The sequence below is a fragment of the Prunus persica genome, chromosome G4 (genome assembly GCF_000346465.2).
Source record: "Prunus persica cultivar Lovell chromosome G4, Prunus_persica_NCBIv2, whole genome shotgun sequence".
Classification (NCBI taxonomy): Eukaryota; Viridiplantae; Streptophyta; class Magnoliopsida; order Rosales; family Rosaceae; genus Prunus; species Prunus persica.
Window position 1 is genome coordinate 20,151,111 of NC_034012.1, and position 72,089 is coordinate 20,223,199.

The 72,089-nt window shown below is 38.2% G+C and overlaps 1 protein-coding gene and 1 pseudogene across 1 annotated transcript; both read left to right on the forward strand.

Annotated features, from left to right (window-relative positions):
• On the forward strand, positions 1,043-16,493 carry LOC18779938 (annotated as a pseudogene).
• LOC18780090 lies at positions 17,367-29,022 on the forward strand. Its single transcript, XM_007213816.2, has 8 exons — positions 17,367-17,618; positions 21,737-21,844; positions 21,930-22,589; positions 24,901-24,977; positions 26,860-27,234; positions 27,343-27,429; positions 27,554-27,645; positions 28,430-29,022. Exons 1-8 carry the CDS (start codon positions 17,612-17,614, stop codon positions 28,497-28,499), a joined length of 1,476 nt encoding a protein of 491 aa, XP_007213878.2. The 5' UTR covers positions 17,367-17,611; the 3' UTR covers positions 28,500-29,022.

A 72,089-nucleotide genomic window follows, 5' to 3' on the forward strand; every position in this document is an offset into this window, starting at 1 on the left:
AAATATGGGGGAGATTTAATTTCGTTGAGTACCTTTTTCCACTCATACTTTCTTTTGGCCCTTAAATTTGGGGTTCTTTTTTACTTGTCTTCTATAATTACCTTTGGCTTGTGCTTTCTCTTGCTTTATGTTTATTGTGGTGGCTTGTTCGTTTTTGCAAGAGTTGTAATTCTCCTGGAGCTAGTTGATTGTTGCACAATTAATGTCCCATTGCTTTTTCTATATCCTCGCCTCTTTTATCATTTGCATTGATGTTTAGTATTAGAGACATATGTTCTCTGTCTACTTTACTATGGGGTTTAGGGAGAGGAGGAGAAGAAGAGAAGAAGAAGAAGAGAGAAGTCCTACAACCCTAAATGCATGGTTCATTTATTTGCATTTATATTGCAAAAATACAACACTGGTCCTTGATGAAGTTGGTGCTTGTCTTGTTGTGGATATTCGTTCACAAGATCCTTATATGAAACGTATGGTTGATGCAAAATTTTCAATTGATTTAGTTAACGACACTCCCTCATTCCCTTTGGCTCATTCATCTAAATCTTAGTTTCAATTGATGTTTATTCACCAACTATATGCTTTGGAAAGCTTAGTTTATGCCCTTGTTGAAGTGTACTAGTTTAATTGGATTTGTTGATAACACAAATCCTTGTCCCTCTCTCTACAAGTGTGACGGTCCCACACCTCACCCTAAACCCTTAATTGCTCATGATGCACGGATCTCATTGGAAAAATGTTTTAATTCCAAGTCTTGCTATTGTATTATTCAGTCGAAGCATCAATTGCAAACTACCAAGCGTGGCAACTCCTCTATTACTACATATTCCAATCAAATGAATACTATTGTCAATAATTTGGATCTTGCCGACAAACCTGTGGATAATGATGATCTTATTGACTTGATACTTAATAGTGTCAGCCCAACGTATGAGAGCGTCGTCAACTCTATTCAATCTCGTGAAAATCCTATTGCTCTTGATGATGTTGATTGTTGAAACCCTTTTAGAAGACTACTTCCATTGCTTTTGATTCTAGAACCACTATGTTATATGCTAATTGTGGTCGTGACTCTTTACTTCCTCGTCATCGTGTTGTTAATCGTGGTCGTTGTGGTGGTAATTTTGGTTCTCGTGGTGGCTTTCCTGGTCCTAGTCATTCTCCTAGTTGTGGCCTTCTTCTGCTCCCTTCCAAAGGCCCAAATTATGTTCCCTTCGGTGCTGGATGTGGTGGCTTCTCTTCCTCCTCCTATGGTAACCCTGTTGGTTTTCAAGGACATTATAATTATAGTGAATTTGGTCATATGGCTCGCCGTTGTTCTCTCCCTCATATTGCTCCCCATGCCATGGTCGCCTCCTACTCTCCCACTCAGTCACAAACATGGTTTACCAATAGTGGTTCCTCTACTCATGTTATGAATAGTGGTACTAAGCTTTCTCACAACTATGGTAGTTAGGATCATGTTTTTGTGGGTAATGGTCAAGGTTTGCAAATTTCTAAAATTAGTTATGGTCCCATCTCTCAATTTCGTTTGAATAAAGTTCTTCACTGTCCTTATGCATTTCAAATTTACTCAGTGTTCATCAATTTGCTAATTATAATTTTGTTTATTTCATTTTCACCCCATTTGATTTCTATGTGAAAGATCTCATCTCATGGAAGACGTTTTTCCACGACAAGAGTGAAAATAATCTCTATCTGTTCTGGCACAATCCATCCTCCTCTCAATGTTTAGCCAACGCCATTACTCTCTTCAGTACCCCATGCTTCCTCTTCTGTGCGGCATCAATGCTTAGGTTATCCATCTCTTGCTATTTTTCAGAAGTTTACAGCTCATATTTCTCTTAGTAGTTCTACTAGTAGTCAATTTTGTTCCAATTTACTATCGGTAAAACGACTTGTTTACCTTTTCAATTATGTTCTTATGTTTCTAGTGTTCCATTACAATTAGTTCATTGTGATATTTGGACATCCCTGATTTTATCTATTGGTGGGGGTGGTGTTTGTTCCACCATGTTTCTAACCCTCACTCACCTGAACAGAATGAGGCTACCGAATGTAAACGTCATCTCATAGACATGGCTCTCACTGTCTTAGCTATCGCTCACATGCCCTTCTCCTTTAGAGTTGAAGCTTGTAAATACCCCTACCTACTTAATTATCCATTTTCCTGTAAGTCAATATATCTCCTTCTGAATGTTTGTTTGATCATCGTCGCACCTATTTTGCTTTCCATGTTTTGGGGTGTGCATTTTATCCTTACTTCAGTCCTTGCAATAAATATAAAATTGAATTTCGTTTTAAGTAATGCGTTTTCATATGTTAGTCTCTCAATTACCAAGGATATTGGTGTAAGCAATGGTCATGTTCACCTTTCTCGTCATGTTATTTTTTATGAATCTACTTTTCCTCTTCAGGTTTTTTTTTTCTTTCTAATTCTTCCAACGATTCCCTCATCTTCTCGTGGTACTTCCTCATCGATGGTTACACTTCCTTCTCCATGGTTATTTGTTTGAAGATGAGTATATGCAGCAACCTCGTGGCTTTGAAGATCTTAAACTTCACCAATCTTGTCTTCCATACCTTTTGTTTGGGTTGGGGAGCCTCAGGTAAATGACTATATCCATTGATTGAAATTACATACATGGACTATTTTGCATTGTTGATAATTTATATTCCATTAATTTTCAATCACTTTTGATTAATGGAATAGGGAGGTTCAACTGCTCTCTACTAGCAACTCCTAGCCTAGAAGCCGGAGTCTGTAACGTGACAAACCCAGAATGTTCTCCCTATATCTTGACAGTCATCCCTGGCAAAACGTACCGATTAAGGATTGGTAGCTTTACCTCTCTATAAGCTCTCAACTTCCAAATTGAGGTAACTTAAACGTTACCAAGTCTTTGAAAGTTTCAAATGTGTTGATGTTATAAAGCTTACCTTTGTTAGTAACAAACTTTTTTAATTCAGGGTCACAATATAACTGTTGTTGAAGCTGATGGGCATTATGTGGAGCCATTTGAGACTAAAAACCTATATATTTACTATGGTGAGACATTTTGTCCTAGTAACAGCAAACCAAGACCCATCAAGAAACTACTGGGTGACTACAAATGTAGTTAGCAGAAAACCTGTAACCCCAACTGGCTTAGCAATCCTCAATTACTATCCAAAATATTTCAAGAAATCCCCTCCAACTCTTCCAACCACAGGCCCTCTGTGGAATGACACTGCACCAAGATTGGCACAGAGCCTTGCTCTCAAAGCACACAAAAGTTTCATTCACTCCCCTCCTTTCACTTCAAACAAAGTGATTGTGCTTCTCAACATACAAAATAAGATAAATTGGTACTATAGATGGTCCTTAAACAATGTATTTTTCTCTCTCCCCCGCACACCTTACTTAATAGCTCTAAAGAAAAAGTTAAACTTAAACTTAAACCATGTGTTTGATCAAAACCCACCTCCAGAAAACTATGACTTGAAGAATTATGATATATACGTCATTGCAAAGAATGTAAATGCCACTTCCAGCAATGGCATATACAGGTTGAAGTTCAATACCACAGTGGATATTATACTGCAGAATGCAAACACGGTGATTGTGAACAACAGTGAGACACATCCATGGCATCTCCTCTTAGATGGTTCTCTCACTTCTCTACATTTCTTCTTCACTCGGGTTTTACTGCTTTCAAGGCGGATACTTGTTTGTTTTTCACAAAGATGGCCACTCTTGTTTCTTTTAATTTATGTGGATGATATCATTGTTACCAGTAATGCTTTGTCACATGTTCAAGCCGTTATCAACTCTCTCTCCATCGTCAATTTGCCATGAAAGACTTAGGTGACCTCAATTATTTTTTGGATATTAAGGTTAGCGTACTATAGATGCTTTATGTTTGACTCAAGCTAAATATGAGGTAGAATTATTCAAACATGCTGCATTGCATGAGGGTAATCCTTGCCTCACTCCTGTTACTATTGGTTCTCAATTGAGTTATCTTCATGACACCCCTCTATCTGATCCCACCGAGTATTGTAGTATTGTTGGAGCCCTTCAGTATCTCACCATCACTCGTCCTAATATTTCCTTTGCTATGAACCATGTTAGTTTATGCATCATCCTACAAATATTCATTGGAAGCTTGTTAAATGCATTCTCCGTTACATGCTTGGCACTTCCCATGATGACCTCATTTTTGGAGCCGGCGATTCATTTTTGGTTGCCTCTTTTGAAGCCGACTATGCCGCCAATCCTGATGATTATCTACAATAGGATATTACATTTATTTTGGAACCAATCTTGTCTACTGGAGCTTTATGAAGCAACTAATCATCTCTCACTCTAGCACCGAATCTAAGTATTGTCAGTTAGCCTTTACTACTATGGAAATTTCATGGATTCATCAACTCTTATGTTAATTACATGTCATTTTTTCCTCTCCTCATTTGCTTTGGTGTGATAATACGGGTTCATTGCCCTTACTTCAAATCCTATTTCCCATGCACGTACCAAGCATTATGCTAGGGTTATTATTATTACATTCGTGAACTTGTGGTTGCGGTTTGTTGCATCTTCATTATGTTTTTACTCATACCCAACTTGCCGACATCTTTATGAAGGGCATACCTATTCCTCTATTCTTGTTTCCCAAATCCAAGTTGTTAGGCTCTTTGCACATCAGCTTGTAAGGGGTAATGAAGCACTATCATATGCTGATCGATCACCACACTTCTAGTCGACCGATCGCCACACTTCTAGCTGACCGGTTGTAATCCTCAAGAGCTTCCATCCGCTAATGCACGACTCCCCGATAAGTGCTAATCTCAAGCCGACCAATCGACCGCATAACTATTGTTGCTGCACCAATTCAGGAAACACAATCTTGTGAAATTGTAATCTTGTGTAATAATATGTAGTTGTACAAAATGAGAATATGCTTGGAGCCCAAGTATCCATCTCTTGTATAAATATCCAAGTTATGTGTTAATAAAAATCATCGAATTTAAACCTAAGTGAATCTCTGACATAAATGATACGACAAATTAATAGATAACAAGGAAGTAATTAGACAAATATTGAAAAACAATAATAAAACCAACAATTAGAAAGTGGAATGCAACACCAACTTCAATTAAGCAAAATACATATAACTATTGACATAAGGCACTTTCCCTTATTTTATGAACTATGAAATTGATAAGACATAAGAAAGTTAAGAACTCTAACATCCACATAATGCAATACAAAGAAAAACTATATCTGGCGAATGAGTTGGTTGTATTGGGGGGCTTTTTTTTCTTCTACCGCTTTTTCTTTTTTCCTCTTTACGTGATCCAAAACTACGTCGTTTTGTCTTGGTTAAATTTTATTTTAAGTGACCTGGTCCAAAATGGCGTCGCTTTGGCTAGGTCCTTAAAATGAAAAAGAGAAAACCTGGCTCGTAGGTGCTACTATGTGCAACACAACCTCATTCTGGAATTTTGACAAACAATTGGTGGGCATTCCTCCCGAGCCATCCAAGACTTCCAGGGATCAATATCCGCGGTTGCTATGAGATTTTCTTGCATCGGGGGGTTAGTTGACCACCTTTGTCCAAACATGGATTCGCCACTAAGAGTGGGTAACATGTAACAACTAGCATACATAAGCAAATATTTTACTGACATACTTGATGTTGTGGCGAAAAATGGTTGGTTCTTATGTATTGCAGGACTTACTTGTGAAGTGGAAAGTGGATATCTCTTTGTATTCTTCTTTGTGAATGTTGCACTCAAGTCTGTAATTGACGCATCAATGCATGTCTAAGTTATATCGCAATACTTACCTCTTTGCCTATTACCATCACCTGACGGTTGTATGGTGAGGTAAGTTATGTGCATAATGTGAATTGGTGTTCGAGTTATTGAAGCGAAGTCACGAACCCTTGTAAGATGTTAAGATCTTCTCCTTTTTGACCTCTTTGTTTCATAAAAATGGAGGATAATCTCAAAAGCTTGCAGTTTATCCTGAACGCCTTTCCCTGCTTCTCCAAGTGCAAGTGAAATATGAATAGCATTAAATTGAGGACCATAAGTCAAGTACCTAGTTGTTGATGGTCTCTAAACAATTTTTTTTTCATACTCACATGGTATGAGGTGCTTGGCATATTTAAAGACATGCAAGATGAGATTTTGTCTCTTGATTCTTCTTTGCCAATGTTTAAGGCCCTCCTACATGATCTATTCATAGGCTCCCTAAATTCCTGTGGTAGGGGAGTTTTAATTTTGTTGAGTACCTTCTTCACACATACTTTTGTTTGACCTTGGATTTGGTGTTCTTTTTGGTTTATCTTCTATAATCACCTTTTGCTCGTGCTTTCTCTTCCTTTCTTTCCGTTGAGGTGTCTTGTTCAATTCAATACTATTATTAACCCCTTTGTAAGGAGTTGAATTTTCCTGGAGCTTGTTAGTTGAATTATTGATTTTAATTATCTTACATGTGGTATAGGAGTCAATCAACAAGTTTTAGCTATGTTTAGTATAGTCTCATATTATTGACAAATATGATTTTGTCAAGAGAGTGTATGTTGTATTCTACGAATAATGACCTTTGATGTCCTTCATGCTATTGGACCACCAAAGCCATGTTTGAGTAAATCAATTTCTTCCTCTCATTCTTGTTGTTAGGAGTTCATCAACAACTTGCTATTCTATAGAGAATGTCGATTGGATTCATAACCTTAAAATCCACGATTCGACTGCCCATCTTGTCCACTCATTAGGAGACCATCAACATGCAAAGTTAACGTCGTTTTGATGTATGCAACCTCAATGTTCGGATGTATATATTTTCTTCCATGCATATTATCATTTGGTCACTAGTGGCTCCAATCGTTTTGGATTGCAATCGATATAATCTCTGTCGTGAATGTCGGGGGTGTCAAAATCAACAGCTGTGACAGTCCGGTGGTTGATTCGAATCACATCACGGCAATAGATTAATATAATTTCTATTTGTTTTATTGATTTCTATGCAATAATGCAATCCTTTTATAATTAAAGTACTCACCTAGTTTCTGGTAGAGAAAGATGAACCAGTGCATTGGGCGAATGTGCTTTCTTTAAATATTTTTTAACCAATTTCTTGTTGTAACACAGTGTGAGGATTGTTCTTCCAGATATTATTATCCCATATCAATTTGCCTTTGTTAGTGATTGTATGGTTATGGACAATATTTTACTGGTCTATGAATTGCTTAGGAATTATCAGGAGATATTGGTACACCAAGATGTGCTATCAAAGTGGACATTATGAAGGCTTATGACACTTTCGATTAGGAATTTTTACTTTAGACTCTAATGCTTTTAGTTTTCCTATGGCTTTAATTGGTTGGATTAGAAATTGTATTACTTGTCTAAGATTTTTTATTACTATTAATGATGAACTCACGGGTTTTCTTTGCAACAAAAAAAGGGCTTAGGCAAGGTGATCCAATGTCACCTTATACCTTTTTGTTATTGCAATGGATATGTTTTCTAGGTTGGTTTAGCAACGGATTGCATCTAATCCTTCCATTAGATTATGTTGGAGATGTTCCAAGATTAAGTTGTCTCACTTGTTGTTGATGACCTTTTCCACTTTTGCAATGGTGATATTGAGTCTACTACCATTATCAAGAATGTTGTTGACGAATTTCATTCTATTGCACGTTTTCAATCTAATATTTCCAAGACCAACCAGTTTCTTTTTGGTGATGCAGAGGATGAGCTGCAATTACTTATTCCTTTCGTAAGTTCAAAAAGTGATCATTTTGAAGATCTTTGTTGATTGGCAGCTAACTCCTATTAGATATCTTAGTGTATCACTTATTACTTCCAAGTTGACCTTCCCTACTTGTACTCCTCTAGTTCAAATAGTTGAGGTGATGATTAAAAGTTGGGAGAATAAGGCTTTATCTTATATTAAAAGAGTCCCAATTATTTATGTTCTCTCTATCTGTCAAGTTTTTGGGCTTATAATTTGTTTCTTCCCAAAAAGGTTTTGCTTGATATTGAGAGAGGAATGAGAACTTTTCTTTTGTCTTGAAATTTGCTGGGTTTGCACAATGGTAAGGGGGATTAGAGTGAGGTGCATATGCACAAGGATGAATGTGGTCTTGGTATCGAATGCTTACATATATGGAACAAGGCTCTAATGACAAAACATGTTTGAAATATCATGAAGTGTGATTGCAACCTTTCAGTTTCTCTCATGCCTTGCAGTCGGGGTATAGTGGAAACCCCTTGCCCGGTGTATGATCAATAAAGGGTAAAACTAAAAAAAATAGCTCAAACAAAGGTTAAAATAAACTTATCTTATAACAATAACTCAAGTTTGGTATGAACCTATTTCCGGTTTGAAAAAAAAAAAAATAATAATAATAAAGATATAGGATTTATAGAAAAAGAAGAAGAAGAGAAAAATATGTACAATTGATAAAATAAGAGTGAAAGAGATAGAAGGGAGAAAGAGGTGAAGAGATAAATAAGAAGAGAAATATAAAGAAATACATGGAAAAGAGAGAAAGACGAAAGTACAACAAGAAGGGATATGGTTCATTGAAAAAAAAAAAAAAAATTGGGCTAGAGTAGTTATTTAGTTGGGTACAAATTGGAACTAAGACATTTGGGTACTATTTGGGCTAAAATATCTAGTTATTACTTGGAGTCACTAATGTTATTTGAATATTAATTAGGCTTACTAATAATTTTGTATATAAATGGATAAGTAAACTTAACATAATCGGTCCGGTTCAATTTATACCCGTTTTTTCAAGATAAAATTTGAGACGGTAATCGATCCAAAGCTGTTCGTTCGATTTTTGAGCCTAGGTTGACTTTTTTAGTCTACACATTTTTTTCTTAGTTTTTTTCGAATCGGTTCACTGGTTCACTATTTCAAATGCCTGCCCCTACTTGCAAGGTTTATAAACAGGTGAGCGAAACCACAGCTTAGTAGGGACAAAAAATTTATTATATTAAATTGATATAACTAAGATCATACAATCAAGTATCAAATCAATGATAGTAATCCATGAGTGCTCTTCATCTGTTGTCATTAATTCATATACTTGAACAAGAAGACCTCACACGTCTCGCTTGCCAGATAGCACGAAGATATGCATAATAATTAGAAAGAGGTTTTTCAGCCTGTTTCATTTGCATAGCCTTTCGAAATAAATCATACACCAAAGATCTATTAGGTCCCTTAAAATATGTTTTGGATATAGCATCCCAAATTCTCTTTGGTGTAGACAAACGAATGAACATGTTCATCTCGTAGGGTTCCATGGCACTAATCAGCCAACCTTCACATTATCCATTCACCACTACTCATAGAAGTATCCATTGGATCGGGTTAAGTAGTACTCCTTGTCAGATAGCCATATTTGCTATGTCCTTCGACAAACTTCTCAATAATCTGAGACCAAAGAGAGTAATTGGTGCTATTTAGCTTGACACTAAAAGGAATAGAAATAGTTTCCGCCCATAAGGGGAAAGATCATGGTAGATGTTTGTGGTGTTGTCTTGATCTGAGAATCCTCACCACTAAATACAAAACATTCCTCAGTTCCGCCAGTCATGATAGTTTGTTATCAAAAAGAAATTGGCAAAAAAGAATCGAAGGAGAATTGAAGACTTGATTGCTTTTGATAAAGCAGTCGGTGTAAAAGAGTGTCGCGGTGGTCTTGCGGCGTCTAGGTTGGGCTACTGTCAGTTATGCGGACTTCAGTCGTGTGACATGGTCGTGGTGTGCGGGTAAGTGCTCCAATAGGGTAAATAATCAGTGTGATTTCTTCTTCTCTTTAGGAAATATTTATAGGATTACAAATATACAAAAGTCAAATAGGAAAGTAAATACAATCCTGTCTAATAATCTCAACTTACAATCAATTACACAATTATCTCTTGATATATAGAGGAATTTATGGACTCACGCCAATAATAACATCATTCAAATCTCCACTTGACTTAAGATTCAACTTCCCCTATGTATTTATATATATCTTTGTTGTACCCAAAGTGCCTCTAAGACCCACTCTCCAAGGCCCAAAACAAAGTTAGGCCCAACTTGCTTGAGGAAGCAATTGAACTCTACCCAAAACTGGGCTCTTCTAAGACTACTCGAGTTCAATTGAGATCAACAAGGGCTACCTAGCGCCATGCATCAACCATACATCAAGGCCCCTCACACTATGTCAGGTTTCGCGCCTAAGGAAAGGCCCAAACATCGATAGCAAGGCCCACCAAGCGCGATCACAGGATGCGTGCTAATCTCAGAATAGGAATAACCACGTGTTGGGATCCTAATCCCGAAGATGCCACATCATAGGAGACCCAAAAGTCCCACATCGAAAGAGAACAAAAATAGGGCTCCTCCTTCCCAATATAAAATGGAGTACTTTTCACCAAAATGATAACTTGAAATCTCTTTAGACTTAATCACAGTACCTTTGGGGAAAGATCCGACTTAGGGATCAAAGGGTGGTTGGTGACCCCACTACCACATCTAGTGACCCTTTCTCTGTCTTATTTCTCAAGAAAGTCAACATCCATTATCCGCTATTGTACAATCCCCCCAAAAGTTCAAGGGAAAGAAGCTTTATAGAAGTATGTTTGTCAAATCCAGGAGGGCCATCCTTGAGGAAAGCTAGGCCTAAAGGTTTGGACGTGCGAAAATTTGGTGGTGCGAAAATCAAGCATCAACACACACACACACACACACACACACACACACACACACTCTCTCTCTCTCTCTCTCTCTCTCTCTCTCTCTCTATGTCCCCAACGCCCCAGCCACAACCCCAACCCCTTCAAACCCCTTCAACCACAACCTAAATCAACCTTCAGCCACATCTCCCTCACCCAGCTTTCCTTCTTCCCCGACCCAGAAAACCGAGTCGACACCCCACGAAGCTCTTCTTTGCTCTTGCTAGATTATCTTCCCCACCAAGTAGGCATGGGGTGGGTGGTGGTTTGGTATTTTTTTGGGGTGGGGTAGCTGAAATTATTTTAGTTCTATAGAAGAGTAGGGGAGAGAGGGAGGAGAAGGGGAGAGCGTGGGTATGAGGAGAGAGAGAAATGAATTTCTAAGTTTTTTGTTTTTTGTTTTAAAAAAAACTTTGAAGTTTGAAGTGATTTATTTTTAAATTTGCTTTTTTGCCAATAATTTGAATTTTGTTAATATACTTTATTTAATTTAAGTAAAAAGACAATCCTTCCCCTTAACTAGGGGTGGGCATCTCATCACAAAAAATCTGTGTACCGACCCTACTGTACTGACAATTTGGTTTGGTTTGGTTTATTTTTTATTTTTTTACTCTTCCAATCTAATTCGTGCTGAAATATTTGGTTAAAAGATTGAGTAACACTATCCCTAACCTAACCTGTACCGAATCGAACTAATGTATGTGTATATATAAAACACACATACCTATATACATACACTCCATTTTATAACTAAAAAAGGAGTGTAAGTGGATAAAATTGGAGTGGGAAAATCATTACCCATATATATGTGTGTGTGTGTTATAGAATATAAGCCTATAATTAATACTACTATTTTGCATTTTTCATGGTGCTATATTCTATGTTTTTATTTATTTAAAGATTGGATTATTATCCCTAATAAAGAAGGGATCCCTGAGTTGGAGTTTTTCAATTAGCATTAGTAATAAATATTTTTATTCTGAAGAATTTTTGTTAAATGGTACTATTGGCCTACCGAATTAATCCAAACTGAATAAGCAGTTAATCGATCTGAAAGGTTAAAGGATCTAATGGTTGGTTAATGGAAGAGAAATTGGTCTACTGAAGACTTTGGTTTAATTAAAGAAAGGGCCCTCTACTGTTCCAAACCGATCTGTGCTCAGGTCTACCCTGAATTGTTAAGTTGACTTAACTCCTGTTAGATTTAGGGGGTGTGATTGTAATAAATGAACCTGTGTGGTCTGACTGTAATTATGTCAAATTTCAGGGGCTCTAAGTGAAATTCTCCCTTGTTTTTATTGTTATCTTTGGTTGTGTGTTTCTTCGGTTGTACTATCCCCTTGTGTTTTCTTGGTTGGTCTTTTGACCTCGTTGTTGTTTGCTCTTTGGGCTTTGCCCTATTTTTGGTTAATAAATTCATTTAATTAGCAAATTAAAAAAAAAAATCAAATTAGAGTACTAGAGTTGTTTCCCCAAGTTTTATTTGATATGTATAATGCATAATTAATTTACAAAATTAGTGAAATACCAATTCCTAGACATAAAACTATAAATATACCCTATACTATTTAATTTCTATGTTAGATTATGGTTTTGACTTTTTGGTTTGAATTTTTTGAAACAGGCCCAAAACTCACCACCTAGGATAGGAATTTGAAGAACAAATTTCGAATACACACAGCTCTCTACATATTTCAACTCCAAGCTCAAAGTCGCTGGATCTAGTAGCGATTTTCGAATTCAGTGACCACAAAACTGAAAGGACCCGCCCCGAATTTCCCGAAACTCGGGACGAATCCTGTGGAATTCTCAACATCACCCTGATGCCGGGCCCACATACTGAAGACCGAGACTTTCTGCCGAAATTTCGGTAGAGTCTCCCCTATAAATTGGACATTTCCCAAAATTTCAACCTGCACAAAAACACATTTAATATTCCAACAGGCAGCACGCACAATATAACTTCATGCAATTCACATAAACGGCCTTCGGCCTTCCAGTAATTCTCAACAAACTACCAAGCACATTATCAAATCAATTCATGTCTTAAACAAGGCAAACGATAAATTTAAATATGAATTATGACTACTAAATTTCAACATGCGTCATTTAACTTTTCCAATTTCAACATACGAGGTTTTAACCTCCTAACACAATCACATATATGTCTGCGGCTGCACCTAATAACCTTAGGTTACCTACGTACCCTCACTGAGGGATCAAGCCACACGTAGTTCTTCCTTAAAACCCAATTCCACACATAGGTAATACCTTTATTCATTTATCTGTATTTCACATAATCTCCCCATACGCCGGTACTACCAACGCCACGTATGGGGTCTGTCAACACGCCGGATAACCTACGCCGCGTGCGACCGCACCATATTATCACATAATTTCCCCATACGCTGGTACTACCAACGCCACGTATGGGGCCTGTCTCAACGCCGGATAACCTACGCCACGCGAGACTTGAACATCATATCACAATATCTCCCCATACGCCGGTACAACCAACGCCACGTATGGGGTCTGTCGACACGCCGAATAACCTACGCCACGTGCGACCTCAACATATTATCATGTAATCTCCCCATACGTCGGTACTACCAACGCCACGTATGGGACCTATCCGCACGCCGGATAACCTACGCCACGTGGGACCTAACTTTCACAGGGTGGTACTTGTAGTGTAACCAAAATTCGGGGAGGTACCTAAGGTAGTGCGTATAGCACTTCAAACTGACATTCTAGACTCTTTTTATACCTTTAAAAATATATATATTTATAGTTTAATTCTAATATTGTGTAAACATCAACAATAGTCTAGCACCCGATAATCCCCCCTGGGAAGGTGAGACTACTCCGAAAGACTCACGGTCAACTAAGGGTTAAACTACCCTAACCCTGGTCAAACGGGCCCACGGGCCCACGACCTCCAAATTCCGATCCGAAAGTTCCTATGGGTTCTACAAGGTATAGGACACTCGTCCTGCAAGTTTGGTCCTGATCGGACGGTCGGATCGCTCACGATCGCACGATCTGATGGTTATTATAAAACATAAACTTTAAATTAATAAATCGGAAAATCCAGGGCTCCGATTCACGATCCGTGAAATCCTACACGATCCTAGACATATCTAGATTAACATATATTATATTCGAGACCATCCAACGGTCCCAACCTATCGAACCCGGATGACGCGAAATATGTGAAAATCTGTTCGATAGTCAAACGACGTCCGAATTGAGATCCGCAAAATCCTACGCACTCGTGACAACCTAAAGATCTTATCAAGGTAAAGTGCAACTTCACCACCCTCGCCCACGCGCCGGCAGCGCTGGGTGCCCAAAGCGATTACACATCGCCGGAAAATCTCAAAATCACGGCTCCAAACTCCTACCCTAGGTATAACACCATATTTGGAGCCACTTTTGTTCTTGGACCTACCCCAAAAACTGACCGGAGGTGTCCGGAATCGCGATCCCAAAATTGGCCGAATTTCAATTCGTAAATCGAATTACCTGCGCTAAGAATCGATCGAATCCTACTCAACAGGCAGCTAGAGCATGAAAAGTAGGTGAGAAACCATATCTCACTCGTCGAAATCGATGGCCGAAGGAGGGAGATCGACCGCGGAGAAGTTCGGACGACACCGACCGCTTCTTCTCCATTTTTAGACGAAACCGCGGCAGCTGGAAGCAGGAGCTGGATGGGGTTGGAAGAGGACGACGGCCCAGTCATTTTGGTACCAGCCCCATCGTCATCGGTGGCCGGAGGAGGGAACGGCCGACCAAAACGTGGGCGGCTGCCACTGCGCGTGCGAGAGAGAGGAGAGAGAGAGAGAGAGAGAGAGAGAGAGAAATCTGATTTTTTATAAAAATCTCATTTCTAAATAATTACGATTGTGCCACTGAGTTTCTTTTGACCATATCTCTCTCGTTACAACTCCGATTTGAGCCCACCGCGTGTCTACGGACTCATCTCAGTACGACCTTCCCAAAAATACCAGTCACTACCCCAAACTATTTTCGTGTAAGAAAATGACCAAAATACCCCTACCTCAGGGGTAAATTTGTAATTTCACTTAAATAATTTAAACAAGGGAGAAATTTGGAGTCGGGGTGTTACAAAAACTGCATCTTTAGATAAAGAGAAGGAGAAGCCAGAAATGGAAGAGAACGAAGGTGTTCAGAACGCCAACGTCGGTGGTGAGTGCGAGAAGAACGAAGATGAAGACGATTTCTCTTTCGCCTGAACTAGACCCGACGGATAGCCGATTTCCATCGACGATATATTCCAAAATTACCAGATCTATCTGGTGTTCCTGATTTTAAACCTGGATCTCCTATTCGCCGACTCCGAGGACGGCGTTTCTTCCAAAGCCAGATGTTGCATACCGTAGATCTGGAGACGTGTGCAAGGTACAAACCTTCAACTACATTGCTGCCTAGAATTTCTTTTTAGTGAGTTTCATTTCATTTCCCATCAGAACATGGTGAGATAATGAGAAGCAAAAGACCAGGTGAAAATCTGACATTGGATGACACAAAGAAGATGAAGAATACCTGGCAGGTTGCTCGTGAAAGCATGCGGCTTTTCCCTCCTATGTTTGGCTAAAACTCTGAGAAGGTTCTGCTCCCGGCTATCAACAAGCTTGTGTTATTTATTTTTGGCTTGTGAACGTTTTAAATTCAACGATTTAGTTTGTATGGCATAGGTTAGAGATCTGAACATGTAACTTTTATGCTGTGGTTTATGATCGTTTCAATATGGAAGAAAACTAATTTTTTTGTTCTTTAGTCGTCATTAGTTTTTCAGTTAAAAGTTTGAGAATATTAAGGGTTTTTTATTTAGTTGTTCTCTTATGGCTTAAAAACACTGTAGCTCATCTGCTTATGGATTTCTTGGTTTTGATTTCACATTAGGGTTTTGATTAATGCTTTGAGTATTTGTTTCATTTTTAATGATAATGATAGTGATAATGAATGTCAATTGGGTATTTGAGTTTCTCATACTATTAGAAGTTTGCTATCTCTGTGTTGCCTATTAAAAGAGATGTGTTAAAACGTTTTGTAAGATGAATAAAAGAAGGTTTATTTTCAATGTTTATGTCGCACACATGCCTTTCAAATTTCTTTATAAAAAGTCTTTAGTGTTCTTGTCTCTTGCTGAATTGATGTGGAAAAACTATGTAGAGAATAAGTTTTTTCGATAATGTTTTTGTTTGAATTGAATTTCCTTTGGCTCATTATGTCATGCTTTGTTTGTAGGCTCTTGATAAGATTAGATTTGAGAGTATGACTGACAAGAGCAAGCTTGATGGTCAGCCAGAGCTCTTCATCCCTGACAAAAACAACAATACCTTGACTATTATTGATAGTGGTATTGGAATGACCAAAGCTGGTAAGGTGATTTGTAGTATACAATTTGTTATCTATTAGTGGTATGAACATTTGTTAACTTCCAGTAAGTGGTATGAACAATTGTTATACTGTTCATACGCTTCAATTGAGTTGATTTCTATTACATAGTATTAATAGTGTAATTCTATGACATAGTATTAACAACGTAATTTTATAACATAGTATTTACATATTTCAGTAACAAAGCATGCTCTATATTTTGCTCTATATATAGATGCGCACTTGAAGTTTATGAATATACAGAATGTGTTTTTTACTAGGAAGATAGTTCTATGACATAGTATTAACAGTGTATTTTTTTTTTCTTGTAGGGGTATTTCCTTTTGCCTTTGTGATTGTTTTTGTTGAAACTATGGACAATTGGAGGTGATTTCTGCAAAGGATATCGGATGTCTTGCTGAGCTTTTTTTAAAAAATTTTTGTATGAAATGGTATTAACAATGTACTTCTATGACATGGTATTAACAATGTATTTTTGTGACGTGGTATTAAAAATGTACTTTTGTGACATGGTATTAACAATGTACTTCGGGCTTGCTGGGCTTGTTTTGGGTTTTTTTTTTTTTTTTTTTCTAGTTTTTTGTGTTAGGTTTTTTTTAAGTTAATCAGTGGCAGTTATCTAATTTATAGGAACTTCAACACTTATTTCTTATGTAGTAAATGGTTTGGGTATGTTTCTAAAGTGCATTTTATATGAGTTTTTTTTTATAATTACAGCCCCTATTTTGGGTATATTACTAAAGCTCCCTAATTAATTTGGATCTTGCTTGTAATATTTTCGACCTAAAGAAAACCTAAAATATCACCTATATCAAAATTTTGAGAATTATTTTGAAGCTTGTAATATATAACATTAGTTTAAAAAAAAAATAAAGAAAATGAATAAAAGTATTTATAAAAACACCAAATTGGGTTTAAATAAAGAGAAATGCTCTCAAACAGCACTTATCACTATATCGATATTACCTCAATATGCTATTTAAAATATCGATATGATATCATTAATTTGATAGTCTACGTTTCGTGATAATCTTGATATAACATAAATAATATAAATATTGTGTCTCAATAAATTTTTTATTATTTTTTTTGTCAATATTGTTAAATTATAAGATAATTGTTTATTTGACATTTTACTAAAATACGGTGGTATTTGGGGGCATTTCCCTTAAATAAATTAACTTAAAAGAAGGCCAAATTGTAAAAGTTAATTTGGATGAAGAAGCCAAACCAAACGAAGGAAAACAGAGAAGAAACAAAATGCCCCGTCTTTGAACCTTTCCTTTCTCTCTCCATAATCAAAATTTAATTGGGTGCAAACAAAAACATGCAGACTCAATTGTGCACTCCTTTACTTCAATCAATCTGCCCAAACAGGTCCAATGGGTTTCGATTTTTAGACACATAGAAATCAAAAACTCACAACGCGAGAGAATCCCCGGAAACTCACACCATGGAAGGTATTGTTGTTTTACTCTCTATCTAAGATCCTTTTTGAGATATGGGTTTTCTATTTTCTGATTGATTTATGTGAATTTTTGCATTGCATTGTTTGTTTGTATTTGGGATTATCTTGTATGCATGGAGAATTTGTTCTAATGGTGAAGATGTTATCTAGGTTTTATTTATTGGCTTCTTGGTTACTGAGAAACTTACAAAAGGAAAATGGGGTTTTCATCATGTTGTTTTCTGTTTCCTACTGTATAACAGTACCAATACTAGTCGAGTCTATTCAGAAAGGAGATGGAGAAGAGTGTAATATTTCATTTATCTGCCATTAGCCTAACATATATTTATATAATTTCAATGCATTACGTTTCCTACATTTTCTTATTAGACACAAGATTAGGCCTTAGGGTTTTTATTTTTTTTCTGAATTTCGTTAGTCTATCGGCACAAAGGTGGTCGTAACATCATTAATCACCAAGATATGGAAATCTCAGGAAAGGCTTAAATTTTGTAGAGATGACTCCCTTAATATATTTTTTGGGAGTTTTGTTCAATTTTATCGATTCTTCTGTAATGCTATGGTTAATAGTGTAAGGTGTTGTCCTTGTTATATGTTTGAGTATCAAATGTTCTGCTGTTTGATTAACAAACCTCAAGTAATTAGATTTGCTATGATTGAATTGGAAAATTTGTTTCCAAACAAGAAAGTTTACAAAGAAAAAGGGAGTAACTGGTTAGTTGGTAGATTAATATATGGAAAAGTGAGGTAAGTGCAGATGGTATCACATAAATTTTGCTGAAGTTAGTAAAAGGAAAAAAAAGCTATCCATTTGTAAATATTTTAATGGCATGTAATATGGATAGATGGCAATATCAATTAGTTTAACTTAAGAAAAGCCTATGCTGATAAATAAATAAAAAAAAACCTTCAAGAAAGTTTGTGAAACAAGGTTCTTTTAGTTATGTAACCATGACCTACGTACGTGTACAAAATTTATGTGAAATCAAGCTTGTGAAACAGGATGCTGTTAGGCATGCAACCATGACCTATGTGCATTTACAAACTGGATTTTACTCACTGGGGCACACTTGACTCGTTGGTCAAGGCTGTGGAAGGGACTCGTGCGAAACATAAGCTTCAATACTTTTTTTATTGAAGAGAAGATAAGCTTCAGTACTGTCTGTTTTAGAAATTAGAATGCCCTCCTCTAAGAGTCCCACTAGTTGATCTAGGGGATTAAGCAACTCTATTAGAATTATGCATGACCACCTTATTTGCTGAAGTTAAGGCAATCTAATGTACTTCTTTAAGACTGGAGCTGCTATATTTGTATGTTTGGATTTTATTATGAAGAAGATTGTTGTATACTTGTTTGTATGTTTGTGAAACTTGAGTTAAATGTTTTTTAGTTCAAGAATAGCAATGCTTTCAAATGTGTTTGTGAACTTAGGCATTTTTGCTGAATGGTGTCTAGTTTTGGAAGATTTTGTTCTAAAGGTTCAGTTCAACCTGTGATCATGTAGAAGATTCCTGCAACCTAGGAAGGAAGGAATTGCATATTATTCCCACCATTTTATATTTCTCTTAGAAGGTCTGTCTTATATGTGGCGATTGTCTTATTCTTTGTTGCCTCCAATAAGAAAACAATATATAAGCATAGCCACACCTATAATAATCTTAATGAAGAAAGTTATTCATGTGAACATTATTGCAAGAATAACTTTGCAAGAGTTCTCAATTTCATATTCGTAGTCTTTGGCATTGTTGAGTCACAAAGTAACCATTCTTAGCTTTTTTCTCATGCTCCCAGGTTGTTTCTCACTTAGGGGAAATTTAAGTGATATAGAATTTGTAGAATTTTCACATTTGATGTCTTGCATTAGTAGTTGGTTTTTCATCTTACTTGTGCTGAGAGGAGATATTGGGCTATTCAGGGATCTGGGGTTATCTCTTGTAAATCTTTTTTCTTTCATTGCTAAACGATCCGAAGCATCCCACCTTTGATCCTTGTAATGTAAGTTGAGATATTGGGCTATTCAGGGATCTGGGGTTATCTCTTGTAAATCTTTTTTCTTTCATTGCTAAACAATCTGAAGAATCCCACCTTTGATCCTTGTAACATAAGTTGCAAATCTTTGGTGCCTACCAAAAATGTCCAGTCACTTGCTTGGCTGGTGGCTCATGGTAACATTAACACATGTGATATGCTTCAAAAGAGCAGGAAATACTCTTCATTATCTCCTCATTGGTGTGTGCTGAGAAAAACTCCCCCTAACGTCCCAAATCTGGAGTAGACTAATCCTGGCTTTTGTTTTCGAATGGGTAGGAATTGATACTCTTTTCCATATGAATTCTTTCTGGGGAGGGAATTCAAGAAGAAAACTGTCACCCTCTGGCGATGGGCTGTTTTGGCTCTATTTGGGTGCTTTGGTAGCAAAGGAATAGCAGAATCCTTGATAATAGGGAGGAAAATTTGGCTCCACCGTGGGACATAATTCTCTATCATGCTTCCCTGTGGGCTTCCTTGTCTAAGAAATTTAAGGATGCCTCTTTAGTAGGATTCATCTGGATTGGGCTGCTTTTTTGGACTAAGTGTGTTAATTTGTTTTGTAAAGACTCGGCATTTTTAATTTTTTTTAATTTTAGTGGGTGGGTGTGTTCTTGATGGACTTCTTGTCCATCATGCTTTATACTTCTCTTTTCTATCTTTAATCATTAATATCTGATAATATTAATTGATACAAAATAAGTATGAATCTGATAATATCTGCTGATATAAAGATCACTCGGTGGTGGGGATGCCACAAAATTCTGGTATTATTTTCCAAGGAGGGATACAAACAAGAGGAGTGTATATGTTATCTGTGTCACTGAGTATTTGCCCGACACGTTGAATTTCGTTTGTCATGAAGGTGCCGTCTTGCTTCTTGGTAAAATCTTCACACAGAATCCTACCTTCACAGGGGATTTTATTTAGAACTGGAGGGGGAAGATGATTGGAGAGAGCTAGCCCCCATTCTGTTTCCCATAGTTTGATTATGGTAGGCAGGGATATTGAAAATCTAGTTGAAGTTGAGAAACTATTTGTTATACGAGTTAAATGTTGAAAATTAGAATCATTCCCTGATCTTGGTTATTTTGCACGATTTAAATGCTGGTGGGAAGGTGTAGCATAGGTGGTAGTGGATCATATGTGGAAGTCATCATCGGTCACTTTTTAGGTCATTTATGCTACAAAGAAAAGAAGATGGCGACTTTCCATGTGAAGGATTTGTTAAATTTGATTGAGGCTATGGTGGGGAGCGAGTGTACTCGGTTTCTCATCTTTAATTTGTTGTTGACATTTTTTCTCCTCAACAAATGAGGAGGAGAGATGTGGTAACTTGGTACATAATAAAGATTTTTTTTCAGGTTAGTCTTGGGTTTAAAGACAAACTTGGCCAAGAGTGTGCTGGTAGGAATCAATGTTGAGGAATGACTCTTGGTGTTCTTATCCCAGGGAGCGGGTTGTGAGATAGGTGAGTGGCCTTTGAAATGTTTGAGACTTCGGGGAGCACTCCATGTATCGTTTTGGGCTCGGTGTAAATATTTTTGCATGCTTGCTGGTGGGATTCAAAAGTGATTGTCAGAGGTTCAAGCCGATGTCCTCGGAGAGACCTTTCTCAAGGCTTTGGTGTTTTATCTTCTATTTTGGGAGAATGGGGAGAGGATCTGTTTTTAGAGATAAATGGGTTGGGGATCTCCAATGTGTGCCCTGTCATTCCTTTTTCAATAGAGTTCTTGTTTCCTATATAAAAATTTGGGAACCAGGAGGAAAGTGTCGTTGGTGCTCCATTCATATTAAGTGGAGATGCCAATGAATTAGAAAGGGATGTTTTCGAAGATTAGAAGTAAAGGATTTGAAGGAACACAGTATGTTTTCTTAACAGAATATGTAGTCTTGACATAGAAATGGTGAAGGATTCTTGTGACTGAACTCAAGTAATATGGAGGAGGTTATGTCGAGTCTTATATTCATACCTGGAAGCTGATTGGGTATTAAATATGTTCTGATAGATGTATATTATCCTATCATTGATTTCATTTTGTGACTAATATATCCTCTTTCACTTTTTGGTTGATTTTTAGAATCAAATGAACTGCATTCTGAGGAGAATAAAACTTCCCAAGATAATAATAAGAAAAGAAAGCTGAAGACACCAGCCCAGCTTATGGCTTTAGAGAAATTTTATAATGGTAAGGATTCTTGTCTTGGCATATGTTTTGTCTTGCTCAGTTTTGAGTCATCAAATTTCTTAAAGGAAAATTTTTCTTTTTCCAGAACATAAATACCCTACAGAGGAAATGAAATCACAAGTTGCGGAACAGTTAGGATTGTCAGAAAAGCAGATATCTGGATGGTTTTGCCACAGAAGGTTAAAAGACAAAAGATTGTCAAGAGATGAAACTTGTGCTAATGGACGGCAAGATCGTTCAAGTGGTGTTATTCAGGATCGAGCTAGTGGACTTGGGCAAGACTCATGTGGCAGCACTAAACATGGAGATCATAGGTATGTTGATCCAAGGGAGGTTGAAAGTCGAAGGCTTTCTGGGCATGATTTCCCAGCTGCAGATATTACCCGTGAGTATAGGAGTCACTATACCGAAAGAGTTGGTGGCATGGATAATACATCTTCAGAAAGTAGCTCGTCTTTACAAGATAGGTTCTTTACTCAAAATGACGATCCGTATGATGTGGAAACTTCTAGATACCTAGCGCATAATGGAGTCTTTTCACCCATAAATTCCAGGGCCACAGAGAACATGGCATATAAGCCCTCAGGGTATTTGAAAGTGAAAGGTGAAGCAGAAAATGCTGCTATTACAGCTGTTAAGAGGCAACTTGGGAGGCATTATCAGGAGGATGGTCCCCCATTAGGTGTAGAATTTGATTTGCTTCCTCCTGGTGCATTTGAATCCCCGATTATGGATTCAGTCCATGGTATGTCATAATATAGTTTCTGTCATAAGAACAAATTTCATATTCCATGAAGTTAGTATTCTGAGAACAGAAAGCTTGATTACCGTTTTTTAGATCTTTTTACTCAGCTTGTATTGTCTCATATTATTAATTATATTTTCTTTGGGTCAGCATCGTACAAATAGATTGTGAGGTATGCTTATGTAGAGGAGATAATTCTCTTTTTGGTTCAAGCAGAGGACTGAACAAACTGTGAGAGAGTGTAAATGTTGCATTGAGAGAGGACATGATGATGGTTTATGAGAGAAAACGTGTAGTGATTGGTGTGTAGTTGTTATTTTTATTATCTGCTTTGTGCATAGGTGATGCAAATATTATCATTTTGTGTATAACCAGTGAAACAAGATTTTGAAGGTGTTTGACATTTTATTGTATTATTTTACAGTTTCATGAAGATTATGCAAGTTCTGTATGGAAGGCTGATGTTTATATTTACCTGATTCTACTGGCACAGGGCTTTGTCCAGTGAAGTAGCATAAACTTAGAAATCTTGAACTTCATTGTAGAGCCTATAATTTAATCTAATGTTTTATAATATAGCTTCCTGAAGATAAATTTACTTAAACTTATGCTTTGAAGCAGTGTTAAAATTTATTAGCTAGGCTTTTGAAACATTGAAATAACTTAAACTAGCCCTCTCACAAGTGGTTGAGTTTGCTTTCCTATTTTTTGGCTTCTATTTATTTATTTTTTTCTAACACTTTTTTATCACATGGGTAGTTGGAGGAAAGTGGAGTAATTGTCAGATTAAGTGGACTTTTACTGGCAGTGTGAGTTAGAGGTAGTTTTGTAAGATTCACATCAAAAGACAAGGAAACTGTCCTAATAAGATAAGGTGTGTTAACGAATAAGTAGTAGTTTGTAGAAAGAGAAAAGTGTGGGTAGAGAGGGAATCCCCTTTCTATAGTAGTGTAAATATAGAGAAGACGTGTGCGTGGATGTGAAGATTCTTAGTACATACAACATAGATAGAAGCTCTGATTTGAATATGTATGTGAGTTATATATCTCATATCTGTGCAAATATGTTTTGTTTGATACGTCATTGTACTAATGATGTTTTATGCGTATATAAATCAGCAGTATTCCAGTACTTTCATGCTTTGAACGTTATTCCTTGACATGGTTCTATTGTGATCAAGCCTTTTAACTTTGTATTTCTGCATTCTTCAAATCTCTTACCATTTTGTATTTTGGTTTCAGTTGTTAGAGTAGTTACAAAAGCCTGTGTCAGTTGGTTAGTCAGGCCCAAGAAGTGGTGACTGGGCCCATAGTCTAATTTATTTCTTGCGGTGGACAGGAGACGGTCCGGTCAAAGTGTAATAGAAACTGAATTATTGTGTTTGAGAGAAGATGAACTGGGGCCTTGGGCCCTCCATTATTTTAGCTATTCTTTACAGTAATTATTTCAATGTCTCTAGTGTAACATTTTCTTCTTTAGTTTTTTCTCTTTATAATATGAACTTCCAACTTATTTACCTGTAATTGGAGCACTAACGTTTTGACCTACTCTCTGAGTGGTTTGCTATAAATTCCAGGTTTAGTAAGGGGCCTTACGGTTTAAACTGGGGGAAAGAGAGGGGTGGTGAACTCCCCTACTCATTTCGTGTTGGATATTGGTGTTTATCTTCTTGTGTCTTGTTTGCCTGATTTCTGTTGTGCATTCTCTTTTGAAGCTTTTGGAACCATTTCTATGCATCTGTTTCAGATTTTGATTCATCTTGATCTCGGTAGATATGATGGTTAGACTAATAGTGTACAATGTGTGTGCAAATGCGAAATTGTAGGTTTTACTGAAAACAAGTATAGTTTGTGTAGTGTATTTCTTTTGATTCTACTCTAACTATTTAGATATTTTTTATGTTGATGAATATGGAACTTTGTCAGGGATATATGACATCATGGGGAATTTTGTTAACAAGGAATGCAATGGGAAGGAAAAAAAAAAAATTCATCAAACCACCAATCTGCTTACTTTTTCAAGACAAAAAAAAAAAAAACCGAGTTGCTCAATAGGCAGTAGCACATCAGTCGTTTTGCTGTAATTTTCAATGCTTGTTTAGTCTGGGAGTTCATTATTTTCTATGCATGCTTGTTAATGAAGCTAAAAAATTGTTTCCCCCTCTCTTTTATTTTGAAGTTATACTCTAGAGGAGTGTGATTTGCTTTCATTCACATTCTTGAGTCTTTTAGTAGTTACCTGGAATGTTTATTTGAATATTTATATATTCCGGAAGTGTATTCTTATTTATTTTTTGTTCAATGCTATGCAGAACCATCCATTGTTGGGAATCCTGTCCTCCGTTCTCCTGACATTTCTGGAGTGAAAGGGCAACTTAGTCCAAGAACTGTAAGTGGACCTTCTGATGCATTTGTGTTATATTTGGACAGATCTAGTGGGGGAAAGGGTGTGAAAACTTCATGGCATAGCTAATTTATTTGTTTATTTCAATTATAAAAGATAATAATGGCAAGGAAATTTTATTTAGTCAATTGATGTTGATTCTGAATGCTTAGGTGCCAGTTATTCTTTAGAAATCAATCTTTCTACAGAATACCTTTCTAGATGAAATAATATTATTAGTTTTTAAGTCCAGATTCAGAGTCTGGCTACATTAGTCTGACAAGAGAACAATTATTATTATTACTTTAAAGGAAAGGATGAAAATTTATTTCACAAAAGAAACTGAAGAAAACATTATTCTATACATATGTGTGTGTGTGTGTGTGTGTGTGTGTGTGTGTGTGTACTGGAGGGGGATACCACCTGCTCCTGTTTCCCGGGATGTGAGAAGCGGTGCTTGACTTATGTATTGCCAGTCGACTGGGCTCTCACATCCCACAAAATGGTATTCTGATCCTTTGTTTATGTGTGTTCCTTTCACAACCAAAACATGTAAAGGCTTTGTTAAAAAATTTCCGTGGGACATCCTTGTGATTTATCATTCAAAACTATGTATAAGTGTATGCAACTTCATCATGTTTGATAAATTCTAAGTTCTGAAATCTCAAATCTCTTTGGTCATTTCCCTTAGGCCCAGGTGCGAGACATGTTCTGTTATGGGTTGAGGTAGAGAGAGAAGATTGTTCTACTTTGGTTACTGCCTATTTTGTAATTGTTATATTATAAGGTAGATTACATATTTTACCTACATAAACTATAGCGGCATTCACTTTGGTGCATGATAATCAAAACCTTACAATGCCATACCCAAAGTTTGCGCCATCTTTGAATTTCAAACTTCCGTTAGTGTCTCCATCAATTTAGCCATTTTCTGCTGATGTAGAACTAGTGGGCCCCACAAATTTGATGAAGATTATGCCACGTGGGAAAAAATGATTATAGAAAAAGCCAAATAACCTTTTACATGTTTAAAAAATTGAGAATCAGATAAGTAATTAAAAGATTTATAGATAAAAATTAGAAACTAAACAACATAAAAGGAAAGAAACCCAATCTTCCCCAATTCTCTTCGACCCTCATCTCCTCCCTTCTCCCTCATCTATCCCGTGGCGGATCTGCCATTGCAGATGAAACCAAACCCATCTTATCTCGAACGCCTAATTAAGAGTCCAAACAATATATGCTGCACAGCCTGTTGGCTACAAGACCCAAATCAAACCCATTATCACTAATCCAATGCTGTCAAAACTGGCATTATTGGGTTTGGAACGTTGGCCAGAACTTCTTTTGTTGTCGGGTCTTTAATTTGGTGGATAGGTCTTAGTGAGCAGCACCTAGATTTTTTCCTTTATGGTCCCCCCATATTCTGCAGGTTCAAAATTTGGCAGACCGTACTGTACCATAATCTTTCCTATCTTCAGTGCACCACCATTGCTGACTGTAGACGTGTGCCAGCTGATACAAGCCATGCCACCTGCATTGCATTATCATCACCATTGCTGTGAACCCTATCCTTTACTTCCAAATCCTCTTCACCCTGTGAAATGTAAAACAAAAGCCCCCAAGATAGAACTACTACGACATTTCTATGAACCGTTACATCTTTATTTATTTATGAATTTATTTATAGTTTGTCTTGACATGACATATAGCCAAATTGCATTTGCATAAATTAAAATTATAATTGACAGTTTGGATTAGCACAACTTACACCTCAAGGAAGCAAAATATCTCTGCTATAATATCTTGTTTTTCATTTGTCTGTAACCGGAATGCATTTTCTCCCTCCCTTTTGTGATATTCTTTCCACCTTTTGATGCTCTTGCAGAGATATGAAGTATACAATTCCAAGTTCAGTTCCCAGGATTCGTATATACAGCAGGAAAATCCTTGCATTATGCATGGGTTTGATCTTCAGGAGAAGAAATCTAGCAAAAAATTGAGACAAAAGTCAACTTATCTCAACCACACAAATTCTTCTCCTGGAAAAAACTCTTCCTTGGATATTTATGATAAATCTGTTGGCGGAACCTCTGCTTATAATACCAATAGGAAAGATAAAATGAGATCTAAGCGGGGTTACTCTGGTAGGAAAGTTACTAGTGAACAAACAGAGCCTTGTTTACATGAGTATGATAGAGTTAGTAGCCCCAAGCTTGTCCAAAGGAGTGATTATTTGAAGCCAAAGCCTTCGAGTTCTATAGTTAAGCGTTCTGAGACCCTATACCTTTCAACTTATATGCTCTATTATTCAAAAACTCCCATATGGAAAGTACTTGTCTTGTGACTCTTTTTAATTGCTGTCTGCCAGGAGGAGAACCTTGATGGAGAATGCAAGGCCATGAAAGTCTATAGCAATCCACTTAGAGTAATGATGAACTCTACTGATGAAATGGTGGTGAGTTTGAAATTTGGTGGGACAATGTTAATATGTATGTGTGGCATGCGTACATGAGTACATACAACTTATGAATGTATTCTCGTTTGCTTTTTGTTCACATCCTTTTTCCTTATTGATGAAGGTTGCAAAACAAGCCAGAGTTAATCTCCCTCAGCGAGATTATTCGACAAATTCGTTTCCTCAACTGCCACCTCGTAAAAATCAGATTAAAGGGTTCGTATAACTTCCTCAATGTGCATGTGCTTTAAGTTATGTGCGCAAATGTGTGCTTGTGGGCTTGAGTGTCCTCCATGTGATTTTGGTCGTCAATTTGTGCTTGTCTTGTTTTCACTTTTTGTTTTTATAAAAGAATAATAATAATTACCAGGGATTTATTTTCTCTTTCGACTGCTTAAGTTTAGGCTGCAAAAGCCGCATTCTCCCCCTGAACCAGTTTAAATAATGTTAGTTTTACATGTAAGAGTTAATATACAGAGGCTGTATATGGCAAGCTATTCTAGGTTAGACTGTTATCTTTTCCCAACTAGCAGCGGAGTGATTTGCTTCACTTTCTTGGTCCAGTTACAGTGGCATTTCCCTTTGCCATGATGACATGCTGTTATTTGCAGTATATTATGTTTGGCATTATACTTGCAACATCTGGCAAACTCTTTATGAGGCCCTGACTTTGATGAAGTGATTCTTATCCTTAAGGTGGGTGAGAATAGCATTAGAATGAAGCTTTCACTGATTGGAATCTTGACTTTCCACTTCATCAAAGTTTTACCGAATTTAGGTGCATCACGAGAACAATTTCCTACTTCCTGAATACTGTCCTAGTAGAAAATAATTTTTTTGTTTTTTGTTTTTGGATTATATCCTTTTGAGGATGAACAAAGTATTACTATGTCCACATTGCAAATTTAATAGCATCAGTGACTGAAATTAATTGCCTACATAAATATTTGATGGATCCTCCGTGGCTATCCGCTTTCTGACTGTATTGTGCATAATTTAGAACTGCTATGGAGATGCCATCTAGCTTCAGTGAGGATGAAACTGCAGAAACCAATTCTTCTGTGGATTGAGGATCCCGCAATTGAAGGATCGAAAGCTGGGAGGGATTCACAATGGCCTAGGGATGTACAGTTGAATAGAGCATGTATTCCATTTAAGCACATCAGAAGTAATATATGCCGCATTGTTATCGTCAGCAGCAAAATGCAGTTGCTGGCCTGTTTTGCTCTTCCAGTGATCATTTGTTAATATGTGTAGAAATAATTTTTTTACACAATCTAGTTGGTATTGCATTATGGTGAGTGTGATAGAGGTGACAGTAAGATTGTAAATCTTCTCTGTCTGGATCTGCTATGAGTATGGTCTTTAGAAGGAAAGCTCATCCAACGCAAGTTACTGCTTTTATTGTTGGTTAAATGATGGCAGAGCTTTCTGCAACTACAAAATTTGGCTTGCTTTAATTTATAATGAGAAGAAACGGGTTGTAACTTATTAATGGTTCCCGGTTCATGCATTATGGTGGAGGAATTAACTCATGTAGCAGATACATGATTTCTCCGTTGAAACTTTTGTAGCAGATACATGATTTCATTAGGGTTTTCTTGTTTTTCGTTTTTTAATCTGCATGTATGCATGACATTTCTTCCTCTAACTTAACCACCTGCAGATATGAACAAATTAGTGAAATATCTGCTAATTGCTAATTACTGTGAACAGAGGTGGTGGAAATAACATTGGCCTGCACATTTTCTCAAACGAAGTGGCAATCCACCTCAATATGTTTGGTTCGCCCGTGAAAAACTGGGTTTCAAGCAAGCTTATTATCACGAAACTATTTTGTAGGTTAAATCAAACCAATCCTAATTCTGGTAATAAGCTTACCGCCTCTATCTGTAGGCGTTTCTAATGATTTGACTCCCAATTTTCCAGTTGCTTTTAACAGATCCAATACATACTCTTTTTTTAAGAAATATGCCCTTTTTGAGTAGGCAATTTCCAATCCAAGAAAGTATCTTAGAAGGCCAAGTCTTTGTTAGCAATTTGCTTGTGTAACTAATCTTTAGCTATGAAATTTTTTGTTAGCAATTTGCTTGTGTAACTAATCTTTAGCTATGAAATTTCATCTTTATCATCTCTAGGTCATCGACATAAACCAAAACAATGGTAGTACCAGAGAAGCATATGCAACACTTCCTTTTAGCCCATCGGTAACAATTGAACTTCTCTTAGCATACCACAATTGCGGTGATTGTTTTAGTCCATCTATAATCGTTCTTGTGGTTGACTAGGAGGAAGAGGTGGGCATCGAGACGGGAAAATCCGAACACCGAGTCTCACTGAACGGAAAAAACTGGAAAAAAAACTTTGTTGACTAAAAAGTCAACAAAACAGCACCGAATCGGACTGAATTGGTTCAAATCGATTCCAGTGCCGGTTTCACACCTTATAAAATCATACCGAACCGAACTAGATAGGCCGTGTATTTTTTATTTTTTTTTTAAAAAAATTTAAGTTGAATGCTAAACTTCTAATCTCATAACTAATATTTCCTTAAGTCCAACTTCAAAACACCTCTCTTTTCAAGGTCCAATAATCTCTCTTTGCATGAAATTGGGTCAATTGTAAATTTTTAAGTCCAAAAAATAAATTTTTTTGTTGAAATTTGTATAAATAAATAAAATAATTTGAAAAAAAATCCGGTCTAAAACCGAAAACAACACGGAAACCGGTTTAAACCTTACTGGATTTCATATTTTTTTTTCTTCACCAAAACTGTACTGAACCGTACCAGTTGAATAGTATTGGTTCCGATTCTGTTGAAATTGGAAAATGGACCGACTGGACCTCGCTCACCTGTACTAAGAGGTACCCTGACATAAACTTCGTCTTCTAGGTCACCATGAAGAAACACATCTTCAACATCCATATGAAATAATTTATACTCTTGATTTACCGGTCGGATAAAAGAACATGGAATGCATTCATCTCTGTTTCTTCAACCAGCTCCATATCTTTGTGGATGTGGTTGCAATGCTCCGGTGGGCTTAACCATTTAGAGACCCATTTTTGCTCTATTGGGGATGGGTTTTTAGCATGAGTTGTTAATACAACTTGCAGGTTGAGCCCCATTGAGAGCTCTCATTGGGCTTGCCCTAAGAGAGTCTTAAGGCCATAATTTGCACAGGACTGCTTATGTCAACAAGGCCCATCTTTTGTTTTCCTTTTTTCCATAAAAAATAAAACTGGCATTCCTAATTCGTTATGTTTTTCATATAAATTAATTTCAAATTGTTTTTTTTTACATATTAATTATGATATAGTATTTATGATCAAATGGTAGCAAAGGTAGCCCTCAAACATAATATTTCTGCCATTAATACGCACTTGAGTTTGACTGTCTATGTCATGCACTTAGTTTGGGTTTAAATGATTGCGTATGCTGAATAGAAAGAATAGATTCGTAGAATTTAGATTGAGATTTTATAATGTAGGGGAGTGAGGGTTTGTTGTGACATCACTCATTCAACACTAATTAGTATTTCATTTCTAATAAAAAGAGAATTTTAGGCCTCGTTTTTTTCGCAGGACTAGTTTGGACATGACTAATTATAAGTACTATCTAGAATGGACTTGGCTTGGACTAATTCGTATCCTATGTTTTTGTGGGGTGCTAAACGAAGGAGCTGGTGTTTGGAGCCATGCTAGTTAGATTAGAGTCAATGGGATTGTTCTATCAAACATGAGCAATGCTAGGGAGACCAACTGATGTAATAGTGTATCGTTGTTTTATGTTTATATCTACTCTACGTTATTCATTCATAAAAAATAAGAAATTGTCACATCAATTAGTAACTCAAAAATTGATGCGTTCCGTTAAACATTCGTCTATTTTGATAATTTTGTTAAACAGATTTAGGATCTAGTCCTCTTTTTACTTTATGTGGGACTGGGAGTGTAAAACCGTCCATTAAGAAGGGGCAGGCAATGATCCCAATTATGCGTATCTAGTCATTTCCTTTTAGCGGACCACAATTCAGGCAGCAGAGCAGCTGAAGAATCAAACTCAAACTTAGTTGGAAGAAAAAGGGTGTGCTTTGCTTTGCGTATTATGTTTGTCTATAAACATTGAGATTGAGGGAACGTGGGATGTCTCTCTTCCCTTGACTTAAGAGTCCTGTGTGGTGCCATCTTTTAGGTTAGGCCGACTTCCAATCAATAATATATTAAAGGATCAATCAATAATTCATCTGTGGAGGGCATATCCGTCAGATTCCGTCCTAATAGCCACCATGACAATTCCTAAATTAATAAGAGCTACTTTATTACAAATGCATGGTGTATAACTCATCGTGATCCCATGTTTAGAAACTCCCTATATCAATGACATATTTCATGTTTTTATTCTTTGAACATTCCAAAACATATGTAATGCAATTCTAATAACTTGTAATATATGATCCACCCATGTAGCCTCCAAGGTAGCTTACCTTATAATTGGGAGAAATATATTTGTACCTTCTTCAATCTTCATTTTAACACAAGCTATATGACATACATGATTCAAAATTAAACAAAATATATGACAATATATTTACAACATAGAGTTATCTTTCCATTTTTTCCTTACGTACCTTTACTGGCAAGGGACTTTTAGCTCAAGTGATTAAGAGCATTTACTCATGTATACAAAGTCCTGTGTTCAAATCCCCCCTCCCCTAATAACGCTCATCAACACCAACAACAACAAAACTTTATTATTATAAAAAAGATATATGAGTATGGCTTAGTTCCTTAAAATTGAGGAACACCACATCCTCACTACAAATGAGATTTTGACACTTACTAAAGTTCGAAAGAAAAAAAGGTTAAAAAAATTTGCCAAGTGTAAAAATTCTATTTGTTTTGAGGACAGATTTAAGGAGTCAAATTTTTTTCCAAAATATATTACCGCGTGCTTCCCCATACTCATGTTATGTTACCCTTTGGCTATTCGTTATTTTGAACCACAAAAGCTTGCCCTTATTTATGGACCACTTATCTTTTAGCCTCACCACAGGTTCAATAAAGTTGAAAAGGCATGACCAAATATGTGGTGCCAACACTGATAGAACGAGGGATGCCTCTCCCACATTGGAAAAACATTATAGTTTCCAAGGACTGATCAAGCTTCAACTATAAGAGATGAAGTTTTTTATGGGAGTTGATTTTTTCACTCTTCGTTCGTCTATTTATACTCTCTTTGTCGAAAATTGTATATTCTCACTCTTATTTGTCTACTTACACATCCTTATATATTATAGTAAAAAGTACTAAAAAAAAAGAAGAAGTGTAAATAAATAAAATAAGAGTGGAAAAATCATCACTTTTTTTATTTGTAGGGCAATAGGCTTAGGGTAGGCCTTTTATATGCGGTAGGGAATGTTTGGGTCATGGATTGATAAGCACCCCATCCCACTATGAGACTAGAAAGGCTTGGACCACTGTCAGGGGGAGAAAGGGACCATAATTCTGACTTGTGCTAAGCCACTTTTTTCTAAAAAGTGCACCCCCCATATGGTGTTCATATCAATCAATAAGCCAAATGCTCGTGGAGGGCATCATGAACGTTTGTTAAGGACACATGCATGGTAATTGATCCAAAAAGAAGTAATTCTCTAGCAAACATCACCTTTTGGTTATTCTAAATTGCCTAATCAATGCAAAGTACTCACTAGTGTAGTAGTTTGGAGTAATTATTTTCCTAAGGAAGATTCGTTCACTGATTTAATTAATTTATTATTCCTAATTTTGAATTAAATTTTTTAACTCTGATTGATAAAAAAACTCACATGCACCAAACCGAAAATATATACATACAGAAAGTCTCTTATGTGAGCGTCCAAATGTTATTATCGTGCAAACACGACGTATTTTCTACTACCCCTTCCTGCTTTTTTCATTGTTTACAATAGATGTGCGAACATCCAAATGAGAGAATAACTATATATATATAAAGTATAAAGTATAAACCACATAAAATAAATATTAGGAAAATTTGCATAAATACCACCTAAACTTATAAGCCTGTGTACGATTACCATTTGAATTTTTAATTTTTATTATTGACCCCCTAAACTTTGTAAAGTGTAACAATTTACCACCTACGTGTAACACTGTTAAAATTTCTGTTAAATCGAGTCACATAATACACATGTGATGCTATTTTGAAGTGGAATTTCGTCAATTCACAGCACTTGAAAAAATAACTAACAAAATTTTTTTAAAAATGAAATCAGCCATTTTACATGACCTCCTCCTGCCCCTTCCAACATCTTCCTCCTCCACTGGAAATTTCCAATCCTAGGTGAAGTCTAACTAGAAATAGAAGCTATCCCTAGAGTACTAAACACAGACCAGTTCTCTAATACATTAAAACAAAGCAATCATTTCCTTTTCCTTTTTTCTTTTTGTTGGTAAAATTCAACTTGGCAATTATCGTATCAACTCCATGTGGATTTGGCTGGGTGGTAAAGTTCCCATACATATATTCATATTACTGTGCACCCTCCTTTTAATTTTTAATTTTTAATTTTTTAAAGTATAAGCGATAGTCTAAACTTCAGGGAGGGAGATTTCTCACACACACACAACTATGATGTTGTGGAGATTCGAACATGAAATCTCTAATCTGCAAGTCAATGCCCTTTTCTACTGGGTTAGACCCCATTGGCCCCTCCCTTAAGTTAAGACGAGGACTCTATTTGAATTTAACGTTAATCAAGAAATCAATAAAAAAATTTTTGGGAATTTAATGTTAATGAAGAGATCAATTAAATATTAAACTTACTTATGGATGAATATTTTACTGATTTGCATAGCTTGATTGGCCTATTGACCTCGTGTACAAGCTTATAAGTTAAAAGTCTATGATCAACACTAAAACTTAGAAGTCTAGGTTGTAATCGTGCACAAGCTTAAAACTTTATGTGGTATTTATGTAAATTTCCTTAGATATTAATATGGGTAATGTTTCAGTGCCAAATATTTGACATCTTATGTTACTAGGTTGTTGATCTCTCCACATCATAACGTCTACCACTGTTAAGAGAATGAGAGAGAAAGCTCGAGTTCCAGGGATAAAACAGTAAATAAGCCTAATTTTTAATACTTAATTTTGGTGGAAACCGGTTCACTTCAGTCAAACTGGCGAGCTCACAATAGTGAAATATTGAAAAAATATTGCCACCATGAAGGCTCGAACCTGTTTTTCTTGCATGTAAGAGAGCCCACATACCACTATGTAGCAATAGTTGTTGTGTTTTTAGTGTGCAATGATGGCATTTAAGGGCTTATTAACAGAATTAGAAAATAATATAAAAGTGTTAGAGTTTTAACCCTAACACATGTCTTTTATTTTGAACAGAAGTGATGTGTCGAACTTCTTCTCTCTGCATATTGCCCTCTCTTTCTTCTTCCTCCTTCCCTTTCTTTTCTCTGTCAAGTCTTCTATTCTCTCTTTCTTCCTCCCGATCTCTCTTCTTCCTCTCTTTTTTCTCTCATCGTTGTCGCAATTCGTTGTCATCGTCGCAAGTTCCCATCGTCGTCTACAATCGTGAAGTCATTGTCAAGCCTAGATCTCGCAGCCTATCTTAGTCATCTCTATACCTCAAACACCGAAACCGAGCCAACCCAATTCGTTCAATTGAGGGCTCCGGTTAACCAGAGGTGGTGGTTCAGCGTGAGTGACAGAAAGTGCTACACCGAGGGATTTAGTTCAGCATGTACACTTTATAAACCACACACCAATTAACAAATAGTTTCAATGGACCTCTGGCCCCTTTACACAATATGAATCACTCATCAAACTGAATCAGGTCTCAACCCCCAGAGCAACATAGATAAGTTATCGAGATCCATTTTGACAAAATTGAACATATTTAAAGCCTAACCTTGTGGTTGCACCTAGATTGACTCTAGGGTGCCTACGTACCCTTTTCGAAGGACCCAAGCCACACATAGTTCTTAATACAATAAATTGCAACACATTAAAATCCTCTAAGTGACCAAAATTCATGTTATACCCATAAGAACTTAAAACTCCTACATATTTTGCAACACATTAAAATCCTCTAAGTGACGAAATTCATGTTATACCCATAAGAACTTAAAACTTCGACACATTTTTCTAAAACCGACTCTAACCAATCAGTTGAAACTTAAACAATAATTTTGATTACAAGACAATATTCAAACCAATACATATGTATCAAGAAATTATATCATTACCAAAAAGTTGGAGATCCATAAAAAAATTGTAAAACAACATTGGCCACGAGAAAACCTTTATATCAATATAAATGGGTTAAATCACACCCTCCTCAATACTCCACATTTACAAATGAACTCATGACTTAAGAAAACAGTTGTGAATAGTATAAAATCCTTAAAACTTAGAATATCTCAATCCATTGTCTTATAAATATGAAAATATGTATTAAAATTCTCACCAATAAGTACCCAAGAACTCTGGCCACCCACGGTAGACAAAATGAACAGGGTGGCGGGAACTATCCTGACACCACAGGTGAAGAACAAAATCAGCACGTGGAGCCAAATTCGGGCAATCACACAAGAAGAACCCCACGATGTTTGTGCGGGCATATTCTGGCAACCGAACATGTACATGATAGGTGCGAGGCATTCTTGGCAACCACATGGGTTGAGCATCCCCAAAGCACGTACGTGCATAGACTAATCCGAAGGGAACTGGGGTAAAATAACCATGTCCGAAGACCACTAGGGAAGGGTACTTATGATGGGTTTGAAAACCGTTACCTAAAACTTTAACACCATTTCCTCCAATCCAAACCCAAGTAAAACCTAGCTACTCAAGCCGTTTCTAGATTCGTAAACCAAGTTTTTCTCAAATCTTTCGCAACTCAAGTAAAGCCCAAAATGTTAATAGTATGAAATCAAACTCTTATTGAAATCCAATACCACAAATGAAATCCGAAAACCATTAATCTTAATTAATGAACCAAAAAGCATTCTAGATCATATCTCAAATCAAATCTCAAATATAACTTCAAATGTAGTTTCAATACGCCATGAAATCATAACAAGAGTCAACAAAGCTTTCCAATGATATTTACGTAAAAGCCCCATAAACCTTAATGGTAGCAAAAGCAAATATTCATAACACACTTCATAAGTCATAAACAAGAACACACCAAAACCTTATAAAAAATCACGCAGTGAAACGAATAATAATCAAATAAAAGTTTGTAATCAACTCAAGTATTAAATCAAAACATCATACTCTAATCACAAAGCCTTAAGAGTCTCAAAACAATTCCCACTGAAACAACAATACAAAATATAGATATAAGAGCAAACAAATGAATCATGAATGTTTCCAATAAATTCATAAGTATTCCAAAGCATTTCCCAAACCAAAACATAAACTTAATCAAAATTATGCACTTCGATACAAGCACAAATTATATAGGTCCTAAAAAATTCAATTATAAAAACCATTTGAAAACATATGTCTAATAGCAGACACTTCCAAATCAATTGCTCCTGACCGAGCCGATGAGTCCAAACATCTAGGTCAACTGGGCCAGCGAGATCCACAACCTCTAATCTCCGATTCGAATGTTCTAATAGGTCCAGTAAGGTCCATTAATTATGTCCCAAAAGTTTCATCACGATCCGACGATTGAATCATCGTCGACCATCGACAAACTTAACCCCAACATCGTTGATTCGAGATATCCAAATCTGTGATTCTAAATCCGCAAGCTCCCACACCCTCGTGGAAATACGGGGAACAACATATCTGAATATGGGACCGATCAGACCATTCCATCATCTTATTATTTTTTAGATGGATACTCTAGGTATAATTAGATTCCGATTGCACCTGAAGATCAGGAAAAGACAACATTCACATGCCCATTCGGTAATTTTGCATAAAGGCGCATGCCCTTTGGATTATGTAATGACCCCGCTACCTTTCAACGTTGCATGATGAGTATATTTTCTAACATGGTGGAGTGCTTCATTGAGGTATTCATGGATTGGATGACTTTTCTATTTTTGGCTCATCCTTTGATTCTTGTTTATATAATTTGGCATTAGTTTTGAAAATATGTGAAGAAACAAACTTGGTTTTGAATTGGGAGAAGTGTCATTTTATGGTGGAAGAAGGGAAAGTCATGGGGCAAAAAATTTCAGCTAAAGGCATAGAGGTTGATAAGGCAAAAATTGATACCATAGAGAAATTGCCACCGCCCACTACAGTAAAAGGGATCCGAAGCTTTTTGGGTCATGTTGGATTCTATCGGCGGTTTATCAAAGATTTTTCCAAAATCACGAAGCCGTTGTGCAATCTCCATCTCAAAGATGTCGAATTTGATTTTGATTTGAAGTGTTTGGAGGCATTTAATATCTTGAAGGAGAAGCTTACTTCTACACCTATCATTGTCGCACCAGATTAGGACTTACCCTCCCTTTGAGATTATGTGTGATGCTAGTGACTATGCGGTGGTCAAAGTAGAAATAAATTACTTCATGTAATCTATTATGTCAGCCGTACTTTGAATGATGCCTAGCTGAATTATACCACCACGGAGAAAGAATTGTTAGCAATAATTTTTTCCTTGGATAAATTTTGATCCTACTTGATTGGAGCAAATGTGATAGTGTATACCGATCCCTCAGCTTTAAAGTATTTACTTTCAAAGAAGGATGCAAAACCAAGAGTAATCTGCTGGTTATTGTTGCTCCAAGAATTCGATTTGGAAATTCGAGACAAAAAGGGATTTGAAGATGTGGTGGTTGACCATCTTTCGCTGCTGGTCTGTCAGGCAGAGGAAGGTGATAATGCCGCACCCATTATGGAGATTTTTCCTGATGAACAGTTGTATGCTATTCGATCTTCTGAAGGTCCCTGGTATGCTGACTTTGTGAATTATTTAGCTAGTAGTATCATTCCAGCTGATTTATCATTTCATCAGAAGAAGAAGTTTCTCCTTGGTTAAACATTATTATTGGGATGATCCGTATTTGTGGGTCATGTCATCTTATGTCACTTATCCCTTGGGCCTAATAGCCTTTTGGGCTATTTTGTCATTTTCCTTTTAAATCATATTTAAAAGTTCAATCCAATATTTCTATATGTCAATATTAATTCCATAATCAATCTTTTAATTATAATTTAACTATTAAATTATAATTATAGTCTTATTTAATTGACCTAGTTGAACTATTTGACTTTGGTCAATTGCTCCGGTCAACATGTTGACTTTTGACTGTTGACTTTGACATTTGATTATCAACCATTGACTTGTGTCTCCTCATTTCATTTCTACTCATTTGTACCTCTAATCACATTCTTTGGGTGTGCAGATCCGTAGGTTCCCTTTAGCAAGGTAGTGGGTTGACTCAACTCCTCAAAGATAATATATGAGTTAAATTCCACAATTTAATTCTTCCTATTAATAAAGGTTAATTGAAACCTTTTAGGACATCCACAAACCATGGTTGTCGCCTAGCAGCAAGTCATGGTTATCCGAGCTAAATGAGACGTTGTGAAAGATCCTATTCAAATTGGAATGACCGTGCAATTCAATCCTTCTCTTATGTCAATACTCTTTATTCACATTATTAGATCATGGAATCTGATTGTCAATATCCTAATGTGAATCATTCCTTTTATATGATTATCCTTTTAAGATTTGAAGACTTTTTCTTTCAAGTCTTATCCACTACTCTACGCAGAGATTTGACCAATCATATCTCGGAGTATTCTCTCTCCTTTACTGAGAGTAGAGATTCCTTGTTGTATGTTCATTTGCTTCCATGACTCTATTGAGAATCCTGATGAGAACCTTTAAGCTATGCCTAATTCAACATGACCGTATAGTGCCCTCAAAGATTAATAACATAGCCACAAAACATCTATGATGCCTCAGGTCTAAGGATTAGTTTGCACCATTGCAATTTATGAGTTCCAACTTGACATGTGAGTAAAGACTTTCATGCTGTAACTCATGTGTTGGATCGCATTCGGTGTACTTGTTCTTCTACAAACACCTACACACATGTCGATGTGTGTCCACACTTAATGGCTTGAGACCTTGCTATTCCCTACATATAAAGACGATACTGTGTGTACTGGTCTTTGCGGAATATTAAAGCCCAATCAATATTTCTATGATCGGGAACATATTAAGGATTTAGGGATGATGAGAAGTCTCCATGTATGCAATCTCATTACATAGCTCTCATATCCACTTGTGTATTCCTTGGACTATGGTTGTTCTACATATGGAAAGATAATATAAGATGATTTAATGTATAAAACAACCTTTCTTGCCCATTGATAACATAATATGTCTTTTATCAAATATGTCCTTAACTCTAACCATTACATAATTAGTTGGCTTTAAGGGCAAATTTCTAATACGGCATTGCCACACATTGGCATGTGGGGGGCATTTTGGTGCCTCCAAAACTTCAGCCAATGTATTGCAATCCTGATTTTTCTGGCCAACTTTGTTCAAGGATGCCTATGCATTTGTAGTTGCCTATGATCGATGCCAACGCATTGGAAACATTTCTAGCAGAAAATCAGGACTAGCAAAAGATAGGTTTGAGTTAGTTTGATAGATTAATATCTTGCATATATAATCTATCTATATTTGCTTTGTTTTTGTATGAACTTGGTTAGTTTAATGTGTTTAGTGAAGATTTTGTAGGCATTTGTTCCTAGTGAGGGATTGGAACCAAAACTATGATTTTGGAAGCTTAAGGGACCGAAAGGGGGAGATTTATCAACTCAACAAAATCTCAGGAACTCACTCTATCATTTTATCAAACACCTGGAGTGCATCTGTGCAAGTGTCAAATTATAACCACAACTGGTCTCAATGACCAGCGCTAGAAAGATAGAGTTAGAGGGGTTTACCGTTAATTTTGGAAACTAAAGTCATTTGCAGTTGGTAATTTTGGTTGAGCAGTGGGCTGCATTGGATTGGCTGAGAGTTGAAACAAATATTCTTCTATTTAGCTATCTGTATGAGTTGGAAAAGAAGAATTCAGTAGGTGCAACACAAAGAGAACCTTGAAAGCCGAGTTGAAGAAATTCATTAATAACTCACCGTTGTAATTGGAATCAAGATCCAGTTCTAATATGCAAATTGGAGTTGTAGTGATTGTAGGTTGAAGTGATTGAACAGAGAGCACATGGGCAACAAAGTCAAGATAAGCCCTCTTGACAACCCTCAGGTTAAGGATTTGTTGCATTGCCATGGCACCACAGTGGGGGACCCGTCAACAAGTTCATCTTCCATTAGCTCTTCCGGAGCAAGATTTCTATAAATGACTTGGAGCCTTTTGGGATGGTGAAAGGGGATCTTCTTATTGGACAAAAAATTCAAAATAAAATGCAAGATGGCGTGACCATTTTGTTGTCCAGAGTCGTGTTTCCTCCTTTGAGTTGGAGAAGATTACCTCCATAAGTCTTAGTTTCTTTTCTCCTTTTCTAAATGGGTTTATTCTTTCCAAAAGCCAGATACTCCTTCTTCTCTCTCTGCCGCACTATTTTTATTTTCCTCCTCAGTTTGGGGTTTTTCTTTATAGCCTTCCTATTATTCCTCTACTTCCTAAATAATTATTATTTTCTTTATTTTTGGACAATTCCCTTTGGCATATAAATACTAAGCCTTCACCTAAGGTTGAGGGTTCTTTATTTTTTTCTTTTTGGGAGAGACACAGAGAATAAAGCGGAGAGAGAGTTTTAGTGAAAAGAAGTCGACAACCTAGAGTTGCTGTGGTGTAGAGATCAAATCTTCAATTGGTTTTTCTTTTCTATGACACTCTTTATCATGGTTTTTATTAAAGTTGTCATGAACTAATTCCTTTTTGCTAGGGCTACGATGTAGCCTAGCCATGAATACTCAATTTCTTTAGTCAATGTTAATTCCAAGTATTGTCCCATGTTGAGTATCTATTACTATGCTTAATGCTTTGAATGTTCGGCCAACATTTAATTGTTTTGGTGCTAAATTGACGATAGGGATATCCAATTTAGGGTTGCTTCTTGTAATAGATGCCATGGGTTACATGATTAGACAGGGATGTTCGTCATGACTTATGTGGTTGTTTTGCAGGTTTTCCAAGAAATTTAATGTGTTCTTTATATCTTAATTTCATTACTAGAGAGTGAGTGGGTTGATAATAAGAATACTTTTGTTATAACCAGAGATGGAGTATCAAATAAAGTAGGGAAAATCAACTGTCGACGTGGAGAATAATTAGGATGAACATGCTAAGGGGATTGGGTAGAATTGGCTATGGTGAATTCGGAATCTCTAGTGCTCTCATAACTTGAATCTCACTACTTTATTTTTCTATGGTTGCTTTTATTCATTGTTTTAGTTAATTAATCAATCGAATCTCATCATTCAATTGTTCAAATAAAGTCTTGGGTTAATCACAATTGGTATTTAGTAAATTAAATCACTCTTCGTGGGAACGATGACACTTCACTTATCACTATATTACTTGTGCGAATTGTGCGCTTGCAATAATTTCACAACACTTGGCCGGTCAAGGTGTTCGACTGGGATGGAGCATCTGAACTGGGTGTCCAACGCTAATCCTAGGGTCACCAATACATCTGCGAGAGTGTTTTCTGCTCGTGGAGCTTATTAGATGGTGAAAGTAGGGAATTCTTTCAAAAGTCCTTGGACCTTATTGAGGTACTAGATCATTCTTGGATGTTTTGCCATGTACTCGCTTGAGAGTTGATTCGTGATCAGCTGGGAGTCTGAGTAGATAGCCAATCTTTTGATTGATAGTTCTTTTGCAAAGCACAGTCCGGTGAGCAGTGTCTGGTATTCTGCCTCATTGTTTGAGGCTGGAAAGCCTAGTGTGATGGCTTGTTCCAACAAAGTTCCGTTTGGGGTGATTATGACGACGCCTGCCCCCACTCCCTTTTGGTTTGATGCTCCGTCTACGCGCAACTGCCACATGTCTCTGGGCTGGTCAGGTTCGGCGAAGGTCCTGTATGCTTTTGAACTTTCCTTCTTTTTGATCACGAGCTTCTCTTCTTCGGCTGATAGGGTGAATTCTGCCACAACTAACGCCTGAGCTTTTATCGCAGTCTTCAGTCGGTAGAGGAATTCGTATTGGTTTAGCTATATAGCCCACTTCATGAGTCTTTGAGAAGCGTCAGGGCAGTGGAGGATTGATCTCAAGGAAAAGTCAGTCATGACGATGACTCGATGAGCTTAGTAGTAGGGTCGCAATTTTCTCGTGAAAACTACAAGGGCCAAAACAAGCTTCTCCAAATTTGGGTAGTGAGCCTCTGCTTCGAGGAGAGCTTTTGATGTGTAGAATGTCGGATGTTGGGTCCCCAGTTCTTCTCGGATGAGAGCTGAGCTGACGGCCGAGTTGGACACTACCAGATACATGAACAAGTCTTCACCGAGAACTGGCTTCGAGAGCAGGGGAGGTGAAGTGAGGTAAGTCTTCAGATTTTGGAAAGCTACTTCGCACTCCTCGTCCCATTTGTCTTTTTGTCTCTTCTTCAGAGCTTTGAAGAACGGACTACACTTGTTGGTAGATCTCGAGAGGAATCTGTTGAGGGCCGCTGCTGTACCAGTCATACTTTGTATTTCTGTCACTATCGAATGTGACTTTATCTCGAGAATGGCCTTGATTTGAGGTGGGTGTGCTTTGATACCTCGTTGAGTGATTAGGTATCCTAGGAATCGGCCGGAAGACACACTGAATGTGCATTTGCTTGGATTCAACTTGATGCGATACTGGCGAAGCAGGCTGAATGCCTTAGCGAGGTTTTTGATGTAGGCTACATGCTCAGGGGCCTGGACCAGCATGTCGTCTACATAGACTTCTATGGTTTTGCCGATTTGCTCATTGAAAATTCTATTCAAAAGCCTTTGGTGGTTGCTCCGGCGTTTTTTAGCGAAAGGGCATGACCTTGTAGCAGTAGGTCCCTATCTTGATGATGAAAGAAGTTTTTGCCTTGTCATCCTTGTGCATTAGGATTTGATTATAGCAGGAGGAGGTGTCCATGAAGTTGAGTAGCTGATTGTCGAAAGTTGAATCCACGAGTTAGTCGATTCTTGGCAATGGGAAATTGTCTTTAGGGCATCCTTTGTTGAGGTCGGTGTAATCGACGCAAACTCTCCATTTGCCCTTTTATTATTTCGCCATCAGAACAACGTTGTCTAGCCACTCTAAGTAGGAGACCTCTTCGATGAAACCGACAGCTAGGAGCTTGTCGATCTCGGCTTCAATGATCACGACTCACTCGGGAGCGAAGTTTGCTTCTCTTTTGCACCACTGGCTTACTGGTAGTGTTGACATGGAGCCGATGGCAGATGAGATTTGGGTCGATGCTAAGCATGTTAGATGGTGACCAAGCAAATATGTCCTTGTTGTTTTGGAGGAAGGTGGTCAACTCCACCTTCTCGTTTGGGCATAGGTGCGAGCCGATCGACTTTTTTTTGTCTGGCTGTCAGGATCATGGGGTACTAGCTCGACGTCCTCTTTGGGCTTTCATCCTTCTTCAAGAGAGACCTTCGGACGGATTCCCTCGACTTGGTCTTGATTCTTTGATTGCTATTGGAGAGTAGCTATTCCCTTTCTTTTTTGGTCTGCTCGACTGTCAGGATTAGGATATGCTTTCTTCTTTGCTCATTCTACTCCCTTTAGATTTGCCTAATTCACAAGGAGCAATTGTTTACGCTTGCTTCTCCTTAGCCTTTGAGCTAATCATTTCCTGGCCATTGCCTTATCGCTGTTGATCTGGCCGACACCGCCCCTAGGGATTGGGTAGCAGATTTTCTGATGTGTGGCGGAGGTGATGGTGTTGATCTTTCCGATCCATGGTCTGCCCAGAATGTCGTTGTATGGGGAGACTTCATAAATGACCATGAACGTTTGCTAGCTGATTACTGGTGGAGAGTAGACGTTGAGGTCTATCGTGCCTACGGTAACCGTCGTTACGCCATTGAAGCTGGTCAATGACCTGGCTGACTTGTTGATCTTCGTCTCCAAGCCTATATGTTGGATGACTACCAGTGCAGGATATTGGCTGCACTGCTCTCGTCTGCATGGATTCGGTCGACCATGGTCTGAGCAATTTGAATGTTGATGATGAGGGCGTCGTTGTGTGGAAGATCAAGGCCTTAGATCTTTCTTTTGGAAGCCGATCCCGAGATCGTCTTCTGCTAGTGGGAGGCCAGTCGAGACTGGGGAGAAAATAGTGGCCTGTTTAATCTTCCTTTTCTTCTCTTTGCTGGTCAGCCCAAACTCCTCATAGTCAGCTAGGATCGTGTTAATCCTTATAACCTTATGGGGAGGTTCCTTGGCAGCATCGCGATCCTCGATTTGCTGGATGGCCTACTTAGCAATAAATTCTGTGTAGTGGCCTTCTCTCTTAAGTTCTTCTAGGTGCATTTTCCAAGCAGAACAGTTATTTGTATTGTGCCCTTGCGTCCCATGGAAGGCATAGTATTTTCTTGCATCTCTCTTATCTGGATCTCTTTTCATGGGTGGCGATCTTCTTGCCCAAAGTTTGTCCTTCACTTGGGCTAAGATTTGATGTATGGGGATGGCGAACTTGGTGTAGTTCTCTTCTGTCGTAGCATCTCTTTGTGGTTGGGACCTATGTTTGTCTTTGTTCCTGTTACCGAGCCTATCGCTTCTTTGGCCTTCCTAGTTGGTAAACTTCTTCGTGGCGATTCGGTTGTCATCCCAGAAAGCATAGCGTTCCGCGGTAGCGAAGACCTTTGCCAGAGTCAGCTCGCGGTATAAATCGTGCTCAGCTGGAAGACCTTTCTTGAAAGCAGAGGATGCGATCACACCCTGCAATGTTCTCTTTTTCTACTTTGAATCTCCTGATGTACTCTCGGAGGGATTCATCGGACTTCTTGCACAGGGTGAATAGGTGGCTAAGGTTCTTCTTGATCATCCGGTAAGAAGGGTATTCCTTGGTGAAGATGTAAGCTAGCTCATTGAAGCTACTGATCGACCCAGATGGCAAGGCGTGGAACCAGTTTTGGGATGCTCTTCGCAAGGTCATTGCAAACCCCTTGCATATTAGCGCGTCTTCGGCTTTGTATAGGATCATAATACTTTTGAAGTGTTTCAAATGGCTTTCGAGATTGGAATCCCCTTTAAAGTATGTAACTGAAGGTGTTGAGAATCGATTTGGGGGAGCAGCCTGCTCGATTTTAGTGGTGAATGGTGTGGAGTTTGCTTGGTCTACCTCCTTGTGTAGAGCATCTTTGAAATTTTCTCCAATCCTTAAGTCTCAAAGTCGATTATTTACTAGCTTTTGACCTCTTTCGGGCACATGGCCTGCTGGTCACGTCGGTGACCTTCACGATTTGGACTACGCTGGTTGACTTCCTCGTTGGCTTGCAAGGGTTAACCTCCTCGGTTGTTCTGCCCATGGGGCAGATTAGTAGATTGGGCTTGCGAGGATTCCTCTATGGCTTGTCGTCATGAGTTGGTTGGTGAGCATCAGTCGTTGTGTTTGCCACGCAATTGTTCACGAACTTGTGCTCCTTGTGGGCCCAACCTCGAATGGATACTTCTTTGCAGGCCCAACCGAACGTGGACATTGGACTGTGAGCCCAACCGCTTTTGCACATTGGTCTTTGGACTTCACCTCGAACAGATCATCGATCGGTTCAGAGTACGACTTGCAGATGTCTGCATCGCTTCAGCACGATCTCGTTCTTTCTTAGTCAGTTTGTCTCTATCCGACTAGTCTGGGATCTCTAAATGCTCGCCGTATGCTCGTGGAACCTTCTCCCCTTGTCACGGGGTCTAAGGTCTGGGCCTTGATTCAAGTTGATCTGCTTGAGTAGTTGACCAATTAGATTGTTTTGGTCGTCGACCCTCTAGAGTTGATCTACTTGTGAGTTAATGCCCACTAGACTGCGTAGGTCGGGAAGAGAGGTGTGGATCGGGCCTAATGACATATGGGCTAGGGCTCCATTAGATGCATACGGGGGTGCATACGTCAAGTGTGGTTGCAAAGGAGGGAGCGAATGGATTTTCTCCAAGACTGGGGAATGGCTCGAGACGGCATTTTGCTGGCCACGAATGGCAGTACTGTCATGGGTGATGGCGCTAGCGCCTAGGTCTTGAGGTTGCATGGTGGTGGAAGCCACGGGATAGTGACTTGGTGCGGCCGCGAGTGGTGCGGCAATTCCAACAGCTATTTGGTGGTTCATGGAGGTGATTCGCAGCTGTGAGGAGCTAGCCTCACAGGTTGGTGGCTGTTCAGTTGCTATATCAACTGTTTGGAGAGGTTGTGAGGCCTTCGGAGGTGGTTGAACGACATGGGCAGCCAAGGGGGGTTGTTGGAACTCGCTAGGGGGCTGTTGGAACGTGTTTGGAACCGTGGGAGGCTGCTGCAAAACGCTGGCAGCATCTGTACCTCGTGGTGGCAGCGAGGTTTCGGTCGTTTCGGAGTGCGTGATCGCGGTGGTTTTGCTCCTGGGCCGTTTGCTTCCAACCATAGTTGTTTGGAAGGCTTCGGTGGATTAAAAAATAGGGGAACGGATTCCTTGAGCACATGTTGAGTATAACTCGTGCTCTCAATGAAAGCACCAATTTGTGGGAGCGATTTTCGTCCCACGAGAATATTCGTCTAAGATTCTATCTTCCTCTTCATTGTCTCTTTCTCCCTGCAAAATAAATCAGAATAAGAGGACTACACCCGGGGAGTGTTGGCCAAAGGTCCTCCAATGCCTAAGTTAGTTCGAGTGTTTGTAGGAAAACAATAGCTAACAAAAGGGTACGGTAATGTATGTATGGCCGGAGAGTTTCAGACATAAGTTTAAACGTACCTGAACCCTTGGCGTAGCCATGTATTTATAGGAGCCTTAAAGGCTAGGGTTTCAGAAGAATAATTCCATAGATGGAAATGAATTATTCTTCCCCAATTTGGAGAGAATGACGTAATTAGGGATTTGATTTAAGAATCGAATAATTTCCAATTAAATCAAATAACTCCCAATTAGGCCAAATAATTTCCAAATTGATTGGCCTAATTATTTGACCTAGGATTCGTAGATAGTTTGCTTTCACACTCGGCGTCATAAGCTTGGGCTTGACTAGAGCAGACTAGGTCCACCCATTGAAAATGTGTTTTCCTTTTAATGAAAATAAAAATAAAAATATATTCAACTATATCACACATTTAGACTAAATATAATGCATAATATAGACTAAATGTTCACAAATTATATTTTTAAATATAAAATGGGCAAACTTGGGTTTGGCCCATTGGGTTCGTGCCCACCCTCTTTGATATGAGGGACATGGCCCATATGATGATCCCTAATTGGGTTGGACATTCTTGTTTAGAAATCTCTCTTAACTATTGAGAAATTCCACTTCCATAATAGCTCTCGGATCAGGTGAGAATGCCTATGTGAGATCCTTATTTGAGAATCAATCGCAGCCATTGAAATGCATCTGAACGGTTTAGGAGAAAAAGCAAGCTTATGGTGCAACGGGTAGGTTGCAATTTCCCCTGAGCCCAAGTGTCAAGTCGCACCTATTTCGAAAAAAAACGAGCCTTTCTTCTTCTTGACAGTAGTGCCTTACTTCTTCCTGACAGTCGCACCTATCTTGTTAATGAATTTATGAATGAACCCTAAACACCCAAAATACCTACCAGACATAAATTTGTGTATTCCTCTTCTCTTGTTGCAGAAAGTCCATGGTCTACTCTGTCTCTTTCACTTCCTCTTCGGTTGTCGAAGAACCTTCCTCATCTAGTATTTCTCATCTGAACGTCTGAATCGGTACGTTTCTCTCGACTTCCCTTTCTCTCTTTTATATTAAAGTTTGCATGTTATATTGCATTCAGTTAATGTTTAAATTTTGTTTAGGATTTTAGGGCATTGATTTTGTGGGTAAGAGTAGTCTGTCTCTGTAGTAGTTGTGTTCGCAAAAATATAAATTGGCTTCAGTTGCTTTTTTGTGTTGTGTTTTCTAGTTTCTAGTAATTTGTTGAAGCATAGTAACTCTTTTTAAAAGTTTTTTTGCAGTTTAAATATCCTTTCATTTTTCCAAAAGTTGGGTTGTATTTGTTTTGTAATTTTTTGTGGTAATTTGTTGAATTGTAGATTCACAGCTGTTGCTTCTTCTTATTTTTTTTGCATTTTGTAATCCTACTTTGCGCATCTGGTGGTGTGAGTGTATGACATCATTTTAGGGATTTAATGGGGCTTGGAAAACAAATAATAAGTACCATTAGAAGTAGAACGCAGAAGAGAAAATTGAATTTTAACTGTGAATATGAGATGATTTGGGATGCATAAGGATCAATGCATCTTGTAGTAGGTATCAATTATGTATCTTAATGTGTTGAAAATAGTGTTGGTAGGTATTAGTTCTGTATGTTAATGTGTTGAAAATAGTGTTTGTAGGTGAAAATGATGTATCTTAATTTCTTGAAAATAGTGTATCAGTTTTGTATCTTAATATGTTGAAAATAGTGTTAGTAGGTATCAATTATGTATTTGAATGTGTTGAAAATAGTGTTTGTAGGTATTAATTATGTATCTTAATGTGATGAAAATGTGTAGATAATATTGTGAGTAGGTATCACTTCTGTATGTTAATATGTTCATAATATTGTGAGCAGGTATCACTTCCGTTTCTTAAGCTAAAGGTGTTTGTTGCAGGTATAAAATGGAATCTGTGTTTGAGCTTTGTTTCCCGGAGTTAGAGGTCTATTTTGAGCGGGTGAATAATATGTGTGTGGCGAGTACAGTCCTGTGTAATTTTGGGGAGCATTTCAGTGGGTCGCTTATGAAAAGATTTAGAGAGAGCTGTTTTGGGCACCTGTAAGGCCTCCATAAAATTGCATTTAGTGGTCAAATTGTGTATGCTCTGGCACTCTGGTGAGTCGAAGGACTTGGTGTGAAGGATATGCTGGGCCTTAGTTATGCAATAGGGTCCAACGTTGCTCAATTCAGTGTAAAGAATTTTTGTTTGATAAGTTGTCTGAAATGTGGAATAGAGCTTGACATAACGTTCGGGGGGGAGGGGGGATGCTCATAATGGATTTATGAAAGTGCATTTTACCAACAGGAGTCACATTACTTGCCATGACTTAGAAAATGCATTCCTAAAGTCCGAAAGAGGAAGTGAGGACTCGTTCAAATTGGGACTGTATTTTATGGAGTTTGTGATAATGGGTAAACCCCAAAATGTAAAGATAAACGAGCACTACTTACATTTGGTTCATAAAATGGATGAATTCAACAAATATCTGTGGGGATCTATATCATTTGATTGTCTGCAGGATTCTCTGTTGTTTGCTCCCAGGAAGAAAGAGACTGATGAAGACAATGATAGGAAGGGGAAATGACAGAAAAAAGGAAAAAAGGTGGTGTGGAGTTTAGTGAGAAATGGGAAGAAATTGGATGATGAGAAGCGTAAAATAATTAACAAACCTGCATGGAATATAAAGGGATTGAGCTATGCTGTCCAAGTCTGATTTAGTTCAAAATTAGTGTTTGTAAAATTTTAGTTCGTTATTAAGTACTCACTTTGATAATCTATTTGTTGTAGATTTGGGCATATGAATTAATTGCTGGGTTGGGAATTCCCCCCCTTAGATATTGTAAGCGAATCGAGGAACCTGCATTTGTCCGTCGAATTTGCTAGTGAGAATCCACAGATAAAGTGCCTGAGTTTAGAGAGCTGAACGCTTATATTTTTCAAAGCAAACAGGTGTGTAGTTAATAATTTATTTCAATAGTATGTTGGTTTCATGAGGAAAGTTGTTTAGTATTGTATATGACCTGTTAACTCTATATGTTTGACAACCTGTTATACTGCGCCTCTTACGACCAAATGAATTGGAGATGAGCCAACCGTATTGGAGTTGGAGATCAAATGTTCCTAAATGTGATGCACCTAGTGTAGCCCCACAAGTATGTAAGGACCCTGATGAGTTAAACTCTATTGTGCAGCAGTTGAGGAATGAGGTTGCAGTATTGCACCGTGAGAAGGGTGAGCTAGAGGAGAGAGTTTTACGCTTGGAAAAGTGTACCATTCATGCAGATGCGAGAAAGACTGAGGATGCTGGAGATGAGAGTCATAAGACTGAGGATGCTGGAGAGGAGAGTGATAAAATTGAGGATGGTGGAGTAGCTGAATCGGGAGATTAGTGTGTACAAAATGCGAAAGAAGAGGTGCAATATACACCCCCAGCTATAAATTGGGATGACCCAGATGTGGTGCGTGTGACCCTTGTGAAATTTCTTACGAATCCTCCTCGAAAGATTGACATGTTCATTGCAAAGGGTGAATGTGGTGAAGATGTTATAGTTGGAGTCCGGCAAAAGAGGGGTCGGGGAAAGAGTGAGATTCTTGGGCCTGTGACGAAGAGGCAAAGGGCAGTGGTAAGGGAAACTCCATGGCAAGGTCGAGAGATTCCCAATATTTCGGAGGACCCAATTGCTGACCCCCTAAGGCCTGTTCCTCGTGATTCCCTTTTAGAGGTGGCAAAATTCTGTTGGGAATGGGGACAAGAAGAAAAGTAAGTTCCCTTTGCCCGTCCTTAGTGAAATGTAAATGGTTTATTATGATTAATTATTGAGTTATTGGTGAAACGGAATTGATAATAACAATGATTGACAAATATAGTTCACATGTGCGGTTATGTGGAGAAGAAGGTATGGAATGTTCGCATAACTTCTTTGTTCAGTTGCTGGCCAAGGAAGGTTGGTTGGATGACTCGGTAAGCATTGATTAATTTGGGATTTTGTCGAAATGTCCATGCTATGTAGTGATTTATTGATTTAATAATGAAAACAGCCCTTTTATATAGAACATTGACATGGCCTTGCTTTTGCTACGGGAGTGGCACAATAGGTCTGGCAAGTGGGTGGGTTCTGACTGCATGATACTGGACACCACTTTTCAGGTCTGTATTATTTCATAAGCATTGTTTCTTTTCAAATTTGGTATCTGTTATGATGCATAACTCGTGTGCCGCTATGCAGAAATGTGCTGCCTTAGATTACATGTAACCGAAGGCGTATGTGGGAAAGGAGGACAGGCAGCACATCAACGGTCTACTGGGAAAGATCAAGGGCGAAGGCCCTAAGTTGGCTAAATCATGGTCATCTGTGAATCACATTTTTTTTGCCCTTCAACCTACAAAGGCAGAAGCACTGGATCTTACTTATTCTCGATTTAAAAGAGTGTGAGATAAGGGCATATGATTCAAAAGTAGATCTATGCAGAACTTAAGCCATCAAACGGGCTGTGCAGTCAGTGGCGAAAATGCTGCCCCGGTTGTTATAGGAATCTGGATATATTGGCGACAGTCTACTTCTCAAAAGTGAGTGGCCAGTTATTCGCATAATGGATGCACCTCAACAAGTAGGCGGGTGAGTAATATTCCACCTAAACACATTGTCTTATTAAATGGATTTGTTGTACAATGAATCACAGCTTCTTCGCTATGTTTCAGTGGCGACTGTGGGATGTACATCCTCAAATACTGCGAGTTTCTGACCTCGAATGTAGACCTACCCAATATTTCCCATGACACCATGCCCTTCTATCGGTTGAAGCTCGCTGTACAGTTGTTGCAGGGATATTGGTAGCTGTGATTCATTAGGAGAGACAATATGATATAACTTGCAAAGTTTTTAGCTAGGTGGGTGTAGTATATGAACTTGCAAAGTTAATTTAACTGGGTGGGCAGTTTGTAATTATGTAGGTAACATTTGTTGAACTGAAGAAAGGTATCATACAGCTTGTATCGGCTAAATTCGCAAGTTACAAAACAAACATTTCTATAATATAAGGGAACCTCAAAGAGCTTTCCTTGCATGCTTGAGCGCATCTTTCCCCTTTCTATTAGTAAGGTTTTGAAAAGGTTGTTTTCTTGCTTGTTAAGGAACAAACTCTTCTTTATGATCCAACTCCCCCTTTTCACTTAAAGTTAAAGAATAAGTTTTTGTATTCTGTTCAAATACAAGTTGTATTAAACCCTCAACACATATTGTTGATACTATGCTGAACCCTAAACCCTAAATGGTGCATGATTCTTTTCAAATGTGGATTAAATAGGAATGTATTTTGTTCAGGGTGAACACAATTGTGAAGTTAAGATGCATGCATATGAAATGTTGAAAAATTCATTTACTAATAGTGCTTAAGGCTTAATTCATATTTGTAGATTTTGAAACACATCTTGTATGTAGCTGTCCGGATTACAAAATTACAAAACATATACTTCAAAAGCCAAAATATTTCCACACAGGCAAAAAATTTCTTCCATTTTCATCAATTTAACTGCCAAATTCAAAAATGATAGAACTAACAATAGTAGGAGGATATTTTTAATGCCCTTCACTATGCGGAGTACTTCAGCATATGCATTAAGTTTCTTCACATCCAGCTGTTTTTGAATGTGAGATTCAGTTGGCATGTTGACTATAGTCACCCATTCATAGCCACTACACCTTGTAGCTCCCTAAAAAATATACAAAATTACATTTTTCAGTGTGGGATTACAATGTCAGGGCATATGCTTTTGTTTGGAGCAGTTTTCTTTGCCTTAGCCAATGCCCGATGTCAGTCAGTGTTAATGCCCGAAATGGGTTATTGTTTTAGAAATTAATGCCCAATCTCGATTACTGTTGATTACATACAGCTTATTCGGTTTTACATACGAGTTTTGGGAAGATTATACTTACATATGTTGTGAAGCACTTCCAATATGGTCTGCCCAGATTCCCTTCGAATTTGGAAATTAGCATAATCATCTCAGCATTGCAGTGCCGACACCTCTTTGCTTCATTGTTTGTTGAAGAAATCAACATCGCTTTGCCCAGACATGAAAATGAAGAAAACAGCAGAATTCAACCCTTCCAAGTATTTGTATCTACAGTGGGTCTCATCTTGCTCTATAAGTTCGAACAAGCATAAAAGACTTCTGAAGTCTTCCCTTTCAAACATTTCAAAAATTGCCCTAGTAAATGCGTGCTATTTGATGTTGCATTGGTGTTCGAAATGGCAAAGGAGGTTTTTCATTCTTATCAACATGATCAACCATTAACTCCTTGTGTCTCTATGTGAACTAAGAACTCTTTCAAAATGTACAATGAATTCCATCAATGTGTTTTTCTGGTTAATATATTGTTTCAAAAATGAATGACAGCTTTCGGCCTGTTGACTACTTGACATCCCAGCCGAAAACATATGTTTTACATATGACGGAACCCAATTCTCCCGCAAATCATGAATTGAGCTCAGCCACGGATGGTCTTTCAGCCCATTATTTGTGATGATTTCGTCTTATTTCGCAACAAATTCTTTTTCGTGTCCATACCCCATATGCATTTGCACATTTTTGAAAAACTTTCTCCAATGCCAGGTTTCTCCGTAAATTTATTCAAGATATGCCACATGCAATATCTATGGAATGTTGTCGGGAGAGTTATAGTAATTGCCCTTGACATGGCTGCATCTTGATCAATGATGATAATTTTGGGTGGCTCACCTGGCATGGCTTTCTTGAATAACCACACAAATGAATTCGTGGTTTCACTAGTTAGGAATGCACAACCAAACAATACTGTCTGCCGATGGTTACTAACACCTAACAAAGGCGCAAAAACCATCCCATAACGGTTCGTATTCAATGTCGTATCAAATACCACCACATCTCCAAAAAACCCATAAGCCCATCTTGACCTTGCATCTGACCAAAAAACATTACCCATCCTTCCTTCCGAATCTACCTCCATCTTGAAATAAAAGGATTCCTTCTTTTCTTGCTCAGCCAATAAATGCTCCTTAAGCACCTCTGCATCATGCCCAATCACCTCTCCATGCATATCCCTTACATAATTATAGACATCTCTCTTAACAAACCCAACATTTTCCAATCCCCCTACTTGCACCTCAAGAAGGCTTACCTGTTTATGTACAGGGATATTAACTTTGCTCATATGTGCACTATAGACCTTTGTAAGTTAAGGTAAAATCTCAATAGATGGACTTTATCAATTCTGCTTATGTCATGGTTGTGTACCTCATTGAATCCTACAACAATGTACTTATTCTTGCCTTTTACCTTCAAAATCGCAAGTTTAGCCTTGCAACCAGTTCGAGTACAACCTCGTTGTCTTCTATTACGACTAACAGTGCTTGTCAACGAATACCCTTGTTTACAACATACATATTCCTTCCTTGTTACGTCTCCTCTCAATGTGCACGTTCTTGTTGTAGAACACCGAATGCCGGATTTGGCTTTCGTGGCATAAATATTATAAAAATTGAACACATCATCACAACAATCAAATTCAAGTCCCAATTTTGGTTTCAACTCCAAACTTACTTCCGATATCACCTGTCCTTCTCACTCCATTTCACAGTTCTTGCAATTTAACCCTGAATTCACCACCATCATACCAACATTGGCACATGCTTTCAAAGAGCTTTAAAATATATATTAACTAACATATGATATGAAAATGATTCTCTGGTGAAACATTAAAGACCTACATACAAACTAACGTAGCTCATGTTTATGCCCAATACTAAAATAGACAAAAACAGTACATCACTTACCTCGTAAGTCATTTCCAACTTCAAAATATCAACAAATATGACAATGTCACCCTTTTAGATCTGGACATCAACCCTAAACACTTTTCATCTTCCTCAACCCCTGTTTCGATCGTGCTCAAGGATTTCAAAACCAAGAGAATAGAACTACAACGGTCGCAGTCACCAGTTTTCAACTCAACGACAGTTTTGATGTTGCTCAAGGATTGACAAATGTTCCGACCAGAAAGACCAAAGCACAAAGATGATAATATAAAATAGACAAACACTTTGTTTCGCCTGAATGAGAAACCCAGAAAAATGAGGGATATACTTCTATGTTCATCCTCGAATCGAATAAGGAATAACAAGAGCGCTTTCTCTTCAGTGTTATTGCTCTTCCTCAATCAAAGCTGATAAAAAAATTGGCCTCCTAATTGAACAAAGCGAACAGCTGGTTTGGAGGGGACGTATGTTTTGGAGTGGACGTTTTGGAGGGAGGAGAGAGAAGAAGGCCTCGTTCTAATACAACACTTTCACTTACAATTGCTTTTCACGTAGCCGTTAGATTAGAGCCAAATGTGTTCTCATGTAATGTTCTCATATAGGGGTTCTCACTAGATAACCTCCCTCCATAGTAATAATGTTGAGATGCATGATTTGATACGAGAAAGGGCATTGGAAATTATTGGTCAAGAGTCTCCTAACTCTCCTAATATGAGATAAGATAACATAATTAAGATGAGATAACTCCCCTAAACCTTTCGTATCCATACTTCCCTCATAGTGATTAGTTAACTCACAACAACTGCTCTTATTTATGAACCTTGATTGCTCCTCACATAAGAAAAGACACATATTTATTAAAGGCTATTAAGGCATTCCTCATGTATCTGCTAATCTCGCTACATTATGTGTCAATGCAGTAGTTTGTGGTTTCACGACGACAGTTTTAATGAATTCATGAACAATACGATGAGAAATTACGTATACTAAGTTTAGAAGAAAATAAAGATATTAGAATCGAATGTGGAATTACTTGTTTTTTATCTTCATTATTAGATGATGTTACCTTTCTTGAGACTTTCGAAATTTGATAAAGAGGCAATTTCTTTTGGCTCCAAAATTCTTCCACGGTCCTTCAGGATTATCCATTGCAGCTATTATCCTTCCAAACCACTCCCACCAAGTTTTCATTCATGTTTCCTTACTAAATTAAATGTCTCATAGCAACTTGCTTGGATTTAGGATGGAGCAAAGGTAAGATTATTGGAATGTAGCATGTTTTTTAATATTTTGATTTTGAATATAGTTATGACTAGTTTAACTTGTATAGTTTTTTTAAAACTTATTATTCAACAATTGGATCAGCACTTTGATTTCATAGGAATTTCAAATCTTGAGAATTTTCATATGAAAAGGTTGAAGTTTTGAAACTTAGTGACTGTAAAAGTATTAAGAGCAATGTTACCTGGTACCAGGTATGATACAATACGTGAAACGGGTACAGGGTTTGCACATTTTTGTGGTACAGATTCGTTAGGGGTATACATAGTCAGTACAATATTTTGGGTTGCAATTCGATCCGGACTTTAATCTGGGTCGTTGTTATTAAATATTGTAATTTTTAAAATTTATGTAGTAGATACTTTATATTATAAATTCAAAAATAGCATTCACTCAATTAATAATGCACTTTTCCAAGGATTATTCATTGAATTCTGGCATATCAGTACTTAATCAATTTTCCTTACTAATGAATACTTTTATATTATTACTTATTAAAAATTAATTAAAGTGTATATCAGCAACCATTGAGTATAATTCATTATATAGTATAATTCATTAAATTAATTACAGTTATCAATCATTGAAGTAATTAAATTGAGTAACGGCCAACATTGAAGCTTCTCCCGTAGAGAATGGGACTATGTTCATAAATATTCTATAATTAAAACTGGATAACAACTATACTTGTATTTTTTTATACTATAAAAAAAATGCATAACAAATGCATGTTACTTACATAGACAATTGCTATAACGATCTAGACATTAGTCCAAATGTTGTAAAAGGTTGAATGCAATTGTGAAGCACCCAACATTACCAAGTCCAAATATGAAATTTATTCTCAAAATTTTCAAATATGGTTTTTGGAATAAGAAGAAGAGAAGATCAACAAGAAGTCCATGTTAATCTACTTTCATCCGTTGAGGAGGAATATGTTAATGTAAGACCAATGAGCAAAAGAGCAATGTTAGTCAATCTTCTCAATATGGAAGTAGCAGTCAAATACAAGCCACGTCTTTAGTATCTGCAGATATCAACCCCAACCTAAAGCCATTACACAGTGAAGTCACTTTTAGTGTTGCTTCACAAGTAAAAAATCTAGACGCGATTCAAAGACTTGGACATGCAACCACTGTCACGCTTCTTTTACAAGCTCATATACCAGGCTGCACACTCATTTTTTGGGTTCTCTGCCTGGAAAAAAAATCAAATATCTTCCGATGCCAAGAGTTTTTGAAGAACCGTGAAGAATTAAAAAGGATTCATAGAAAAGTACAAGAGGCAGAAATAAAGGCGTCTCTTCATATCTAAAGACTACGTTGATGAGGCGACAACCATCATCAACAAAGGGACCAATAGAAAAGCCTTCAAAGTAATGGATAGAGATACGGTGGATATGAGGATCATCAGGGCACTGTGTGCCAATGGTATTCCATTTCATTTATTGAGAAACTCTCAATTCTATGAAATGGTTATTGTGGGAGTGATTTTCCTCCCTAGGGAATATTCATCTAGAAATCCCTTCTTCCTTTTCTCTTCTCTTTCTCCCTACAAAACAACACGGAGTGAAAAGACCACATCCGAGGTGTGTTGGCCAAAGACCCTCCAATGCCTAAGTTAGGTCGACTGTGTGTAAGAGAAACAATAGCTAACTAAGTGTATGAAGATTTCTCTCCTGGAAAGACGGGTGGCTAGAGCCGTGTGTTGTGGCCAGAGCCTTGTGTGTGTATGTGTGTGAGAGAGAGAGAGAGAGAGAGAGTGGCGGCTAGGGTTTGTGAGAGGAGGTTTCTTCAGAGTTTCAGACGTACCTCAAATCTTGTGCGTAGCCATGTATTTATAGGAGCCTCAGAGGCTAGGGTTTCAGAAGAATAATTCCACACACGGAAAATAATTATTCTTCCCCAATTTGGAGGGATTGATTTAATTAGGGATTTGATTCCCAATTATGACAAGAATCCCTAATTTAGTCAAATAATTTCTAAATTGATTGGATAAATTATTTAACCTAGGATTAGTAAATATATGCTTACACAAATGCCCCACCAGCTTCTGCATGGCACATGTTGGCATGGAGGAGGTGACTTAATTGTTGGATGTCCAACTGCAATTGTGACTAGGTCTTTGACTTGCTAATTTTTTTGAAATTGGGTTCCTAATTGAATGGGTTTGGGACTCCTTGCAGCTTAAGGAACCTTTATCGCTTTACATATAGGGCTCCTCCTTATTTATTTTCAAATTGCAAAATCTCTTCCCCTATTTTTTGTCAGTGAGAGAGTTCTTGGAAGGTTGCATCGCTTGTGAAGGAGAAGAGTGCACCCCAAGGTTGATCAACTTGAGCCTTCAAATATTTTCTCTTGGATTTGATTTTTGGCAGCGAGGAGGAGAGAACTAGCCGATGTGGTCGACGGCAGCCATGGTGGCACCAGCAACATCTGTGCCATGGGTAAGCTGGCGCTGGTTACTAAGTGAGCATCAAAGGGAAGCTAGTGGTCTACCCCCTGCTGAAGATGTTGAAAGGTGGAACCTGTATGGACCGGACCAAGATGATCTACCAACTGAGCAGGAGGAGTCCTCTACTGAACTCCCTAAGAAGAGGAAGGCTAGCAGTAGATCCATCAGAGATAAAGCTGCAAACTCACGATCAATGGATGAATCTCCGTAGAGAAAGAAACCGAGGCTTCCTTTTGCCAAGAGCAAGTCTTCCTCAAGAGGGGCCTCATCTGCTGAGAAGGTTCCCATGGGAATTGTTCCTTCTTCATCTACCTAGTTCAAGCGCCTTGTCGTGAGAATAGCAAGAAGTTCAATGGCATGTAGGAGATCAAGGATATTCTGCTCAAGTGTCCACCCGAACTACTCAAAACCCGTGATTTGCCTTGTAAGGTTCAAGTCGTATACACTGATCCCTGGATCAAACTAAGAGGACTAACTTTATCCAATAATCACAACTCGTCTGCCAAGCCATGAACAGTCAAGCATGGAGCTAATTTAGGATTGTAGGCTGTGATCAAGAGGGCTAGAGAGTTGTCTGCTTGAACAAAGAGTCCTTCAATTGATCGAACTGTTGGTCCGGGAGCTGGTGATAGCTCTACTGGGGATGAGCATGTGTCTGATCTGCTCAAAATGAACTTCCTGTCAAGTCCATCTACTTATGCCAAGTTGGTTGGCCACATACATCAGGGTGGCGACCTATGCACGTTCTCAAGCCTCTCCCTGGATAAGCAAGAAGAAGCTGTCATGTATCACCTTCAAAAAGGAGTAGTTTTTGCTGTTGGGGCCATGTGGAACTCGTCTGCTGTTGCCCCCTCTTCTGCTCCGCTTGATGAGCTGACGAAGAAGAATGTTGATCTGACTGACAAGCTCTCGAATGAGCGGATTCGTGATGATGCTAGGATATCCGAGATGAAGAAGAGTATGTCTACATTGAAGAGTTCTCTTGGCCAAACAGATGGTGAGCTCAAGTCTCTTGTTGCTACCCTACTCGAACGAGAAGGCATACTTTCACCTTGAACATAAGTATCCCGTTTGGCCCAAAACCGTGACAAGCTGCAAGTCAAGTTTAACACCCATGTTTAAGCCGCGAAGACGTCCAAGTATAAGATTGCTGCTAATGCGTACAAGCTAGGATACTTGGACTACAAGAAATGTGCTTCTCCCTCTTGCCCTATCGAAGATAAAGATGCCGAGCTACTTTACCTTATCATACTCCTTGCTCAAAGTGAGCAATCAATGTTGTGGATGTAGGAGCAGTCGAAGAGTAGATGGCTGATGAAGTTGCTGTGGAGGAAGATGATGCTAAGGATGGTGCAGCTAATGAGGTTGGAGCTGATGCGGAGGAGCTAGCAGCTGGAGCTACCGAGCAAATGGCGGCGAATGAGCAGAGTGAGGCCTTGGTTGGTGCAGTTGAGGTGGAAGTTCTCAAAAGGGTCACATTCCGGAGTACTCTAGCAGACGTAGACTCCTTTATTATTTTGAACTCTATAAATTTTTTCAATAAGTGGTCTTTAGTTAACCATCTTCTTTCTAGTTGAACATGGCCGGTTGGCCGCTTTTAGTTGTTTTTCAAACTTCAATTTGCATTGTATCTTGTAAATGTATGTCCGGAGACATGTCGATGAGAGTGGCCCGTTTGGCTAATGTCTGGAGACATGTCGATAGCTCTCGTGGGAGTAGCCTGTTTGACCTATGTCTGGAGACATGTCGAGAGCTCCAATAAGTGTATATCTGGAGACATGTAGATGAGAGTGGCCCATTTGTCCTACGTCTGGAGACATGTAGATAGCTCTCGTGGGAGTGGCCTATATTCGGAGACATGTCGATAGCTCCTGTAAGTGTGTGTCTGGAGACATGTAGATAAGAGTGGCCCGTTCGGCCTATGTCCGGAAACATGTCGATAGCTCTCATAAGATACTCCATTGAAAGAAAAGCTAGGACTTGTATTGATGTTGGTGTGATAACATCGAAAGTAACTTATCTTCAAAGGAGGTAAGGGAGGCTTGATCATCTGCTTGCAATTATGGTTAAGAATGCCCACTTCAATACTCACGGATGGAACTATGATGTGTGATGATTGCCTCGGTCTGTAGGCTAAGAAAAATGGTGTCTCACCTATCGATATCCTTTTGGTTGTGTGATAAGCTCATAAGACTCCTGGTAGCTCGTCGACCCATTTTCCTTATGCGACTTCTAGTCTTTTCTTCAGGCAGTCCAAAACACTCATGTTGGATGCCTCTACTTGGCCATTGCCTTGCAGATATCTTAGAGTTGGCAGGTGCTGTCTAATTCTATACTTCGCAAAAAATATGGAGATATTCTTGCCAACGAATTGTGTGCCATTGCCTTGCAGATATCTTGGAGTTGACAGGTGACTATCGACTGCGGGCAACCGAATCAGTAGATGATGTTCCTCTAGATGAATCGTTCGACGTCAGCTTCTTTAATAGAGGATAGAGCCTCGGCCTCGATCCACTTGGTGAAGTAGTTAATGGCAATGATCATCATGTTCTTCTTGTTAGGTGCATGAATAGCCATAGGCTATTCTGTGGATGGTACACCTCGGCAGGCAGGCTAGGGATTGGCTAGGCATTGATCACATCTTTGAACATACTCTGTGGAGTCTTAGCACATTGTAGGCTAGAAGTAGCCTACGTTGAGAGCCTTATAGGCAAGAAATCTGCCCCTAGCGTGATTCCCACATTTGTCATCATGTATGTTGCAGAGCACTTCGAGTGTTTGCGAGTACTTGATGCAGGTGAGATCAGGACCAGAGTATGATCTGCGAACAAGTTTGTTGTCCTTCATGTAGTACCTCGCAGCTTTTTGCTTGATTTTTTTGCCACCAAGTTCTCGTTCACCAAGTAGTTGATGATGGGATCTTGCCAGTTGGGATCCTTGTCAATTTTCATCAAGTCCGGCTGCTCTACCTCTTCAATGCTTGGTTGGTCAAGGTGCTCGTCTAGGATGGAACGTGTTAACTTAGTATCCAGCACTGATCCCAGGCTTGCCATTGCGTCTGCGTGTGTGTTCTCTACCTGAGGTACCTATTGGATGGTGAAGGTAGGAAATACCTTCAACAGCTCTTGGACCTTGTCAAGGTATTAGGTCATCCTCAGGTGCTTCATCATGTAATCTCTTAAGGCTTGATTTGTGATCAGTTGGGAATCTGAGTAGATAGCCAGCTTCTTGATTGATAGCTCCTTTGCCAAGTGCAAGCCAGCGAGCAATGCCTCATACTCTACCTCGTTGTTCGAGGTTAGGAAGCCAAGCGTGAAAGCTTGCTCTAGCAGGGTTCCTTCTGGGGTGATTATAACAATGCCTGCTCCAGCTTTCTTTTGGTTCGACGCTACGTCTACATGCAACTACCACATTTCTCTAGTTAGGTCAAGTTCGACAGAGGAGGTTTTGTCTACTCTAGAACTTTTCTTGTTCCTATTGACCAGCTTCTCTTCGACTGATGGAGTGAATTATGCAACAAAGTCTGCTAAAGCCTGGGCTTTTATTGCAGTCTTCGACCGATAGAGGAGGTCGTATTGGATTATATCTATAGCCCATTTCACGAGTCGCTGAGAAGCGTCAGGGCTATGGAGAATTGATCTCAAAAGAAAGTCGGTCATGACGATGATCCGATGTGCTTGGTAGTATGGTTGTAGTTTTCTCGTTGAAACTACAACGGCCAAAATGAGCTTCTCCAACTTCGGGTAGTGAGTCTCTGCATCGAGGAGAGCTTTTGATGTGTAGAATACCAGATGTTGGGCCACTAGATCTTCTTGGATGAGAGCTGAGCTTACGACCAAGCTGGAGACTGCCAGGTACACGAACAAGTCTTCACCAGGAACTGGCTTTGAGAGTAGAGAAGGTGAAGTGAGGTGGCTTCAGATTCTAGAAAACTACTTCGTACTCCTCATCCCACTTGTCTTTTTATCCCTTCTTCAAAGCTTTGAGGAATGGTCTGCACTTATCGGTGGATCTCGAGAAGAATCGGTTGAGAGCTGCTACTCTGCCCATCAAACTTTGTATTTCCTTCATTATTGAGGGCGACTTCATCTCGAGAATGGCCTTGATTTGGCTCGGGTGTGCCTCAATACCTTGTTGAGTCATTAGGTATCCCAAGAACCAGCCGGATGATACATTGAACGCATTTACTCAAATTCAGCTTTATGCGGTATCGTTGGAGCAGGTTGAAGACTTCAACAAGGTTCTTGATGTGGTCCGTGCGCTCAGGATTTTTGACCAGCATGTCGTCAATATAGACTTCCATAGTTTTTTCTCCACAAGAACAACATTGGCCAGCCATTCTGCGTAGGAGACCTTCTCGATGAAGCAGGTAGCTAGGAGCTTATCGATCCCGGCTTCAATGATCGCGACTCACTCAGGAGCGAAGTTGCGTCTTTTTTGCACCACTGGCTTGTTGGCTGGGTTCACATGGAGCTGGTGGTAGATGATATGTTGTTCGATGCCTGGCATGTCAGATAGCGACCACGCGAACACGTCTTTGTTGTTTTGAAGGAAGGTGTTTAGCTCCACCTTCTCATCCGAGCTTAGGCATGAGCCGATTCGTGCTTTTCTCTCTGGCTTGTCAGGATAAAGGGGTACTAGCTCAACTTCTTCCTCAAGCTTCCAACCTTATTCAAGGGAGCCTTCTGGACGAATTATGTGATCTTGATCCTGGCTTCTTAGTTGCTATTGGGAGGTAGCAACTCCCTTCCCTTTTAGGTTTGCTTATCCGTCGGGAGCGGGACCTACCTCGTCGGTAGTCTACATCACCGGTGTGAACTACAGTTATTTACTCTTCTTCAGCCCTTAGGGTATGCATCTCCTTGCCATGGCTTGATCACTGTTGATCTGCCCAATTCCGCCCCTGGGGATGGGGTAGAGGATCTTCTGGTGTGAGGCAGACGTGACGACGTCAATCTTGCTGATCCATGGTCGGGCTAAGATTTCGTTATAGGGGGAGACGTCCTCGATGACCATGAAGATCTGCAAGCAGACCACTGGGGGTGAGTGGATGTTAAGGTCAATCGTTTCCACAATGATTAACGTGGTCCCATTGAAGGCGGTGAGCAATCTGGCAAGCTTGTTGATCTTGGGCTCCATTCCCATCTATTGGATAACAGATAGTTGCAAGATGTTGGCAACACTGCTCTCCACGTGAACTCGCTCGATCATAGCTTATTCAATCAGGATGCAAATGACGAGAGGGTCGTTATGTTGCAGATTAAGCCTGATCAGGTCCTTCTTCTTAAAGTCAATGATAGGAGTGTCTTTAATGGCTAGATCGCTGGTTGGGACTTGTGAGATGAAAGTCGCCTATTTAATCTTTCTCTTCTGCTCCCTAGTGGTCAGCCCGAACTCCTGGGAGTCGGCTAGGATCGTGTTGATCCGTATAATCTTTTGGGGAGGTTGCTTGGCAACTGCGTCACTATCCTCAGTCTGTCGGATGGCCTTCCTTGCAATGAATTCCGTGCAACGGTCGTCTCTGACCAACTCTTCGAGGTGCCTTTTCTAGGTGAAGCAGCTGTTTGTGTAATGACCATGCTCTCAATGGAATGTGCAAGATTTACAAGTGTCCCTCTTAGCTGGGTCTCTCTTCTGAGGCAGCGGTTTTCACCCAAGGCTTGTCCTTCCCTTCTTCCTCTTCGCTTCTTTTTCTGCCTACAAAACAACACAGAGTGAAAAGATCACACCAAGGGGGTGTTGGCCAAAGGCCCTCCGATGCCTAAGTTAGGTCGACTGTGTGTAAGAGAAACAGTAGCTAACTAAGTGTACAAAGATTTCTCTCGGGGAGAACCCGGCGGCCGGAGTAGTGTGTGGTGGACGGAGCCTTATGTGTGTGTGAGAGAGGGAGAGAGAGGGAGAGAGAGAGAGAGAGAGAGAGAGAGAGAGAGAGAGAGAGAGTAGCTACTAGGGTTTGTGAGAGGGGATTTCTGCAGAGTTTCAGACGTAACTCAAACCTTATGTGTAGCTATGTATTTATAGGAGCCTCGGAGACGAGGGTTTCAGAAGAATAATTCCACATATGGAAAGGAATTATTCTTCCCCAATTTGGAGAGATTGATTTAATTAGGGATTTGATTAAATCCCAATTAATCCTTAGTTTAGTCAAATAATTCCCAAATTGATTGGATTAATTATTTGACCTAGGATTTGTAAATATTTGCTTCCACAGTTACCACTATAAACAATGGACCCAAGGGTTACAAGGCTCTATCATTTGATAAAGCAAGAACTTCCTTACGTGACGCATGCAAAGGGAAAGAGATTCGATTCCAATTAAAGATACTTGGTACTCTCATGGAGTATTAATATTGTATCAGATTGGTGGACCAATGCGATGCATCAAGCATTAATTAATGTCATAACTCCAAATATTTGTGGAGCTATGTTCTTGTATGTTGAAGATTTTTTAGGGATGACAAAAGATGGTAAATTGATTGCTGAATTTTTTGCTTAAAGCAATTGAAGGTGGGACCATCCAATGTCGTTCAAATAGTGACTGACAATGCAAAGAATGTGTTGTTGTTGGGAGAGAAATTCAAAAGGTACATAAACATATTTTTTGGTCTCCGTGTGTTGTTCATACCTTGAATCTTATTTTTAAAGATCATGTAGAAAAATTTGATTGGCTTAGAAGTACTTATAGAATTGGGAACTCAATTGCTAAATTTGTTTTGAACCAGACGCAAGTTTTTGCCATGTTTAGGTGCATATCAAAATTGGAGTTATTAAAGGTTGCTAAAACAAGATTTGCATCTCACGATATCTTGTTGAAGAGAATTTTTTATTGTAGAGAAGGATTAGCAACTACAGTTGTTCAAAAATCATGAAAAGATTGTTTGAAAAATCAAGATGAAAACACAAACAATAGGGCTATGATGATTGCCAATACCATGACAATGATGAAATTTGGGATAGTGTGGAGGCTATTTGAAGTTTTACAAAAGCCTATTTATTTGTTGGAAAAATTTTCTAATGGTGATAGCCAAAAAATGGGAGAAATCTATGAAAAGATGGACATCATGTCAAGAGGATTGTACGCCGATGAATTTCATGAGGTTGAAAATATTGTGCTCAGTAGATGGGACAAAATGAATATTCCGATGCATTGCCTTGTGTTTGCTTTAACACCGCGGTTTTATGATACATGATATCTAAGTCAACCCGCACCTAGAGGTACAGTTAGATTGAGCCCTAATCTGTTGAATTATTCTAATTATGTAATTATTGTAGTATTAGGATTCCTTACCATAGAAGGATTCTTGATCCCATAATTGATGTAATTACTTTCCTGTAATTCCTGGTGTAAAATCACTATATATTGCCTCCTTGAGAGAAAAATATCATTATTTTGATTATTCCCATAAAATTATGATTTTCAAGTAAAATAAGGAAGTAATAATGGGTGTCATGACTTCTATTGATAAAACGGTAGAAGATGCACACAAGGTTAGAGAGCTACGAGAGTAATATGCTCGTTTTCATCAACGGAAAGATCTTTATGCTATATTGATTGCCCAAACAAATGCGGTGGTAATGAATGTTATTGAATTGATGGTCAACATATGCTTCAGAAACTCCAGAATTAGTAGAGGTGGCTAAAAAAGTATTATTTAATTTTACTATTTATTAAATATTATTTTATATATTATTAATTCAATTGATTGTTTTTAAGGAGAAATATTTTTGCTTACCACTTTAACCCAAGGTGTACCCTCACCACCCTTCTCAACACTTGACATGTGTCCATTGGCATAACCGTAGTTAGCTCTTTACTTTGTATTTATGGAACCATGGTTATGTCAATAGACATGTGTCAAATGTTAAGAAGGGTGGTGAGGGTACACCTTAGGTGAAAGTGATGAGCAAAAATGCTCCTTTTTTAAGGTGTTTGCTCAACCAATATCAAGTTCATTTAATGAAAGAATATGGAGCACATAAGTGTGAAGAGAAATAAGCTGGGTACTAGCAAAGTTGATCAATTTGTTTTTATCCATTCCAAAATTTGTCTACAATCACCCTTTAGTGAAAGTTACAGGGATGAACGTTTTAAGAGATGGGATATTGATTCAGAATCAAAACTTGGATGATTTTGTTGCAAGATTGGAGGACCTGCGATGGAAATATTTGGATGGTGATTATATAGGCGAAGCTGCAAATTAAGATGATGTAGCATCATCTTCACGTTCTGCTACATCCACTAATGAGGGGAGCTCAAGAAACACTTCAAAAAGTAGGGGAAACAACGTGTTTAATGACATTATTCCTCAATAAACTTCTCCTAGACCCAACTTTTATTTTCCTAAATAAACATGTGTTAATGACATTGTTCTAAATAAACTTCTTCCTCTTTTTTTTTGGTGATGGTCAATTTGTGTGTGTGATGTTTATGTCGTAATTTTAATTTTTGTACTTAATTGGTTTATTTAACTTGCACAGCACCCATTCTCCACCATAAGTTCACTTTTCCTTGAAACTCTAAACCGACACAACATCCCAAACGCCACCCTTCCAAATTCCCTGTAAGTCTTTTTTTTCTAAGTCAAGAAGGCATCTTCATCCCACACGTCACCAATCAAGAAGACTTTTTTTTTTTTTTTTTGAGTCAGAGTTCATCTCAAACTAAAACTCTTGGCTATCTTCTCACTAGGACAAATCATCAGCCATGGATGCACTGCCAAATAGAGGTACACAATCTTTTTTTCCTGTCAATGGTTCAATTACGATCTTGGTCGCGAACTCACCTCGATTCAAAATAGTTGAACTAGTTTGTGGTTCGCTGGGTGGGGAGGGGAGGTATTGAACTAGGCAACTCTGATTAACAGCTTAACAAGTAAGGTGGAAATGAATTCTCTTTAATTTTTTTAGTCTTTCTTGTCGCTCAAAAGTTAAAATATTTAAGAATTTGCGAAAGATATGACAAATTTGTTCAAAATTTTGGTAATGAGTACCTTCATCAATTGAACATTTGGTTGGCCTTGTTGTACTGGATATAAATTATTGTGAAAATCACTTATAAAAGTCTCTTGGGTTTTCTGAGGTGCGATATGTAATTTGAAGTCTCTTCTATGGTTCGACTACTGAGCTTGGATATGCATCTACATTTGGGATGAATTTATTTTGTGACAACAAGGCCGCGATATCCATTGCACATAATCCAGTTCAGCATGATAGCACTAAATATATTGAAGTGGATCGACATTTTATCAAGCAGAAGCTCGAGACAAAGAAATTTAGTTTCCTTTTTTTAAGTTAGAAGAATAGTTGGCAGACATATTAACGAAGGTTGTTTCTGGTAAGGCATTCCACAACTCACTGGACAAGTTGGGCATCGACGACATCTATGCACCAACTTGAGGGGGAGTGTTGGCGTGACTTGTGATTAGCAGTTGACTTTTCTTGCACGCTAAGGGTTCCTATATTAATTGTAATTGATTATTTCTGATTTCCTACTGAACATGGCCTCCGAGGCTTTATTATACTATAAATATGGTCTCCTATAAGGAGAATAATACACAGAAAATTCCCACAACCATTATTCTCTCATATTTTAGCACTTTAAATGTGTAATACTATACATTTGAATGAGGAGAACCTCCAAACTTCTAATTCTTACATAAACCCTAGATATGTATTACGTCTAAAAATTTATAAATGGTTCAAATAGGCTGAGTGCATGATCTGAAGCTTATAACTAGTCTTTTCCTACACCAATTTGAGGCCTAACAACTGCTCTGCATCTCCGGTGGAATTTTCCAGTTTGGTGCAATATCCTTGGAGTGAAGGAAGGGAGATCATAGGAAGATAATTTACTTTAGTTAGTTGGGACTGTTCATAAACCACGCCTCCCAGCCATTGCCTTCAGTCTCTTTCCGTACAAGGGAAAAACCCTTTCCAGATGGAGTAGTGCATTTCTGTCTTGAAAGCCCGCCCTCCAGATAAAAGTTTCTATCTCTGCTACCTATCCAACCCGAAGACTTTTATTCGTGGTGGAGTGCTTCGGGTTTGGGTGTTTAAATCAAAATTCCAAAACTTAAAATCAATGAAAACAATTCTATTATCTTAGTGTTGAGTTGAAGGGCTCCTCCACAAATTTGGAATAAGACCATAGTCCCAAATTGTTTTGTTGCGTCCAGGTCAATAATATGAAATGGTACAATAATCGTTTGAGTAACTCAACATTCGATTTTAAAATTTTACACAAATGAATTTGATCAAACAATTTTTGCTTATTAGGAAAATGATATTCAAGATTTTGGATCAAAGATGCATAGCTATCCAAATCGCCATCCCATATCTTATTCTCCCAAAAGCAACCCAAGATTGCTAATTTGACTTCACTGTAGACTAATAAGATGGAACCCAAGTCAAGTTCTTGATGAACAAAGTTGTAGATTGATCTCAAATGCATCAGTGCCTCTAATAAATCCATTAGTATCTTGATCAATTATGGTGTCATCATTTATTTATCATCAAACGAGTAGGTTTGTCTGAACCTAGTATCGAAGTGCACAATCCACGTTCTGAGTTATCAGAAAACTTTTTCAGCTGGATGTTGGATATATAGGTGAGATACAATAGCCACTGACCCATATCGCACTTTTCTTCAAGGTCATAACTTGACAAGGTATTTGATTTATTTCATGGGTGATGTTAAATGAACCATAAAATTATTTGAGTTATCAGAAAACTTTTTCAGCTGGATGTTGGATATATAGGTGAGATACAATAGCCACTGACCCATATCGCACTTTTCTTCAAGGTCATAACTTGACAAGGTATTTGATTTATTTCATGGGTGATGTTAAATGAACCCTAAAATTAGCTGAGTACACCCTATAATCTAAGTACACCCAATTTAACTACCAAAAATACCCATGGTACACCCTAATACACTCTATCACACAACACCAAACCCATTCGAGAGCTAGCTGCCGAACACTATCAAACCACCAAACCCACCTTGTTGCCGAACTTGCTGCTTAACCCACCAAAGTTGTCGACCAAAACTTCAAGGTATGTAACTGATTTTTTATTCTTTCCAAGTTTTGTCAAATATTAGACTCAATTTTACCTTGTATTCTTGGCATTGATAGTATTTGGGTTATGAATTAGGTTAGATTGGGGTTGTGTAACAAAATTTTCATTGTAGACATTGTTGTTGCAGATTCAGATAGGTTATGTGCACATTCGATGTAACTAGTCGTGGAGACAGGCACGATTTTGAGATGAGGTTGGTCTGTTAACTTCCTGTATTTTATTCCAAATTCGGGTTGTAGCGGGCATATATTATTCTTTCTTTCTAATTCATATGGCTGTGATATATTATTTGATGAGGTACCACCAAAACCAATTTAATCATTTGGAAAATCAAGTTGGGAAAAATGATACGTACAAAGATATATAGAGATATCTAATTCCAGGAAATAGATTTGATGATATTGGAGGCTTATGAATCAAAGGAACTTATTAGATTAAGAAACAAGTTGATCAATCAACAATTCAATAAGGTGAATAGAATGTACTTATTAATTTTACGCTTGTTTCACATTTTAATATATCCTTTTTGTTCATTTTATATTAGGGTAAATTAGTAATTCAATTAATAGTGTGGTATTAGGTTGGTGTACTCACATAATTTTAGAATTCGTTACCCTATTTCATTCCACATTACTATTAGATTTAAAAATGTTTAAAATCAACTTTTGAAAAATTAAAAAATAAAAAAATAATAGAACTTTGTTTTGCAATTAGGCTAAAAACACTAAAAATAAATGAGTATTGAGTTCAGGTTAAACCACCAAATTGCTTGAACCAAATCTTTTAACAGTTGTTTAATTTGTTTTGATTTCGCCCCTCATTCTATAACTCATCGCTTAACGGTTGATTGATATAAAATGGCAGTTTCAGGGTGAAACCAAATCCATATGGGAGTGCACTCACCCTAAGAGCACTTCTACCGCAAGGGTTTTAGCCCAGGCAGGAAGAGGCCTAGGCCTGTGAGACAATTTCAGCTGCAAAAAGCAGCCCGGGCAAGACTTGGGGGCCACCAACTTGGGCAAGCCCAAAGGTAGATCTAGGTCGTGTTGTTGCCTGGGTTTACTAACGTTGTGCTGACTCCAAGTTGGCGTCAGTGCGCTTTTCAAATTTGTTTTCCACTGCTGGAAAGTCTAAGGGCAATGCTGGACTGGGCTCTTGCCCGAAAGCACTGACATTAGCCGTGACGTCACGCTGACGTTAGCTAAATTTTTTTACCGTTGCCGCGTGAATTTCATGCGCCAACGGTAAAAAAATAATTGATTTCAGCTGCTTACGTCTACGTCATGTCACAGCTGATACTAGCGCTGACAGGCACAACGGGAAGACGCCATGTGGCGCTTCCCGGACGCTCCAATAGAATTTTGTCCAGAAATCCTACGGGTTTGAAATTAAAAAAAAAAAAAACACAAATTCTGGATTTTTGCCCTATAAATACCTAACAATTTTATTCACTTTCCACACCAAATCTTCATATGAACTCTTCTCCTTCTAATATTTTTTACTTTCCACTCACATTTTTCTACTACTTTCCATTTGTATCAAAAAATAAATGGCCTTTTCTATCAAAGCCGAAGGAGCAAGGACAACTCAAGAAGATATTGTGTTGTGTGAGTGTTGGGTGAAAGTTAGTCATTGCCCGGTCACGGGCAATGAGATGAAGTTATGTCATATGTGGAGAAAAATTCATGGAGAATTTTGGGAAAGATCGGGTTCGTTTCGGACGGAAATGGCCTTGGGTAGTAGATGAAAATTTTTGAATAAAGAGTTAGGGAAATGGAGAGATGCGTTAGCAAAAGTGAGGGACAACATTTGAAGCAGTCAAAATCTTGCCAATGAGGTAAAATATTTTTCTTGTATATTCATTTTTTTTCTTGCATTTCCAATATGTTTATATTTTCTTGCATATTCATTTTTTTCTTGCATTTACAAGTATTTATCTTTAATAGATCATACAAGCACAAATGTGGTTCGGTGCCATGGGCCAAGGCAAAAAAACTTTCTTGAATCACCAATGTTGGGACGTTGGGAAGAATTGTTCGAGATTCAAAATAATTTCCACAAGTCTGACGGTTGTGTTGAATAAGACGTCACTCCAAGATTCGCCGGCAATCGATTCACCACTGGCCCAATGGATCAAGACTCACCAGTCCAACATCAGCTGAGACTAATTAGGAGAAAGACGGCAAAGGCCAAGAGAGGGAGCACTTCGAACAATGAAT

Excerpts from the sequence above, each read along its gene's own strand:
- LOC18780090 (XM_007213816.2), top strand. Across the intron at positions 27,235-27,342 it reads CAAAGCCTTCGAGTTCTATA|GAGGAGAACCTTGATGGAGA; the intron begins GTTAAGCGTTCT and ends GCTGTCTGCCAG. Across the intron at positions 27,646-28,429 it reads CGTAAAAATCAGATTAAAGG|AACTGCTATGGAGATGCCAT; the intron begins GTTCGTATAACT and ends TGCATAATTTAG.